Source organism: Lactuca saligna, chromosome 3, assembly GCF_052625555.1.
Source record: "Lactuca saligna cultivar CGN05327 chromosome 3, ASM5262555v1, whole genome shotgun sequence".
Taxonomy (NCBI): Eukaryota; Viridiplantae; Streptophyta; class Magnoliopsida; order Asterales; family Asteraceae; genus Lactuca; species Lactuca saligna.
Genome location: NC_136419.1, coordinates 108,007,672 through 108,079,760, shown reverse-complemented (window position 1 = coordinate 108,079,760; position 72,089 = coordinate 108,007,672). Strand labels below are relative to the sequence as shown.

The 72,089-nt window shown below is 39.2% G+C and overlaps 2 protein-coding genes across 2 annotated transcripts; one reads left to right on the top strand and one right to left on the bottom strand.

The window, feature by feature from the left end:
- Positions 1-30,856: 30,856 nt before the first annotated feature.
- Positions 30,857-34,915, top strand: LOC145037117 (AUGMIN subunit 5-like). The gene is made up of 8 exons (XM_078985688.1): positions 30,857-31,658; positions 31,742-32,426; positions 32,513-32,689; positions 32,830-33,039; positions 33,106-33,445; positions 33,519-33,714; positions 34,371-34,503; positions 34,591-34,915. The coding sequence occupies exons 1-8, from the start codon at positions 31,123-31,125 to the stop codon at positions 34,717-34,719; spliced, it is 2,406 nt and encodes an 801-aa protein (XP_078841814.1). The 5' UTR covers positions 30,857-31,122; the 3' UTR covers positions 34,720-34,915.
- A 659-nt stretch (positions 34,916-35,574) lies between these two features.
- LOC145037116 (Alpha-L RNA-binding motif/Ribosomal protein S4 family protein) lies at positions 35,575-37,118 on the bottom strand. The gene is made up of 5 exons (XM_078985687.1): positions 36,959-37,118; positions 36,527-36,677; positions 36,262-36,369; positions 36,106-36,180; positions 35,575-35,970 (listed from the first exon to the last, which is right to left on the bottom strand). The coding sequence occupies exons 2-5, from the start codon at positions 36,658-36,660 to the stop codon at positions 35,739-35,741; spliced, it is 549 nt and encodes a 182-aa protein (XP_078841813.1). The 5' UTR covers positions 36,661-36,677; positions 36,959-37,118; the 3' UTR covers positions 35,575-35,738.
- Between the last annotated feature and the right edge of the window lie 34,971 nt (positions 37,119-72,089).

Below are 72,089 nucleotides of genomic sequence, written 5' to 3'. Positions count from 1 at the left end.
AGATCTTAATTTAGGATTGACGTTTTAAATCATCTTATCTCTCTGAAACGTTTATATGCTTGTTCTAATATCGTATTCGTACATTTAGAGTCCTAAACACATAAGGTTTCCAGATCCGGTTGGCAACAGACCATAGATCCGATTAAACTATAGCACAAAGCATAACAAATCATTTAGCATGTAAAAGAAATTTAGGCATCATTCCTAAAATAAGCTAGTGCTTGTCTCTATTTAGGTGTACTACCTAAATCTATTAGACACACTCCTCACAATCATCACTTAGTATTCTAAGTTTAAGTCTAAAAATAAATCCATATTCCTAGTATGCTTAAACTAATGCTCTGATACCAACTGTGACATCCGCATTTTCACGATCAGAAAAGACCGATTTTGTTTATGCTTTATAAAAATCAGAGTATTTCTGTTAATAAAAACGTTGCGGAAATTGTTCCCAGTAAAACATGATAAATACGTTATCAGAGAATTTCCGAGGAAAAGTATTTTTATTCATTTTAAAACATTTGGGATGTTATCATTAATACAGAAACATAAGCATAAAGAGAACTTACATTCATTATCACTAGTGATCTATATCTCCTTAATCTCTTAGTGTAATGTGACTTCATATCAACACCTGTGATATAAATAAACTGAGTGGGTCAGGTTGGGAAACCTGGTGAATACATAGGGTTATAGGACTGGCACTAAGTTTCTACCCTAAGAGTCATCTATCATGCATTCGTTCATTCAGAAGTCCTTCGCTTCCAAGGTTATAGGACTGGCACTAAGTCCATAGCTGCCAATGCTCATTCGTAAAGCACTAATTCCATAGTTGCGAAAGTTCATTCATCGGGTACTAAATCCATAGCAACCAGTGTCTATGTACTAAGTCCATAGCTACCAATGTTTATCTATCAGGTACTAAGTCCATAGCTACCAGCATTTATTCAATAGGCACCAAGTCCATAGATGCCAAGGATCATTCATATCTTCTTTTATCTCTCATCATTCATCTACCCATGTTATGCCCAACATATTTGTAGATATAAAATACGTATATAGTTTAAATCATTTAAAACTTGTATAAAATCGTTCATCCAGCATAGATAGCAAGTATACAGAAAATATGCACACATAGCACGTAGTTTATATAAAATACTTCATATCTATGTGTAAGATGAAAGGGACCATGCACTCACCTGATTAGGTGGTGACTCGACACTCAGACAGCACTTCGTTACTCTTAAAACAATTTCCTTGACAAAACCTAGTATCAATATGATAAGGGTTTACTCTGACGTTAACTGTGACTAATTAATAGTCTAGCTATTATTATTATTATTATTATATAAGAATTAAATAACACTCAATATAACTCATAATAATAGCCCAAATAATTATTTTAAGGTCCTAATAATGTTACTATAATTAATTAGAAGCTATATTAAAACTAGTGTAGGCGTAGCTCACTTACAACGGGTTATTTCGCAAAACCGGGCTTCACTAGAGCAGCGTTCCCGAGCCGAAAGACTCTTTTCTCGGAGTCGTCGGCCGCTCCGAGGCTTCCGCCTTGTGGTAGGGAGTTACCCTAGGCTTTGGGGGGTTAGGGAGGCTTAGAGAGAGAGTTTAGATAGAGAAAGAAAAGGGTTGATGGGTGAGGAAATGAGAGAACCCGACACCTTTATTTATAAAGTGAAATCCTGACGGGCTCGACGATTCGGTGCCACTTGTCATCACATGATGGCTTTTCTTGGGGAGAAAGCCTTGGCCCATATTCAGCCACGTCACCCCTTTTATAGCAGCACCCTGCCAAATTCTAAACCCCGTAACTTTCGCATATTAGCTCCATTTTCGACGTTCTTTATATCCACGCATATGTAAAAGGAAGATCTACAACTTTCATTTAAACTCTGTCAGCTAATTCTCGACCGATCTTAAATTTAACAGTAGGAGGAGTTAAGATTGTTAAATGACTGCGGAGAATTCATAATTCCTTCATACAGACTCCGTTTTCGTCTGTATTTTTACCGTTGAGTTTCTATTAATGAGATTTTCAACTCTCATTTAGGTTGCGTAATCTAAAAACCGCTCGAACTAAAATTTGAGTTTTGGGTCATGCATTGTTAAGCTGAATCTTAGAAAAATCATAACTTCCTCATACGAAGTCATATTTGGGTGTTCATTTTATGGATGTTCTCGGTTTAACGTATACTACAACTTTGGTTCAGATCACTAAGGCTAAAAAGTCCTCCATCGTAAATACACTATTTACGTCTCCCGGTGTCGTGTTGGTTTTGCCAAAAAACTTCGGCGGACCATTACTTCTTTGTTATAACTCGGATTTCGGCGTTCTATATATGTACGCAACCCTTGAGACATTTTCTAAAACTCAGTTAAGATTATTTATTTTAAATAATCTTTTGTCGAAAAGTCATTTTCGACCCTTATTATCTCTAAATTGACTAGCCCGGATCTACGGGCGTTACATTCAAGACATCAATCCATACTTTCTAGAACCTATTCTTACACCCAAATCATGATAAGGATCATTTCTTTATAGAAATGCATGTCCAATGCATGTCTTGAGCTCAAACTAGGTCAAAAATGGTGTAAAATAAGGTTCAAATCTCATTTGAGTAACCAAAACTCAATAACTCTCTAGATCTACAACTCCAAACCCAAAATGACCTCAAGGATTCATAAACTTGCTAACTTTATGAGATCCATTTATCCAAACATTCCCAATCATGAAAATACTAGCATGAAAGCCTATATCATGAAGTATAATGCATAAAGGTTGGATTTGGGAACTTACAATGGTCCAAAATAAGTGCACAAAGATGGTGCAGAGAGTTGCCTGTTGTCAATGCCCAAGGATCACCTTCTTCTTCTTCTCCAAAACACCAAAACTCCAAACCACAAGAACTTCAACAATCGTGGTTAGGGTTTCAGTGAGGGTGGTAGGGAGGTGATGGAGGCTAAGGGTGTGTAAACCCTAGCCATCACATCCCAGAAATAGGGGTACAAACCCTTAAAATTAGGGGTGTAAACCCTATCGATGTTGTGGTTATTAGGATGCCACATCGTGGCACACACTTAACCACCATGCACCTTCTGGCCATGGTCACATCATGGAGTCTCGTTCACCACATCATGGCCACCAAATCTAAAAACTTGAATAATAAAACTTTCAAGAGAAACATACGAAACTCTTGGTGCTACAGATACAAATAGAAAAGTCATGTAGATTATTTTGACACTAATGGTGTAGTTGAGCCTGCTCATCAAGCTAATACCGACACAATGCAGATCTAACAACAAGAAGCAATCACAACTATCTAAGAAATATTTCACAAGTAAAAAGAAACACACACCAGGTAAAAACCTGCCAAAAGGCATATCCTATGAAACATGCAAATGTATTGGTTTTGGAATAAACAAATAAGAGATAGTAGAACCTTGTACCAACACACACTTACATGCCTATAAAAGTTGATCATTCCAAGAAGATAAGAATTGAAATTCTCTTAACTCAATAAATTTTATATTACTCCCAATCGACATCTGAATGAGGTAGCAAAAAGCAATATCGGGGTTAATCCCTCAGTATCTCTTTCTAATCTATTGTTTGTCTACCTTTTGTAGTGTCCCTTCTAGAATGCATATTAGAAGAGGATTCCATAAACCAACTATTAAGCATCCATAAGGCAATATAGCTACAGATGCATACTATTAGGTTGTATGTATTACAGCCATCGTATTAGTACCTACCATTGTTTTAATCAAAAATATTAAAGTACATAAAATGCATTTTAAAAAATCTTTCTAAATATAGATTTAGAAGAATCAATCTACATTGAACAATCAGAAGGTTATGTTGTCGCGGGACAAGAATCCAAGGTTTAAAGACTAGTGAACTCATTATATCGTTTGAAACAAGACCCAAAAAATGGCATCAAAAGTTCGGCCAGATGATGTTGGAAAGTGGATAAACGATCAATGAAGGTGACAAATGGTTCAATCTATTGGCAAAGGTGTCTAAGCCTATAACTATAATTGGTATGTACTTGACCCGATAGTAGCATGGTCCATTTGGGTTGCATATATGAAAGCAATATGTTAGGAAGGATATTTGAGTAAGAGGTTAATTATGATTTATTAATATATTATAAGTATAATATATTAAATGAGGAATCATATTATTTAATTAATATTGATCAAGAATTAATTTAGTGATCAAGAGAGACTAATTAAATTGATACATATGGATTAGGCTAATGATCCATGATTGATTTATGATGAGCTTATGGGTTAGTCCATGAAGTGGTTATCCAAATCAAATGGGTGGATCATAAGCTTATGAGTATAGATTAGGGTTACACATAACCCTTGATATTCTACACACACTGTCACACCCCAAAACCGGAACGGCGGAAACGTTCTGGGGTGGATGACGTCATGTCAAGTATCACAACACATGCATTATAGTAATCAAAGTACAACAAAACATTGCATTAATAGTAATGGTTTTACAAGGTTACATTACAACAATTTAAAGTAATACAAGTAATAGAATAAATACAGCATGGTACAAAGCTATCTTCATCAACAGCTCCGGGGATGTACCTGTCTAATGCTAACCTGAGAATACAAGTTATTTGAAAAGCGAGTATCAGCATTTTTACAAATGCTGGTGAGTTCATAAGCATTTAGTGACATTTCATTCAAATAACTTAAGAAAGTAGTAGTTTAAAAGATTTCAGTGTACTAGAGTCCTTTCCAGAAAATCCTATATTTTCTTTAATAAAAGCAGCCTTCTACCAAGACTGGTCAGTGATGTAGAGTAAAAGTAGTTTTCCCTAAATTGCTATCATTATCAAAATACTGAATTTTGATTATTGAGGAAAGCAACGACATCAGGGAATATCATATGCCTCAGCAGTGAGGACTGCTGACTAAGGCAAAGAACCATAGACTCCAGGAAAGTATCAAACATACAACACGCCTGGTTCAGTCTAACAAGTGGAGACACAGACCCCAGAAGGTACCAAATGAAAAGTACATCTCACAAGGTCAAAACAGTGAAGACAGACCGCAGACGATACCAAATGAAGGGTACATCTCGCAAGGTCAAAACAGTGAAGACAGACCCCAGACGATACCAAATGAAGGGTACATCTCGCAAGGTCAAAACAGTGAAGACAGACCGCAGACGATACCAAATGAAGGGTACATCTCGCAAGGTCAAAACAGTGAAGACAGACCGCAAACGATACCAAATGAAGGGTACATCTCGCAAGGTCAAAACAGTGACTACAGACCGCAGACAGTATCACATGAAAGATACGTCTAGCAAGGTCAAACAGTGTGACTCTGAAAAAGGTGACATCAGCATACAGTGTAAATTGCTGACGAATTACCGTTACCTTAAAGCCATGAATTATAAGGCAACCCAGGATACTCGTAACCATACTGACTAGAGTACTAGACGCCCTACAAGCATCTATATATTGTCACATTTGTCACCCCTTGGCATGGTAGGCCGTGGACTGTAGCTAGCAGTCAGGGTGCGGGGTTTTCAATCCCGTATAGGCCTATACACACAATGTCCGCTCTCCCTACAGGAGACTCTGGTTACCAACTAGACGACGGAGAAGGCCGCGTCCCGAAGATGCATCCCAAATAGAGGATAGTGTGTTACTAAGAGGGAGTGGGTTTCTAATGTAAGTGTAGACTAGAGGTAGAGACTCTTAACAGACTGAAGAAAACTCGTATGTCTATGCTCGCATACATAATATATAACTAATGAATCGAACGACCTTCAGATGGACATCCGATCCCACCAGACCACATCTCAACGAAGAAAAGGAAATAGGGCGGACAAGCCTTCCTAAGTCCTTCAATCATTATTTATATGCATCTATACAAGCATAAACATACATCTAACTACGCTTGAGTGTGTATCATACAGTGAAGTATAAGTGTACAGTGGAACATCTGAGTCGTGAAGTATAAGTGTACAGTGGAACATCTGAGTCATGAAGTATAAGAGTACAGTGGAACATCTGAGTCGTGAAGTATAAGTGTACAGTGGAACATCTGAGTCGTGAAGTATAAGTGTACAGTGGAACATCTGAGTCGTGAAGTATAAGAGTACAGTGGAACATCCGAGTCGTGAAGTATACGTGTACAGTGTGGGATAATCGAGCCATGAAGTATAAGCGTACCAAGTATAAGTGTATCACGAAGCAGAGACGACGATAAGTGATGTAAGAACGTCTATCAAGTATAAGTGGAGTAAAGTCGTTATCCAGTATAAGTGAAGGAGAAATCGTATCACTAAGTAAGAGCGTGAATAAGTATAAGCGTCATCAAGTATAAGCGACTATAGGTATAAGTGAAAGTGTTACCGAGTCAAATTACAAAATAAGTATAAGTGAAGCAGCAGTGTTTAACAAGTAAAAGTATACGTCAAAAAGGGAAATCTTTAATGAAAAGCCTTTATGTACAGAGAAAATCACAAATTGTATTCCTTTGTAAAATACGTTTAAAATCTTAGAGGATCTTTCATAAACCAATTTAGGATGAATTTGAATAAATCAGTATAAGTAAAAGTTATGAAATAAGTAAAAATCATTATAGTGTCCCACTCGGTAAAACAGTGTAAAGTGGTTAAATCTTGTGCATGCGGGTTATCAATCACATGTGATTGACATGATAACTGGCATGTTTAACTTGTATTCCCCCCCTATAAAACATTTAAAAGCATTTAAAAGGTTCATTCAGGGGTATGAACTCACCTGGTGTAAGTAGGTCCGACGAGAGTGCCGATTGGGCGTTCGGGGTCACGCAAGGACTTGAACACACACAAGGACCTATTTTAACATATGATAACATATGTTCACATACAATTAGCATATAATATACTAATTAAACAATTATACACACTCAAAAGGAGTGGAAAAACACTTTTGGTTGAGTGTTTGGGGTCCCGGGTAGCGTTTACGGGTGCTAAGGGTCTCTTATCAGTTGTGGGACTTTGCTATACTCACATATCAAGTGTGTAAATGGATTTAAAACACCAACATGGACCAAACAAGGAGTTTACGGCCCAACCTAAGGGAGTTTACGGCCGTAAACTCCCAAGGTCAATTTCTTGGGTGTTTGATGCTTCTAGCTTGTTCATAGAATTATTCCAAGCACTTTTCCTAACAGGTATGTGTGGGTTTGAGGCCTCTAAGGGTACTAAACAAGATTTTACGGCCTAGGAACTCTCCCAAGGGAGTTTACGGCCGTAAACTCTCAACCTTTGAGTTTAGTGAAGTTTTAAGCCCCTATTGCCTTCCTAGAATTTTCTTATGAAGTTTGATGCTATTTTGGGTGATTAAAACAAACATTTGAGGGGGTTTTGGGGAGTTTACGGCCTAGATAAATGCTTGGTCCGTAAACTCCAAATCAAGCCTCATTTCATTGTGTTTAAGTCCTTAAATCCTTCCTAGCATTTTATAGAAATAGTCTAAGGCCATTTGGGGGACAAAAACCAACATTTTGGGCATGTTTGGGGAGTTTACGGCCTAAGCATGTGCTTGGGCCGTAAACTCATTTTCATCCTTCATTTTGATGTGTTTAAGTGATCCAAACCCAAAGGAATAAGCCCTTAATTTATGTGTTAATCCCTAGTGTGGTTTGGGAGTGTTTTTGAGACATTTAAACAAGGTTTAGAGGTGTTTACGGCCTAAGCATGTGCTTGGGCCATAAACTCCCTTTTATGCCACAAAATGATTGTTTTAAATGTGCAAACACTCCTAGGCTAATTCTTCTATTTATTTCCAAGCCATTTGGGACAAGTTTGGGTCATTTTGGCCTCATTTTGGGTGTTTACGGCCTAAAGAGGTTCTTAGGCCGTAAACTCCTTTTTCATTGATTCTAAATCCGATTTTTGGGCTATAAACTCAATTCAATATGTTTAGAATAAGCTAGGGTAAGCGGACTTACTATTTGGAAGCGTTTGGTTGCGGTTTCGGGGCGAAAATGGGTCTAGAGATAGAGTATAGAGAGAGTGTGTAAAAAGTCTCCAATAGACTCCACTCACCCTTATATAGGGTTTTAAGTTGGGACACAGTGGAAGTCTACCCGATACTGCCGTTAAACGGGGCTTTTGGTCGCACCCGATTTAGTGGTCGTAATAATAAAACTTGACATTTTCCAAATGAATGAAAATGTGTGTCCTGTGTTTTATTTCCTTTTTCACGACTTAACGACATGTAAACATACACAATTGAAATATTTATTAAATTTGACGGCTTCTTATTAACGGAACTTTTGAACAATGGAAAATTCCGTTAACGGTAACGGAGAAATGTAACGGGACAACTTGGGTTGTCACATCATCCCCCCGTTAGAGGGAATTTCGTCCCGAAATTCAGATCTAGGCAAGGAAGTAGGTATGGATGGCCAAGTAGAGGTAAGAGAGTACTTCCTATGTGATTGTCCTTGCATCCCCAAGTGATCTCTGGTCTGTGTTTGTCATTTCAACAGACCCTCGCGTACGGGATGCGGGTTCCGTCTCGTGTAGCTAGTGGGTTCCAACTGGTGTATCCACAAGGTTAGGGTTCTCGATGGATTCTATCAAGATGAGTGAGGTACGAAAAGTGTTGTCGGGAATTCACGTATCAAGTCTAAGAAGTGAGTCGATCGAATGTGAACCTTGTGGTATATCCGAAAGTAGTAGCGGCCTAAAAAGGGTCGGACCATGTCTCCATGAGGATTCTCGGATGGTCCTAAGCTCTCGGAAAGGAGTAGAGCTTTTCAGTAATAAGAACATAGTGTACTTCTATGGCAAGATCAACACTGGCGTGATCGCCATTACGAAGTTCCTAACATTCTCGCTTGTACTGGATGTGTAGTCCTTCAGGTTAATCCTTAGGAAGCTCAAGTGGTCTTCGGTTTCGTGTTTTCTTTCAACTGGCTGATAGAGACTTTCTAGATCGTCGAGTGGGTTGCGTGACTATGGTTATTGGTTTGCTATAGAGTGTCTATCTCGCGCTTGTGCAAAGTGAACCTGCACTAACGAAGCTTGAGATACGGAAACCCTGAGGATCGAGGAGTTAGGGTTTCACTAGATGAATGTTGGACTATCTCAGGAGGTGGTTCTACTATCTCTGCGTGAGATAGTATTCGTGGAACACCTAACAGTCCAATGAATCTCCAAGACTGTGGTTTATTCTAGCGTGGAAAGTGCGTGCTCTTGCATAACCCTTCGACTAACACCAGGGCTGGTGTCAAGTCTATAATCTCTTCGGGATCAGGGTCACAAGGCTTAACGCAACTACGTTCGCACTTTACCAAGTATTCTTGGCTATGAAGGTTATCCTGTGGTTCTCGGCATTCTAGTGTCCTCTTCGGAGAATGTATTCCATCGTCTACAGGGCGACGACGATTTCCTCCATGCAATAGGGTAGAGGATGATAGGCACCACTTGTCTATAACGAGGTGGACGAAGTGCCGGAGTAGTGCGGGCATATACTGTAACTACTCATCCGGAGATTTTGGGTTTTCTCGGTCTAGGTTAAATCTAGTGAGTATAGAGTCTTCTCACTCGGAACTTTTAAGAGTTCAACCCGTAGTGATTTTCTTGACTTCGGCTCCTATGTTATGGAATATGGTGAAGGGGTTTTGCTAAGAGGTCCGTGGTAGAGCTCATACTAAGCCTAACCGCAAATACCGTGTGTATGCGAGCAGTATACAGTTGAGGTCGGCGGGACGTTCAGCTGTGCGACTCCACCCCAAACCCACAACCCAACGAGGAACAGGGAATAGGGAGGAAACACACACCTTTAATCTTTTTGATCTCAATTATATGCCGCCCTTATGCATATACCTGATTATAGCGGTCAGTCTCATGAGTTCTATTCTCTAGGTTCACGAACCTAATGTGTGAGGTGCGAAGGGTTTTCCGAGGGAATCTACGGAGTATGCTTCGGTTGGTTGTTGTCTTCTGGAGTATCTTGTAGTGTGTTTCACTTCGGTGTTCATCTGACTACGAGGGGTCAGTCAACAGTGTATGGTATCTTCCCTTGGGTGCTTCGGAAGGTTTGAGATAAGAGGGACGATTGACGGATCGTATTAAGTTGGTTTATTTGTGTTAGGTTCAGGTTCAGAAGAACCTTTATTTGTCGATATGGCTATGGAGAAAGTTCTTTTTACACAGCACTTAAGGATTTACACATGGTTGCACGAAATCAAACCATGATCAATAGAGTCGTCGAAATTGGCACACTTCGACATGATATAAAGTGAAGATCGATAGAGTCATGTGCCGAACAGGCACACAAGTTCGAGGCATCTCGGGTTTCGTCCTACGTATCACTACCACGGATACTTGGACCGATAGATTCGACGCGGAACTATAAAGAGTTCTAAGTGTTTCCGAATAGAGTATCTTTTCATGAACGGGTTCTCACGAGGCGTTTCTATAATCGCCTCACATATACTAGTCATGTACATTTAAGGTGGGGAGGACTGTTGACTGAGCGACCCCGCCCTAAATCCACAACCAAACGAGAAACAGGAGATGAGGCGGCATTCACTCACTCTAGGTCTGTCCATCTTAAATATACATGGCCGTAACGTATATGTTTAGCCACTATAGTTTTACCTAATAAATTTTAAATTTTATAACAGTGCTGCGACTTTCGCCTTGCTGGAAAGAATTTACATTGAATTAGTCTTTTAATGTATTTAGCTTTGTTATCTGAGATCGAGAGTCGTACCAAAAATCTACCGAGTTCCTTGACGTTTCTCCCTAAGCAGTAGTGTCAGGATCCTTCTGTGTCTTTGTCTTTTCCTTCGGTTGGGCAATCCTTCTTGAAGTGTCCGAACTCTCCACATAGGCGGCAAACCTGTGTGGCCGCCGCATTGGCGATTGATGCAATACGTTCCACCGGAGTTTTGCATACACGAGCAGTATGCCCCTTCATGTGGCACCTAGCACAATAGAGTTCTCGGCAGGCACCATGATGATGGTAGCTGCACCTGCTGCAGTGGGGAAGGTCTCCTAGATACGGTCTTCTTGGAGTCGGGAGGGAAGGGTTGACAGGGGTACAGACTGCCTCAGCTCGTTGCCCTTCGGAAGGTCCTTGAGCCGAGGTACTTCCCTCCTCTATCTTGAGTTTTCTCTTTAGTGGGTTCAGTTGAGGTTCTTGGGTGGCTGAGTATGGAAGTGTGGGTTGATGCGGTCCATTGTCAGGATTGGAATTTCCAATGGGCACCTTGCTAACATTGGCGTTGTTAGCATTCAGGTGAGCCATGACAGCTGCTACGACTGCTGAAACTGCAGCTTGGAACGTAGCTTCATCAAATAGGAGAGTAGGTTTCTTGCTTGTGGATTGGTTACGTTTCTTCGGTGGCATGGTTTTTTTCCTACACGGAAAGGAATACAAGGTAATGAGAGACGATGGTTAACCCTGGACGTTTCTGTCCTGAACGTATTAGGCATAATATTTTTCCCGTGCCTCGGGTATTGGTTGTCTGAGTGTCGACCTACATCCCTATGATGTAGTCCTGGTAATCGAAGTGAGTGTATGAATATCGAAAAAAGGCCATAAGATGCGAGTCGTTCCTACTAAGTTACCTTTATACTGAGAAAGGTTTCACTCTCCGGTTTGGAGAGATTTGAGAACAGTTCGGAACGAAGCTGCGGGAAGAGAGGCTCATGAGGGCTTATGGCTAAATAACCTCACAGAGGTGTGAGGATCCGCTCTAAGCGCATTACTGGCAACGGGAACAAGGCGATTTACCTAACACATAGCGTGAGCAGTGTAATCACTAACTCACTAAATTGTATTATTTTATGGGTGTATTAGCGTGAAGAACACGAGGAAAAAGACACTTCTCGGGGTTCCACGTACTGGCTCCCTTGGTCTGCCTCGTATCCTTGACTGGAATCGGCGTTGGTTTCCTTCGGGTAGTTTCCTAGGGTTCTCTTCTCGTATGGACATATTGAATTTCTACTCCGCCTTCCTTCTGACTCCGATTATGGGTGTCATCACTTCATGATGGATGACCGGGAATCTCCGAAGTTTAGGCGAATTTCCCACCGAAGTCCCTAAAAGAATATGGGCACTTGGTGCTTTCAATAGTCTCGACCCAGTTCACTTATTTCAGAACGGAAATCTTCTGAATGAACTTCTTCGGGTCGGAATCAACTCTTATGTTATGCACTGAAGTGGGTAGGGTTTTCTACAGGGTTCGTGCGAGAATGGAAATGTCTAAAGAATCCTAATAGATTATTAACATTTCGCTGGATGATCCACATCGAGTCCTGCTACGATTACACAGGGTATACAAATCATATATAGCTTAGATCCGATAGGCCTTCGAATATGTGATACTACTCTAGAACCACATCCCAACGAGGAAAAGGAAATAGAGCGAAACCACACATTCTTAGCCTATGGGATCCTTATTATATATAACCTTGGAAGTATACCCTCTGTAGTTGTAGGTATATCAATGAGGATCTTTTAATTCTCACGCCAGGTTATCTATGTATCCTAAATACCCCTATGGTATTTTAATTCTTGTTTGTTTTCTCATCTTCTGAATGTCATTCTTGGATTAGTGTGAATCTTTTAGCGCTCTAAAATACTCCTATAGTATTTTAACTTTATGTTTGGCTCTAACAAATCCTAGTTGGTAAGTTTCAGACCTGTTGCACACCACAATCACTCCTGAGCACACGTTCATCGCATCTCGAATAAAGGTAGTTGATCAGGTTACATTTATTCCAGCGTACGATTACATAACTGCCCAGATTTGTCTGTAGTGCTCAACATCCAAAGACTTTTATTCTTGTTCTTCTTGTGATACTTGTGTTCGAGTGTTTAGATTCCGGATGTTATTATACTTTGGTAAAATATGGTTATATTTTAAAGTATAATTTCTTGGTCAGAGTGTTTTATCCCTTTTGTATTTATAGGCTGTATATCTTTTATGAATTGATATACTTAGCTCACTATAAACAATGATCTGATACCAATCTGTCACACCCCAAAACCGGAACGGCGGAAACGTTCTGGGGTGGATGACGTCATGTCAAGTATCACAACACATGCATTATAGTAATCAAAGTACAACAAAACATTGCATTAATAGTAATAGTTTTACAAGGTTACATTACAACAATTTAAAGTAATACAAGTAATAGAATAAATACAGCATGGTACAAATCTATCTTCATCAACAGCTCCGGGGATGTACCTGTCTAATGCTAACCTGAGAATACAAGTTATTTGAAAAGCGAGTATCAGCATTTTTACAAATGCTGGTGAGTTCATAAGCATTTAGTGACATTTCATTCAAATAACTTAAGAAAGTAGTAGTTTAAAAGATTTCAGTGTACTAGAGTCCTTTCCAGAAAATCCTATATTTTCTTTAATAAAAGCAGCCTTCTACCAAGACTGGTCAGTGATGTAGAGTAAAAAGTAGTTTTCCCTAAATTGCTATCATTATCAAAATACTGAATTTGATTATTAAGGAAAGCAACGACATCAGGGAATATCATATGCCTCAGCAGTGAGGACTGCTGACTAAGGCAAAGAACCATAGACTCCAGGAAAGTATCAAACATACGACACGCCTGGTTCAGTCTAACTAGTGGAGACACAGACCCCAGAAGGTACCAAATGAAAAGTACATCTCGCAAGGTCAAAACAGTGAAGACAGACCGCAGAGGATACCAAATGAAGGGTACATCTCGCAAGGTCAAACAGTGAAGACAGACTGCAGACGATACCAAATGAAGGGTACATCTCGCAAGGTCAAAATAGTGAAGACAGACCGCAGACGATGCCAAATGAAGGGTACATCTCGCAAGGTCAAAACAGTGAAGACAGACCGCAGACGATACCAAATTAAGGGTACATCTCGCAAGGTCAAAACAGTGACTACAGACCGCAAATAGTATCACATGAAAGACACGTCTAGCAAGGTCAAACAGTGTGACTCTGAAAAAGGTGACATCAGCATACAGTGTAAATTGCTGACGAATTACCGTTACCTTAAAGCCATGAATTATAAGGCAACCCAGGATACTCGTAACCATACTGACTAGAGTACTAGACGCCCTACAAGCATCTATATATTGTGATATTTGTCACCCCTTGGCTTGGTAGGCCGTGGACTGTAGCTAGCAGTCAGGGTGCGGGGTTGTCAATCCCGTATATGTCACACCCCCGAACCAGACGGCGGAAACGTCCGAGGGCTATCGTGACTCATTGAATACCATCACAATGCATATACATGAAACATAACATTATACATCACCAACATTTGGAATGATACAACTGGTAGCGTTTACATTCATTACATTGTTTCAAAACATTACATTCACAAAAATAACTGTTTGATACTACTTAAACCACAGGAAAACGTCATAGAGTACAAATCATCCTTCACCTTATCTGTTACCTGAGAATACAAGTATTTTGAAAAACGTCAACATATGAAATGTTGGTGAGTTCATAAGTAGTGTTTGAAATCCAATGTATTATTTGAAAACCATCAGAAAATCCGATATTTTCTTAAAATAGTATAGTCAAAAAGGTGTGAAGATCCGTGAGTATACTTGTTTGAATTCTATAGATGTAAGCGTAAGAGTTGTGAAATTCGACCGGTAATTCATAATTGTACTTGTTGAAAACCCTAGGAAAACCCGATGTTTTCCTATCACTTTGCTTTACTTAGTTTGTATACTGTTGTTTCGTTGCGTTAGAGGTAATCGTTGAGCTCCGGAGGCATTGAGAGTACAGTGGGTGGTGAAGTGTTGTGACGTGCGTTAATGAAAACGTCCAATCAACAACCTTACAAGCGATCCCTTAGGCGTCACTCGTAATTATTCACACAACTCAATCCTCCCGGACTTGTGTAGTCCCATGACCGGAGGGAAGAAGGGAAGGTGCGAAACCCTCGGTATTTCCTCGCGTCGTTCAAGACTATTGCAATTGCGAAGGGCCCGAAGCCCAACCCGCAATCGTGAGTTACCGACTTTACTAGCAGCACTGAAGGACCCTTGGGGACCAGCAGTATGTTTGCCATTGAAAGTCCTTTTACGTTATGTCGGATCGGTAAAACCCAACACTTCGTAAGAGAGAGGTCTTCGGGCCTTAAGATCAGGTCATTGGGCTAGCTAGGCTCAACAAACAAGATTTTACACTTTTGGGGCCCAAAGGTGGTGCGTAGACGTCTGTGCACACTCGCATGTATAGTGACTTCCCAATCGTTATTAGTTATGAATCGTAATGTCGTAATGTCATAGTGTCGTCGTGTTAGTAGTTTCGGATTTTTATTGGTTCGAGACCGAACCAATTCGTTTGACAACGACTTTTGGTATTGTAATGTATTGTATTTCGTCGATAGTCGTGGTACCATCATTTGGTCAAATTGTATGTATTGAACTAGCCTTGAGAATTTTCTGTTTTCAGTCCCTCCTTGTTTGTAAAATTTACTTTTTCACCCCTTTATTTAAAAACTTTCCGGTTTGGTCCTTAAATCAATTTTTTTGACATTTTAATACCAAAAATTATTGAAATAAGTATTTTCCAGCATATTTTTCATAGAAAACAGCTTAAGTCCTTGAAATTGCAGTTTTCTCGGTTATAACCCCTCTTTTTCGAAATTTTTACATTTTTGGCCCAATTTGGAAAAATTTTGCAACTTTGGTCCTTTTGTAAATTTGAAAAGCATTTTAAACCTTTGAAAAGTACATGTAACACTAATAGTCCACTGTTTTACAGAAAAATACAGTTTTGGCCCTCCAAAACAGAAAATTTCGCATAATGGGCCTCATTGGGCCGAAAATGTCATTTTTAGCCCATTAAGCTTGGAATTTATGTTTTTAATCCTCTAAATGAGTATATTTCCAGAAATTGTTTCATTGAAACTGTTTTGACATAGTTCATCCATCAGAATTCGTGATTTGTCGATTTAGGCCTTTAAATTTTGTAATTTTCACATTTTAAGTCCAAAAATGGTGTTTTTAGTCCAAAGAAATTGTTACTAACCCATTTAGCCATTTTTCTAGAACTACTTTGTATGTAGAATTATATTTGATGCTAGAATCATTTAACATAAGGTATATCTCGGTTTTGAGGGATTTTATGGCTAGATCCAACATTATAACACACAAAAGCACACATATGAGCATGGAATCATACAAGGCATACAAAACACATATAGATCTACACTTTCACTTGTATTCCCACCCCCCCCCCCCCAAAAAAAAAAAACTCATAAAAACCGAAAATAGGGGGTATAAAGCTCACCTTGTTTGAAGCTTTCGGTTTTTGGAAGAAAGATGGAAGAAAGTTTGGTGATTTTCGGCCTTAGCACCCCTTGATGAAGATCTCGGCCTTGAGGTGTTTCTAAGATACAAGATCATGATTTCTCATGAATTAAGAAGAGATATTTGATAGATCAAGGAAGCTAGATCATAGAATTAAGTAAAAACTTACCTAAGATGATGATTAACTTGCAAGATCCTCTTGAAAGCTCCTAATTTTCAAGATTTTTGGAGTGGGGAGGAAGGAGTGTTCTTGAGTGATCTAGAGAGAATGGGATGGATTTTGTGAGTGTGTGTGTGTTGTGGTCGGCCGAGAGTGAGAGGGAGGAGAGGAGAGAGTGATTTTTGAAGTGATGTGCATACATGGAAGTATGAGATGTTGCATGGATGTCCATTAGGTAATAATGATGTGGCATGAGAAAGTCAAACCCTTCTCTTGGGCTTGCTTTGGGCCGAGAACATGGAAGGAGAAAGGAAAATTTTGGGCTTTTTGCTCCTAAGCCCAATATTAGAGTTAGTCTTAGGTATTTATTGGTCTTATAAAATAAAATTGTGATTTTTATGTTTTAATAAGCTAGATTGGGTTAATCATGGATCAAAGCTTTCAATTTATTTCATTCTAGGCCCAATATGGCCCATAATATTGAAATAAATGAATGTGGGTCCAATTAGAGCCCAATTAGGGTTCTAAGCCCATGATAGTCCAATTGGAAGCTTATTGGTCCATTTGGATCCAATAAGGAAGTTCTAGTCCAAAATGGACTTAACAAGAACTTCTAAGGTTTTCCAATTGCTTGATGTAGGGAATTGGGGTTTAGTTTTCCATTGAGTAAGCATCATACATGCCTTTGAGTTTTTGAATTCAACATTTACTTGAGTATAGTGATTACAAGACATAAAATTTCTAGTTGTGACAGTATAGGCCTATACACACAATGTCCGCTCTCCCTACAGGAGACTCTGGTTACCAACTAGACGACGGAGAAGGCCGCGTCCCGAAGATGCATCCCAAATAGAGGATAGTGTGTTACTAAGAGGGAGTGGGTTTCTAATGTAAGTGTAGACTAGAGGTAGAGACTCTTAACAGACTGAAGAAAACTCGTATGTCTATGCTCGCATACATAATATATAACTAATGAATCGAACGACCTTCAGATGGACATCCGATCCCACCAGACCACATCTCAACGAAGAAAAGGAAATAGGGCGGACAAGCCTTCCTAAGTCCTTCAATCATTATTTATATGCATCTATACAAGCATAAACATACATCTAACTACGCTTGAGTGTGTATCATACAGTGAAGTATAAGTGTACAGTGGAACATCTGAGTCGTGAAGTATAAGTGTACAGTGGAACATCTGAGTCATGAAGTATAAGAGTACAGTGGAACATCTGAGTCGTGAAGTATAAGTGTACAGTGGAACATCTGAGTCGTGAAGTATAAGTGTACAGTGGAACATCTGAGTCGTGAAGTATAAGAGTACAGTGGAACATCCGAGTCGTGAAGTATACGTGTACAGTGTGGGATAATCGAGCCATGAAGTATAAGCGTACCAAGTATAAGTGTATCACGAAGCAGAGACGACGATAAGTGATGTAAGAACGTCTATCAAGTATAAGTGGAGTAAAGTCGTTATCCAGTATAAGTGAAGGAGAAATCGTATCACTAAGTAAGAGCGTGAATAAGTATAAGCGTCATCAAGTATAAGCGACTATAGGTATAAGTGAAAGTGTTACCGAGTCAGAGTACAAAATAAGTATAAGTGAAGCAGCAGTGTTTAACAAGTAAAAGTATACGTCAAAAAGGGAAATCTTTAATGAAAAGCCTTTATGTACAGAGAAAATCACAAATTGTATTCCTTTGTAAAATACGTTTAAAATCTTAGAGGATCTTTCATAAACCAATTTAGGATGAATTTGAATAAATCAGTATAAGTAAAAGTTATGAAATAAGTAAAAATCATTATAGTGTCCCACTCGGTAAAACAGTGTAAAGTGGTTAAATCTTGTGCATGCGGGTTATCAATCACATGTGATTGACATGATAACTGCCATGTTTAACTTGTATTCCCCCTATAAAACATTTAAAAGCATTTAAAAGGTTCATTCAGGGGTATGAACTCACCTGGTGTAAGTAGGTCCGACGAGAGTGCCGATTGGGCGTTCGGGGTCACGCAAGGACTTGAACACACACAAGGACCTATTTTAACATATGATAACATATTTTCACATACAATTAGCATATAATATACTAATTAAACAATTATACACACTCAAAGGAGTGGAAAAACACTTTTGGTTGAGTGTTTGGGGTCCCGGGTAGCGTTTACGGGTGCTAAGGGTCTCTTATCAGTTGTGGGACTTTGCTATACTCACATATCAAGTGTGTAAATGGATTTAAAACACCAACATGGACCAAACAAGGAGTTTACGGCCCAACCTAAGGGAGTTTACGGCCGTAAACTCCCAAGGTCAATTTCTTGGGTGTTTGATGCTTCTAGCTTGTTCATAGAATTATTCCAAGCACTTTTCCTAACAGGTATGTGTGGGTTTGAGGCCTCTAAGGGTACTAAACAAGATTTTACGGCCTAGGAACTCTCCCAAGGGAGTTTACGGCCATAAACTCTCAACCTTTGAGTTTAGTGAAGTTTTAAGCCCCTATTGCCTTCCTAGAATTTTCTTATGAAGTTTGATGCTATTTTGGGTGATTAAAACCAACATTTGAGGGGGTTTTGGGGAGTTTACGGCCTAGATAAATGCTTGGGCCGTAAACTCCAAATCAAGCCTCATTTCATTGTGTTTAAGTCCTTAAATCCTTCCTAGCATTTTATAGAAATAGTCTAAGGCCATTTGGGGGACAAAAACCAACATTTTGGGCATGTTTGGGGAGTTTACGGCCTAAGCATGTGCTTGGGCCGTAAACTCATTTTCATCCTTCATTTTGATGTGTTTAAGTGATCCAAACCCAAAGGAATAAGCCCTTAATTTATGTGTTAAGCCCTAGTGTGGTTTGGGAGTGTTTTTGAGACATTTAAACAAGGTTTAGAGGTGTTTACGGCCTAAGCATGTGCTTGGGCCGTAAACTCTCTTTTATGCCACAAAATGATTGTTTTAAATGTGCAAACACTCCTAGGCTAATTCTTCTATTTATTTCCAAGCCATTTGGGACAAGTTTGGGTCATTTTGGCCTCATTTTGGGTGTTTACGGCCTAAGGAGGTTCTTAGGCCGTAAACTCCTTTTTCATTGCTTCTAAGTCCGATTTTTGGGCTATAAACTCAATTCAATATGTTTAGAATAAGCTAGGGTAAGCGGACTTACTATTTGGAAGCGTTTGGTTGCGGTTTCGGGGCGAAAACGGGTCTAGAGAGAGAGTATAGAGAGAGAGTGTAAAAAGTCTCCAATAGACTCCACTCACCCTTATATAGGGTTTTGAGTTGGGACACAGTGGAAGTCTACCCGATACTGCCGTTAAACGGGGCTTTTGGTCGCACCCGATTTAGTGGTCGTAATAATAAAACTTGACATTTTCCAAATGAATGAAAATGTGTGTCCTGTGTTTTATTTCCTTTTTCACGACTTAACGACATGTAAACATACACAATTGAAATGTTTATTAAATTTGACGGCTTCTTATTAACGGAACTTTTGAACAATGGAAAATTCCGTTAACGGTAATGGAGAAATGTAACGGGACAACTTGGGTTGTCACACACACACACACACACACACACACACACATATATATATATATATATATATATGTATCTCTAAGTCCAAAATCGACTACCACTTGTATTTTGAAGAGTAAGAACCGATTTTAGAGTCACCATAATCTCTCCATATTCATCCTAATTGTTCTTGGTGTTTTCTGATTCCATTTGAGGCATCACTCTTCGGGTGCAAAGCTTTCTTGAGGCCAAGTTATTCAAACTACTACACAAGGTAATATTCTAACTAGTTTTTATGATTCAAATATCACCTTGCATGCTAGTTTAGGCTTCATGCTTTGGAAAATGTTTATTACATGTATAATTAGAGAAAACTTAGATCCAAAGCATTAGGGTTGTATGTGCACCATATGAATGTTAGAGTACATAAAACCCAACCCAATCAACCAACAATATGATAAAGGAAAATGGACTTACGCTAAGTCAAACCCATTATGTGGACCAAAATTTATAGATGCTCAAATATGGTGATTCTAATGTGGTTAGGACACCAACTGACACAAGTTGGATTGGTTTCATTGAACTTGTATGCGATAACACGTCTTATGTGTACAAACTGAAAGATCTTGTATGCCTAAGTGTCACTATAGAATGAGATTGCTAATAACATATGATCCTATATGATCACACCTTATATCAAGTTATCACTTATTGATTATTTATTTGTATAATGTGATTATTAATAAATATATCAACACTTGTATTTATTTGGAAAACAATATTTATTTGAAAATAATATTTACCAAGATATAAATAATTATTGTTCATAGAAAATTATAATAAAGTGAACAAAACTAGCTTAATATATATAAGGTATGTGTTTAAATGTTATGTATAACTTTTTGACCACTTTAAGTAATCATCATATAAATATATGTGAGTAGCTAGTTGAATAAAGCAAAGAACATTTAATTTTGGTCTCCTTTGGCTTTTATGAAATAATGGCCTTAGACATGTCTTTTGATTTGTTTATTACCTCATATCATGCTTGTAAGAAAGTTTTATACTTTTATTATTTTATGTCCATCTTTTGTACTAAGTGTTGATATACAAGAAAGTCTTAAGAGATAAGTTTTGGCAAGTTGTTTTACTCACTATTCTCTCCCTAAAATGAAAGCTAGATTTTGGACTTTAGATGCTCTCACTCTCTTCTTCATTCTTCCATTTGGTGTTAGAAATGAAGGCTCTAAAGTTGATTTTCTTTAAGAACTTATTTTGTATAAATCTTAGAGCTTAAGATCAACTTTTTACAAGTATTTGGTAACATATTTTGGTTATTCAAAGCTTATTTGGTGGATTCATTATACAGAACTTCTATTTGGAGTTTTAAAGTCATTCATCAATTTTTTAATTTCTGAAATGAACCAAAGTTTTCAAATGTTGTTATACTTTCTTCATCATTGATTACGTTTAATCTTTCTACATTCTTGGAAAAATGATCATTGGTGGACATAAAATGGTTTTAGTTTATTCAAAACAAAAATGTTTCCGTTTCTAATTATGTCAAATTTTAGACTGGAATTGGACTATTTTTAAATAAAAATCCAACAAAAATGCACCATCACTCGATCAGAAAAATTCAAGTGCCTTTTTTTCAAATATTTTTTCTTTTCGTTGTTGAAAAAGAACCATTAATTATCAAATGAATTACAAATTGTAATTTACATTTTGATTAGTTTTTCATTAGTTACAAATTTGGTTCCTTATAAATTGATCTCTTAGGACATTGATTAGACACACCGCATGAACAAATCTCTTCTTCCTTTCTATTGATTCTATTTCTACTTCTTACTCTTGCTACAACTAATGTTTTTTCTCACGAAATGAGTATCCAAGTGACCTCGAAGAATCATTTACCGCTATTATATCATGGAAAACAAACAGTCAAACTAAAAAAAAATTATTTTAATGACACTGTATTGAATGCGGACCTCAATAATAATTTTACCATTTTGTTCATTCATATAATTTCATGTTATATTTTCCTAATAGTTTGCCTAATAGTTTGATAACAATTAGTAGACATGTTGTTTCATTTAATTAATTCAAATGTTGGTATGGATCTTGTGTAATTTCACCAACTTTCTTACACATAAGTATGGATGATTCGACACTGCTAGGAAATACACAACAACAATCTCTTATATATGTTATAAAAGAATGGTATAAAACCAACAATTGAAAAATAAATAATAAAATATTAAAATACAATCCAATAATTGTTTACAAATCTAAATCCGTTCAAGTGTTTCTTTTGCAACTTTTTCTTTCAGAATTTCATGATTTATTTCTTCAAAGTCCAACACTTTGGGATGTGGTAGTGAAACATGTTTAACATGATGAAAATTGTGGTTGCTTCTTGCGGCCTTCTCAATTTTCATATGAAACAACAATGGCGAGGATTGTCCGAACCACGTGTATGCATGCAACGTTATTCACCTATGGGAGAAAACAGACAAACAGACACGTAAAAAGGAACTTCATGAATTGAAGTAAAATCAATAAAATAAAATAAAATATTTTTGAACTTTTTCATGAAAAACAAAAAAAAACTTCACAGGCTTTAAAAAAGAATTAAGCTACCAAGAGGCACCAAAATTTGATCGCATTCGTTGATGTCTAGCAAGCGATAACTATGTGTCAAATCTATGGGAGAATGTGATAAGCATAGCTCCAACAATAAGAAAAAAAAATTCACTAAAAGTAAAATGTGTTATTAAATGTGAAAAAGTCGTCAACTTTAATTAAAAAAACTAAAAAAATTAATTTTATTTAATATTAAAAAAAAAGAAATTTTTTTCAATAGTTAAAAAAATATAATCACTTCCATTTTTCAATAGTCAACTTTAATCACTTCCATTTTTTTCCGATGTTTTTAGAAAACTGAAAAATAATATTAAAAAAAAGATTGCTCAATGTAAAAATAGAAGACCTTGGGTTGAAAACCGGAGATGTCCGATTTTTGGGGTCCTTGTTTAATCGGATGTATGGGTGTCAATTTATGACACGACACGACAAAAATACACGAAACGAAACGCATCGAGACGAAATCAAAATTTGAATTCGTGTTCGTGTCAAGATTAAAAAACATGATGTCGTGCCGTGTCGTGTTCGTGTTCATAAATCGACACGAAATTGACACGATTAAGCATGTGGTTGTCGGGTTTTTCGTGTTTGTCGTTTTTATCGTGTTATATATCTTTAAGTATGAATGAAATACACTAATAGTTATGTAATATTATATTTGTCGTGTCGTGTCGTGTTGTCGTGTTTTAATTGGTTCGTTTTCGTGTTAATGAAAAAAAAACGACATCATGTCGTGTCGTGTTCGTGTTGTACAAAAAATTGTCATGTCGTGTCGCGTCAGACAAAAACACGATACGACTGCCCGATTTGACAACCCTAATCGGATGGATAGAGAAAATAACCAGATAGTCTAGGCTTAAAAAATTGGGGAATGTTAGATTAAACATCATAGTGTTCGGAAATATAATCAATTTTTAATTGTATTCCACTTTAAACCCTATGACCATGATAACGACAGAATTAGTGAAAAGTCAAAACATAAAAGTCGTAGACAATATAGTTGTGATCAAAATAAAATTACATGGTAAATTTTTCTAGCATTTTAACTCTGTTCCTTGCTGATTTAGACCCAAATAGTAACCGAATTTGAGAAAACTCATAACAATAAAATTGTGTATAGTTTTGTCTTCTTACCATAATATCTTCTATACCCTAAATCCAAGTTGTGAGGAGCTAGATGTCGTCCAAACATTGTGTTCAAGCTGCCTGACAATGTTCTTTTGCCTTTATTTGCTTATTTTTTTTCTTCAATGTGCTCGTGTTTCACCTTTTTCTTTGTTTATTCATTTATCCCTTTGAATTATTTTCATTTATTGACTTCATATTTTTCTTTATTTCTTCATTTATCCTTTCCAGTTATCTTCATTTATTGATTTCATACACCCACATGTGTTTATCATTATACTTTTTACCCTTGTTTTTTCTTCAAACAACTCTTCAAACTTCTTTGTAAACATGTTTTGTAGTATTATTGTTCATTTTTAGCACATGCAGATTATTTTGAAATAAGATCAAAGTTTATCCATTTTTAAAATAAAATTTGACGTTTGCATTCAAAACAATAAATATAATGCAAAATTAATTGATCAGGGATGTTTACTAAATTTGTGAAACCGGATGGATCGAAGAATTAATTTCAGATTGTCAGGCTACATCGAGACATAAAAAAACCACAGGGGATAAAATCAATTCTTGTATATTGATAGCTGATAATGCCGAGAGAGAGAGAGAGAGAGAGAGGATATATTAAATAGGTAATTTCCGCAATGGTCCCTAGACCATAAAGTGACTGCTAGATATGGTTTAATACGCTCCCGCAAGCTAAGGGCAGGAGATGACTTGAAGCTTGGATTTGATGTAAGGAAATCATCACATTGACAGAGGTTTGGTGAAGATGTCAGCAAGTTGGTTGTCAGTTGAGATGAATTTATCCTTCAGTTCTACTCCTGAGATTTTCTCTTTGACAAAATGAAAATCTATCTCGATGTGCTTTGTGTGAGCGTGGAATATGGGATTAGCTTAAAGGAACGTTGCACCAAAGTTATCACACCATAAAGTAGGTGGAATAGTAGGTCAAATACCGAGTTCTTCGAGAAGAGCCTGAAGCCAAGTAAATTCAACAGCGGCGTCTATTAGAGTTTTGTATTTAGATTCGGTTGATGAGCAAGATATGATTCATTGTTTCCTAGAACACCATGAAAATAAATTGGAGCCAAGGAAAATAGCAATCCGCCCAATATCATCAGGACATCCAACCAAATCTGCTTCAAAAAAATGCATGAGTAGCAGAATCAGGATAGACGTGCAAGGGTGGGTTAGAGTTGCAAAGAATGAAGCCCATGAGAGTTTGTGTTGTAGAGGTAATGTAAGATACACTTGATTGTGACCAATGTGCGTTCATAGGGGCATGCATAAACCGTCATACTTTGCTGACGACATATACATTGTCAGGGCGAAAGAGATAGTAACATATTATAATGCCCCCATAAATTGTTGATATTCAGTTAGATCAGCAAGTAATGTGCCTAATTAACGGCTCAGCTGCGCCGCAGAGGACATTAGAGATGTCATCGGTTTAGAATCAAAGAGCCCGGCTGGATGGAAAAGGTGTGTAATGAATTATTGTTGAGATAGAATGACATCAGCACCATGTGGAAAAACTTCAAAACAAAGATATTGATGCACCACATCCAAATCATTTAAAGAGAATTTTGAGTCGAGTATAGAGACATGTCACTCAATCTTATCAGGGTGATTCCCTTTAATAATTATGTCGTCAACATAAACTAAGACATAGAGGGTGACTGAGCCTTGCGAGTACACAAATACGGAAGAATCATTTTTTGAGTCCAGTAAAGCCAACCACTGCGAGACCTTGTGACAACCGATAAAACCAGGCCCAGGGAGCCTGTTTGAGTCCATGCAATGATCGTTTGAGACTACACACATGAGTTAGGCAAGCAATAACTACAAACCTTGAAGGTTGAGTCATATAATTAGTTTCTGTTAGGTTGCCATGAAGAAATTCATTTTAAACTTCTAGTTGACGAAGTTGTTACCCTTGAAAGACATGAAGGGAAATAACTATCCGGATAGCGGTAGACTTGATAGCTTTGTTGAAGGTTTCATAATAATCAACACCCGGTTATTGGTGGAAGCCCTTTGCGATGAGGCACACGTTATAACGCTCAATGTTGTCATTATACTTACATTTAATATGATACATCCATTTGGACCCTACCATATTGTAATTGTCAAAGAATGTAACAAGTGTCTACCTTTCGTTACGGATATGAGTCGAGTACTCCTCCTGCATAGACCTTTGCCACTCAACATATTTGTTAACAGTAGTAATAGGTTGTAGGCTTAGAGGTCAATGGTGAGGGATTGGTGGTGCTTAGATGATAGATGGATCAAAGGGTGTTGGATTAGGTGTCTAAGCATATAACTACAATTAGTATAAACTTGAATCGATGGTAGCACAGTCCTTTTAGGTTGCCCTCAAAACTAGCAATTGGACAGGATTATTTTGGAGACATATATGATTTATTATTTGATTAATAAATTGAAATATATAATTTGTTAATATGTTATGAGAATAATATATTAATTAGCAATTATAATATTTAATTAATAATTAATAAGAAATTAATTAGAATTAATTTTGGAATAACTGGATTAACTAAAAGTGCAGGGGTTGTTTGACTATTTATTGATAATTAAGGAAAAAGGCTCTAGAACCTCCTTGTAAGAGGTTGGATGAAAACTTCTAGGAAGGGCCTAGAATTTTCTTCCAAAGGTTCTTGGATGGAGGCTCGAGAGTTTCTTGGTCACAAGATAAGGATAATGACAAATCCAAACTCATATGGACTGAACTCAATCTTAATTTCTTGCCATCTGGCAGCTCAAGGGTCTGTCATTGCTTCCAAGTTGTTATGCAACCAATTGAGAACTCTAAGAACTCATATGCAAAGCCAACTTTAACTGGAATGGGCATAGAATATGTCAACACGATAGGTTATAAAACTCAAGTCGTGTGCTAGTGAAGAACTTCAGGTTCTATTCTTGATTAGTTCTTGAGACTTTCAAGACCTTTAAGACTCTCACTGTCCTCTTGACATATAAGACTCTCTTGTCAGATATTCAAGAGATAGTGTGGATTCTAATCAAGACAAACACTTCACACAATTGTCCTTAATTGGTCTTTGTTTTATCCAAAACATCACAACTTACCAATTTCAAATGTACAAGAGTAGAAAACTTTTACTCTTACATTTGACATATTAAAATGATTTTATAAGTAATCTATATTAATTAATTTAAATAAATTAAAAGAAACTATTAATTATAAAGTTTGATGCAGATTAAGTGATAAAATGGTTTATATAAGTTTTTTATGTTTTTTCTTGGAAATGACACAAATGCCCTACGAATTTTCTAGGGTTGGTCTATTTAGTCCCTAAATTATTTATGTGGTTTTATAGGAGTATAAGGTCGTTTTCATCGGGTCATTCAAACCATTTTGAAGTAAGCGAAATGGTTATCTGGTTTTTTTAATAATGCGGACTCTGACATTCATAAATCTAATATTCCTCTTTCACTTAGTATTAATCCGCATGTAGAGGTGTATATTCCAATATATATATATATATATATATATATATATATATATATATATATATATATATATATATGAAATGACAAAATTTCCTTAAGACCATCTTTTAGTTAGTACACCCTCTTTTTTTGTTCGACCATCTTCTACACCGAAATCAATTGAAAATAAAGAATAATCCCTAATTTTATTTTATCTGCTTAAAGAATATGATTACCACAAACGTTCATTTAAATTTCAGAAAACTTCAATAAGAAAAGTATGAAAAATGGGGTAACTGATTCTGAATTTGGGGAAGAGCTAAAAACTTAATGATCAATGATCCATGGGATAACAATCAAGTTATCAAGGTTAATAACACTACATATAATAACAAAGTGGTATACGAAGCTAGGTCTCTGATACGCCTTTACTAACACCACATATAACGACAACATTATTCTCTAAAAGATTATCCATGGCATAACAATGAAGTTTGCTTGTGATAACAACATGAATGTGAAAGAGATGTTCAAAAACTACAAAGATTACCTGATTACGTAGAATCGTCGTTGTTTTCTAGAGGGATAAATAAGAAGAGAGAAGAGAGATTACAAACAAACCGATTTAGGTATACGAGCGATGGTGTGGGTATTGGGAACAACAAATGATGGAAGCTTTCATATAATTGTCGATTAAATATGATTTATTTAATCCAGTCCATCACCTTCACATATTTTCGATCCTAAAAATCAATTTCTCACAAAATCGAAGGAGTGGTAAAAGAAGGCAATGATAGGATCGCCTAAATAAGTCAATAGTGAAAATCAGTTTTCAAATTCCATTACTATTCCTCAAGCTTGTCTTCCGTTACTGCAACCTGCCACTTGCTTCTTGTTGCGTCCATGTATTTCAGAGGTATGTTTTTACCAAATTAAACCTCATGTAAGTTCTTATCAAATCAAATAGTCCATCACATTAAGACCATAAAGGTTTTTCAAACACGCCATTTCACAACCATATTTTTATGATGATTCTATGAAGATGAGCAATAACAAATAGGGGATGAGTTTTAACTGAAATCTTCCTGAAAATATAGAAAAAGAAGAGAGATAGAGATAGAGAGAGAGAGAGAAAGAGAGAGAGAGAGAGAGAGAGTAAAGTCATTGAAGTCAATGGAGATGAACGAACAAATGGAGGAGGAGATGTGAGCGTACGATTTAGGGTTAAATAAGTATTGTAGAAATTTATAGAAATTAGAATAGAAAAACAATTTAATCTAATATTTCCTGGTGTTATATATATATATATATATATATATATATATATATATATATATATATATATTGTAACACCGTAAATTTCAAAACAAATGTTTTCAAATTTTTTAAAACATAATTCACTTAATATTCATAAAACAACCATGTTTGACAATCAATTCAAGTAATACAAAAATCCCAAGATCTCATAATCGTAAAATCTCATGCGTGGGTACTGATCAAGCCAGCGCCTTCCCACGGTTGTCACTAGTACCTGAAACAAATAACACCAAACACTGTAAGCACAAAGCTTAGTGAATTCCCCAAAATACCACATATAACACATATTAGCCACTCGAGGCTATAACTCTGTGGGTCCGTGCACCCAAACTCTGTGTACCCTCAGGTTCTAACTTTGTAGACATGCATAGCATAAATCACAAAGAATAATGCAGCGCAACACATAACACATATATAACATACAAGCACTGTATCACATAACTCTAGTTACCCACTCCAGGTAAAGTATAGTGAGAAGACTCACCTCGTGTATCTCGATAGCTCGCAAATCCCTGAACCCACTCATGCTCGATTCCCCGAGCTATAATCCTCCTATAATACAATACATCTCTGATTAACATTTTCACAACTAAGGTTGACTGACCCCACTAAGTCAACACAAGTCAACTCTGGTCAACGGTCAACTTTGACCGGACTTGGCAAGTACATTAGAGCAACTCGGCAAGTCTACACGTGTTCGCTAACTCCCTCGGATTCTCTCTTGGCACGTCGAGTACCCCCCTGACTCGACGAGTTCCACCTGGCATGAATCGCGGGGCCACCACGACTCAACTCGCCGAGTCTCCAAAACAACTCGCCGAGTTCCAGTTTGACTCAGTCCACCTGTCAACCCTCCCTGACTCTCCCTAACTCACTGAGTTAGCCCCTTAACTCGGCGAGACCACTCGTTGAGTGGTTATGGGCAATCTTCATGCTACTCGCCGAGTCTGTTCTTCGGACTCGGCGAGTCTATGCCATGCATGAACTCAAACTCACTCCTAAGGTCAGATCCGTTCCAATAACTCCTAGATCCAGTCCTTCCAAGCACATTCATCACGTAAATTCACAATCTTGGTGCTCATGCAAAGGTTCAAAGGCCTTATTTGATGATATGATCTCTAAAATGCTATTCTAAGCTCATGGCCTCCATTAACACTCATAAAGCTTGAGGGAAAATGGTCTCTGGACCTCTTTGGGTCCAGATCTAAAGTACCAACAACAAGAAGAGGCCAATTACTCCATGGATCTCTCCACAAAGAAACCCTAACTCTAAGATTCACAACAAGGACTGAGAAAGGAATGAATGGATACCTCAAATGAAGTCCCTGAGCTCAGAAATCACTGGATTAGCACCTTCTTTGGTCTCCTCTTGCCTTGATCCTCTTCTATATGCAAAAATACCCACAAAAAGTCAAGGATCTTCCTCTTCTCTCTCACAAAATGCTCACAGGCTCTTTAGGGTTCTCTCTGGGGTTGGTGGCCGCAAATGACGGCGATAAACCCCCTTAAATAGGTCTCATACCCCGGAAATTAGGGTTTCATTAAACAGCGTGGACTCGCCGAGTCCAGACGCAAACCCACGTCCAAATCGCGATCCTACTCGGCGAGTTTGAGCTCCAACTCGCCGAGTCCACTCACAATTCTCCAAAATACAATAATAATAAATATCTGGGAATCCGGGCTGTTATATATATATATATATATATATATATATATATATATATATATATATATATATATATATATATATATATATATATATTGTCACTCCATTAGACACTCTATAAACACTTTTATTAAAAGTCAATCTATAATAAACTATTTATAATTTACTTTTTCAAAAATCAATGCAAATTTAACCAATAAAAAAACTTTAAAATCAAATAAAATGTCTAAATGGAAAATTGGGTGTCTTTTTAACCAACCTCATATATATATATATATATATATATATATATATATATATATATATATATATAAGATAAGGCCACCTAGGCAAAACTATGATCGGTAAACTGAAAGAATTTTGAGACATATCAATAATTAGCAAGTAAAATGTGACTTTTAGTGATTAAAAAAACATAAAAATAATATTATAGACCGAATGAATCAACCTTAAATAGCATATAAGACCTAACTTTATAGGTAATTTGTGTCATTTTAATTCTTTGTTTTCAATATGCCCCAAAGTCATTTCGCAAATAACCATGTTATGTTATTTATCAATAATCTATAAATCTATAAATATTTTAATAAATTATCGTCTGTTTTAAACATACATTCGGCTTCATGTTTGTATTCAAGTAAAAAAGAACAGTTTTTTATATCCAGTTCGGTGGACTGCCGGCCAAACCCACCAAAATTTGCAGATCTACTTCTTTCTTTCTTTGTACAGTACATTCCCCACTTCAAACCAAATCCTAGGGTTTCACTTTCACCACCAAACTAATTCATTCAAATTGAAGATACCAAGTATTCAAATTCAGTGTCTGTTCATCCTATTTGGTGTTTCACTACCCTAATTCTGTTTCCCTTTTTGGTTTCTTGCAACAATGCAGAGCTCTTCAACGAGCTCTGTGGCGCAACCAGATGCCATATTAGATTGGCTTCAGAAGGAAATGGGATATAGACCACTAGGTCCTTACATTGCTTCAAGTAAAGCATCAATGCCTTCATCTGATGCAATTCGTAGGGTTTGCCGTGGGAATATGATTCCTGTTTGGAGTTTTTTACTGAACAGGGTTAAATCTGAGAAGACGGTTGATAATATCCGTCGTAACATACTTGTTCACGGCGGAAAGGAAAACGCAAACGCTGCCTCCGGTGCTGATGAGACGGCGAAAAGTGGTGAGTCTGGACGACGGAGTAGAGGAGGAAGGAGGAAGGAGAAAGTAGCCGGGAGTTCCATTGTTGGGGAGAGTAATAGTCGAGAGACAGCTTTGCAGGAGAGAGAATCGGCGGAGAAGGAGGTGGAGAGGTTGAGGCATATGGTGAGACGGCAGCGGAAGGAGTTGAAAGCTCGAATGTTGGAGGTTTCTCGTGAGGAGGCTGAACGCAAACGAATGCTTGATGAACGATCGAATTACAGGTTTGGGATCCAAAACCATAGAGTTATGTTTGAATATTCTATATAGTGCAAACAGCAAACATTTATTATAATTCTTATTCCAGGCATAAACAGGTGATGTTGGATGCTTATGATCAACAATGTGATGAAGCAGCGATGATATTTTCTGAATACCATAAGCGACTTCGCCTCTATGTTAACCAAGTCAAGAATGCTCAGAGACTAGACACTGATTCCTCCATGGAAGTTGTCACAAGCTTCCAAATGAACAACGAAAAAGAAGACGTTTATTCCACTGTAAAAGGGTCAAAACCTGCAGACGATGTAATTCTAATTGAAACAAACAGGGAAAGAAACATCCGCAAGGCATGTGAATCTCTCGCAATACAAATGATTGACAAGATTCGCTCATCTTTTCCTGCATACGAAGGAAATGGTATCCATCTAAATCCTCAAATGGAAGCTTCAAAATTAGGTGTCGATGTTGATGGAGATATACCCAACGAAGTGCTAGATGTAATCGTCAATTGTCTGAAAAGCCCTCAGCACTTGCTTCTTGCCATAACCACTTACACACACAGGTTGAAATCATTAATCACAAAAGAAATAGAGAAAATCGACATTAGAGCTGATGCAGATATGTTAAGATACAAATATGAAAACAATAGAGTAATGCATGATTCTTCTCCTGATGTAAACTCACCATTACCCTTTCAAGTTTATGGAAATGGAAAACTTGGAGTTGATATGCCTTCAAAAGGAACTCAAAATCAACTCCTTGAAAGACAGGTATTTATCTTTCTTTCTTTCTCTCTTCCTTAAACTACTCTCATCTTTCCACTTCTTTATAATGAAATCTATCTTTCTGTTTACAGAAAGCACATGTTCAACAATTTGTTGCTACAGAAGATGAACTCAATAAAGCTGCAGAAGCTAGAAGCATGTGTCAAAAGCTTTTGAAGCGTTTATATGGAAGTGTTGACTTTGACCCTTCACATTCTCTTAATGTTGGAGGAACCTCACAAACAATGAGTAGTCTCAGACAATTAGAGGTAATAATAATATTAATAGCTATATATATATATATATATATATATATATATATATATATATATATATATATATATATATATATATATATATATATATATATATATATATATATATATTTTATCCATTTGTTTTTATACAGCTGGAGGTTTGGGAGAAAGAAAGAGAAGCTTCTGGATTGAAAGCAAGTTTGACAACATTAATGTCTGAAGTACAAAGATTAAACATGTTATGTGAAGAAAGAAAAGAAGCTGAAGATTCTTTAAAGAAAAAATGGAAGAAAATCGAAGAGTTTGATGCTCGAAGATTGGAGCTGAAATCCATCTACAGTGCTCTACTTAAAGCAAACAATGTAATAAGATAAGTTTTACTTTTTTTCCATGATGAGGGTATTTATGTCTTTTTGAGAATGTTATAGGATGCTGCTGCATTTTGGAGTCAACAACCGTTAGCTGCAAGAGACTACGCATCGAGTACGATTATTCCAGCTTGTAAAGTTGTGATGGAGATATCAAATGCTGCAAAAGATTTGATTGATCAAGAAGTTTCGGCTTTTTATAGAAATCCCGATAATACCCTTTACATGCTTCCATCAACCCCACAAGCACTGTTGGAGTCAATGGGTGGCTCTACTGGACCTGATGCTCTCATTGCTGCAGAAAAGAATGCTGCCCTTTTGACTGCCCGGGCAGGTGCCCGAGACCCCTCTGCAATTCCTTCCATTTGTCGCGTTTCCGCCGCCCTTCAATATCCCGCAGGTGTGTGTGTGTGTGTGTTTTTGTGTGTGTTGGAGTGATGTGAAATTACTAAAATACCCTTGGTTATTTTTAGGGTTGGAAGGTTCGGATGCCGGCTTGGCATCGGTGTTGGAATCGATGGAATTTTGTTTGAAATTGCGGGGTTCGGAAGCTTGTGTTTTGGAGGACTTGGCAAAAGCTATCAATTTGGTTCATATCAGGAGGGATCTTGTGGAAAGCGGTCATGCGTTACTAAATCATGCTTATCACAATCAACAAGAATATGAAAGGTATGAGGTGGAACTGGATTCTGTGATTCCGGTGGAATCGGAATCGGTGATTCTGTTGGAATCGGAACCTGTGATTCCATTCCATGGCTAAATAAACGGAATTAAATTCTTTCTGAAGGTGGGACCAGAATCAGCGATTCCGACAGAATTGGAAGCAATGATTCTGATGGAATTGGAATCTGTGATTCTGTTGGAATCAGATTTTATGATTCCATTCCACTGTTAAATAAATAGAATTTAGTTATATGTGAAGGTGGAACCAGAATCAGCAATTACAGCAGAATTGGAATCAGTGATTCCGAAAGAATTGGAATCTGTGATTCTACTGGATTTAGAATCTATGATTCTATTCTGTTGCCAAATAAACGGAATTTAATTATATCTGAAGGTGGAACCAGAATCAGTGATTCCGACGGAATTGGAATCAGAATCTATGATTCCGTTCTGCTGCCAAATAAACGGAATTTAACTATATCTGAAGGTGGAACCAGAATCATCAGCGATTACGACAGAACTGGAATCCATGATTCCATTCCACTGCAAAATAAACGGAATTTAATTCTATCAGAACCCTTCAAATTCCGTGTTTGATGAATTATAATTATACTCCGTTCTTTTGATTCCGATTCCAGTTTCTGATTCCATTCCTTTTGCAGGACAACAAGCTATTGTCTAGATTTGGCTTCTGAACAAGAGAAGACGATTATGGAAAAGTGGTTGCCCGAGTTAAGGAATGGAGTTGTGAATGCTCAAAAGAGTCTTGAAGATTGTAAATACGTGTCTGGATTAGTAAGTAAACACTTAAAAGAAAATTGAATTATTTTATTATACAATTAATTAATAAATGAAATATTTAAATATGAAATTGTGATGTAGTTGGAAGAGTGGTGGGAGCAACCAGGATCAACGGTTGTTGATTGGGTGACGGTTGATGGGCAAAATGTGGCGGCTTGGAATAATCATGTCAAACAACTTCTTGCTTTTTATGACAAGGAACTTTTATGAGTGTTTGTTTATTTTTATTTAGTTTTGTATATATATATTATTATAAAATATGTGTATGTGTTCTTTGATTATTTTAATGTTTTAGAGAGGGATTTGAATGTTAGGTTTAGATGTGTGGGTTGTATTTTACTTGTAATGTGTGATTTGTGTTTTATTAAGAAGGAAAATAGAAAATATTTGTATTGTTTTTCTTTCATACTTTCTTTGTTAGGCTATGTTTTGGTGAAAGAAAAATGCTTCAATTTAAGAGTGTTATTTGTTTTGAGGATTTTATACATCCTTCCAACTCATAAAATTCATTACATCAAGTATTTTATGTTAGTTGTCTAATTTGTGTGGATACTAAAATGTTTTTGGTTATGATTTTGGTCCTTGTTTCAAGAAAACAACTACATTGTAGACCAAAGTTGCAAAAGTAAGTTTTTTTTAACCAAAATGACTACATAATAAATCAAATTTGCAATAATAAGTTATATTAAAGGACCAAAAATATTCATTTCCACTAAGAACATCGACTAAATTTAGCTTGTAACAAAAACCTCAAATGAAAACCAAATTTGCAAGAAAACTTTTTGTAGCCCAAAGTTGAAAAAATCATTTGTATACAAATAAATATATAGTCATTTTAAGTTAAAACAAAGAGAAAATTTACAAGAACATCAAATGAATTCCAAAACTAGAAAGAAATTTAGGACCAAAATTGAAAAAAAAAAAAAAATGTTATATTTAGTTACCAAAAATGTAACTTACTCTAACAAAATATATTACGTAAAGGCATCATATGTACAATAACACTCTATAAATGACCAATTAGTTTGCCTCATTTTATCATCAACTTAAAAAAAATAACAATAATAAAATAAAATACAACATTATAACAATTAGAAAGAAAGTACATTGTTATTCTTTCATATAAGCCCAAAAAACACAATACACATAAAAATCTACTTAAACAATCAAAAAACCCAAAACAAAAAATGTCACAAACCCATTAACCATTAAAGGATTCAAATCAAAATTCAAACCATTGCATCATAATCATCAAGCTTATCATTATACACCATAACCTTTCTTTTAATTTTGGATGTATCAACCCACGTTATAAAATCTTCCATATTTCTTGTCACCAAAAAAGCAGGATCTGTAACAGTATCCGGGCCCACTCTCACATGTCCCTGTTCTATATAAGTCACAGCCTCCTTCAAATGTTCAGCAAATTTCAATCTCACCAAAACAGTCGCTAACCTACGCCTTTAATATCACAATCAACAAATATTATAACTCTATTTCCATTTTTCTTTTTTTCTTTTTTTGTAAAATAAAATGAAATGGAATATATATATATATATATATATATATATATATATTTTGAAATTATATATTTACCTACAAAACGATGAAACGGATAACTTGTCACATAATGCTAAGCTTTTTTGAGAAGGAATCACACCCATGTTGTATCTACATTTTAATCATATAGATATATTTCAATGAATATATATTTTAATGGAAAGAATCAAAGGATGTGAATAATAAACTCACAGTTTTTCAAGAAGGGCATCTGTCATTTCGATTCTGTAAGGATCTCTAGGATCCATCTGCTTCAAAATGTTTACGAGTTTTTGCGCCATTCTACACAGACTCGAGTACCTAGTTTTACCCAGAAGAACGAACGTGTTGATTAGTATGAATTGGTGGAAATTGACTTCAGAAATTCAAATGAATTTGCTAATTGATTGACGTAATTGAAGCGCAGGAATTGAAAACATGGAAATTGAAAGGAGATGGTTAGGGTTAGGGTTCTTACTTCTTGTAGTCGTCACGACCAGTAACATGGTAGCGATGCATGACATGAGCTTCTCTGTGTCCGCCTTCTCTCTTCCATTCCAAGAAATTAACTTTCTTCAGTAGCTTCTTCTCGTGAAACTTGAGCTTCCTCATCTTGTTCGCGACTTACACTGAACAATCGATGAATAAATTAAGAAAGGGAATGGAAGAGAGAATCAAAGCAAAGAAACGGTGGGTTGAAAGTTGAATAATGAATAAGAACACGATTAAATTTAAACCCTAGACCGAATCTGTAAATATGCACACAAGGCCCCAAATTGGGGCCAAATCTGTGAATGTGTTGAAAATCGTATTCGAAATCACCTTTCATGTTTATTTATTGCCGGGGTGGGAAAATAAAATTGATTTCGGATGATAGAAATCGGTTTCATAGATGGAGAAGAGAACTTACAGTCGGCGCTGCTGGCGGAGGAAGGTGATGAAGTGGCGCGCTGGGTGAGGAAAGCGATGGAGTGGCCGGAGGTGATAACCAGAAAAAATCGTATGCTATGTGTGTCAACAGGGTATTAGGGCACAAAGGAGCAACGATGTAAAAAATAATTATTCAATTTAATATAAACGTACCAATTTAACATGCAATTTATTTTTATTTAGCAGAGAATATATCTTTGTAAATTTTTATAATTATATAAAATTTCAAATATATATATATATATATATATATATATATATATATATATATATATATATATATATATATATATATATATATATATATTCAAAATAATGTTATATATTTTTAATAAAACTTAGTTATCATCGTACAACGAGTGAGATAACAAACAAGTAACAAGTTGGGTCGCTAGACCTTTTTGTATGGTAAAATCAATTCTTTTGAATACTACATCTATATATCTGAAGGATATAACATTGTTATGCATGATCCGTTGTACACTCTTAAAAAGCTCAATTGCATCCGGCGCGAGGAAATCAAACGTATTAAATGCAAAGGGTACGAACACGTGTTGATTTTCTGTGCACGGTTTCTCATGTTTGGTGACATTGCTTGTAGCAACTTTTAAAACAGTATGTCTCGCTGTGAAACCCTTAGCCCTCAAGCCCACGAAATAGGATACATCTGTAAGGTCCACACATGCGTGTTTCCCTCAAACCCATCAAAAAATCAGAACGTTAGTAGGTATAAGGGTTGATATTTTTTCTGTCTGGTCAACTCACATAAGATAGAGGACATTTAATTTTTCAACTCACATATATACTCAAATACTTAATTTAATTATATTTAATATATTAAAAAAAATAAAAACACCTTCTTTATATTGATTTTTTGTTATTAAAAGATAGTTTAACTTATATCATTACAATAAACTCTTTCTTTATATTGTTATTTTCGATCTATTTACTTAATTAATCATTACAAAATATTGACACTCACATTGAAATTAGATTTTTTTTTTCATGATTTTACATGTAATTGAAGACCTAGAGGAATAGCAAAATTGTTTAGTAGAGAAAATTATAGGTCTTCTAAATCAATTGTAAGAGATGAAATATATTGTTTACCAAGCCATTAGTAATATATAATCATCGGGTTTGCTAATCAATTAACATAATATGAGGTGACAGAAAAGCATGTTATGAACAAGAAGACCGATTATGTGAAGGATTCTAAATGGATACTTAGTAATTAAGTTATAATCTAAGTTAAACATATTGTTTTTAATTTTTAAATAGACAGTAAATATGATTAAATTAAGTATTTTGGTATAACTGTAAGTTTATAGGATATATATATATATATATATATATATATATGTGTGTGTGTGTGTGTGTGTGTGTGTGTATGTGTGTAACGACCCAAAATTTCAAGACTAAAAATTTATTTTAATAAAACATTACTTAAAGCAAAATCATCAATCCAAAACATAAACAGAGTATTAATTTCCAAAATACATGTCCGTTATCAGAGTAAAACATTCCCAGTCTGTCTAATCTATGGTGTGTGCCATGCGATCACCCCGGGATCTTCCCTCCGCTACCGGAAGTACCTGAAACTAAAATTGAAAACCGTAAGCACAAAGCTTAGTGAGTTCCCCACCCTACCACATACCATGCATAACCACATACTGCACATACTGGGCTACGCCCGCTATTCTGGGCCTCGCTCGCTACAACGGCCCCGCCGCTCCAGGCCTCGCCTGGCTTCGAGCCCCGCTCGGATACAGATCTGTTTAACTTAGATCTCGTCTGTCACTGGGCCCCACCCGCTAACATATAATAGCACATAAGCATATAACAATACATAAGCTAACATATACTCACAAATACTGTCCTGAGGCCTCGCCTATCTTGGGCCTCGCCCTTGTCCTGCTATTGATGAGTCATGGAACCCCTTCCACGCCCTTACTGATAGTGAGATACGGGCCCAACCCACACTCACTATTTCCCTAACTTGGGCCTCGCCCCTGTTCTGCTGCTAATGAAATGTGGACCACCATCCACACTCTGCTATTGGTGAGATACAGGACCTCGCCCACACTCACCTCCCTACCAGGCACATACATGTATCATACAGACAACAAGTACAAACTATCATATAAACCATTTCTTGGGCACCCGCCCGCTATCATTGGACCTCATCCTGAATATCATACTAGCATATTGTGCCTAGGGCTAACCCCCGGGTCTTCCTACTCGTATCTACATGGATCGGCATTGTGGCCTTAGACCCATTCACACAAAGGGAAACTCATTTGCTCTTGTAGAACTTGCTGATAACCCCTCTAGCTGCTGCCCGACAACTCTTTGAACTCCTGCTCCACTAGCTCCCCAAGCTGCCAATATTAATGCAACACTTAGTCTAACTATCCCCCAAAAGTCAACTAAGTCAACTCTGGTCAACATCAAAGTCCTGGTCAAGGTCAACCTTCCAGGTCAACCTTACTCGCCGAATCTGCCTACTGACTCGCCAAGTTCATATGCTCAGAGTCCTTCCTTTCGCGACTTGACTTGCCGAGTCCAAGAACAGACTCGCCAAGTCCAAGGCAATCTTCAACAGACTCGCCGAATTGTTCTTCCAACTCGTCAAGTTCCTGCCCAACTTCATCCAACTCGCCGAGTCCACCCATGTGACTCGCCGAGTCGCTCTAGTTCTTAATCCATACAGTGGCTTTTCGAGCCATGCAAGGGCTCCAAATTATAGATCCATACTTCCAAAGCTCAAACCTCACGTAAAGTTGCAAACTTTACGTATAACTAAACAGATCTAGGCTCAAAACACTCTAAGACTAGGTTTAGGGACAAAAAGGCTTCACCAACCACTCATCTTCTGATGCTTTATGACATATTGGACCATCCCAACACTAGATCCGAAGTGGCAACAACATATCTAAGCCCCAAACTCAAATTGGGTCTCAAACAACCATAAAACCCCCAAATCTCATAACAAAAGTAGATCTAGATGCAAAGGAGGGAAGATAGCAACTTATTACCTCCAAGATGAACACAAACTGAAGTAGATCCCGGATCTACACCTCCTCTTTGAAGAAACCTTCTTAATCTTCAAGTTCCTTTCCAAAGTTTTGGTCCTCCGAAGCTAATTCTCTCAAATGATGGAAGCTCACACGAAATCTAGGGTTTATAGGTTCTCTAGGATGATATGGAGGCTGAGGGAGGGACATAACACCCTTTATATAGGATACAACTCCCGGGATTAGGATTTTCCTCGTTCAGACCAGACTCGACGAGTCCCCTTAGCCGACTCGCCGAGTTGGTCACTAACTCCTGAACCCGGATCCCGCTCAGACTCGTCAAGTTCCTCCGTGGACTCGACGAGTCGTCCCCTAAACTTAGGGTTTCCTTTCCTTTCTTGGCCTTCCAGACTTTGGGTGTTACAATATATATATATATATATATATATATATATATATATATATATATATATATATATATATATATATATATAATTTGAAGTTTTACAAAGATATAGACGTAATTATGAAAATTTATACATATATATATATATATATATATATATATATATATATATATATATATGAAATTCTCCCTTTACTTTATCAAAATCTAAAATTAAATGTACATATAATTCGAACCCACTGTATTTACGTCCTTTACTTCGTGTATTTCGAACTGATTGTATCTAGTCCGACTTCCCATTGGCTGTATCTTCTTTTAGTTTTATGATTTTCTGTGGTTTAAAAAAAAAAAGAGATATTCATTATATAAATAGTCATTGTAAGTTATTGATAACTATGGTTGTAATAGAGTCACACGAATTTGTGAGGTACTCGAGACCAATTCGAAAAACTTAAAATCGACTCAGTTCAGTTTGAGTTAAGCTCGAGCTACTCGAGCATAGTATCAATCCAAGCTTGAGTGTTGAAATAGTCAACTCCTGAAGCACGGTAGCTTAATCAATCATTGTTATATTTACACATTTAACCTTTTGTTTTATTCTTATTACATATTATAAAGCCGAGTTGAGTTAAGCTTACGAGCTGAATCACATTTCTATTTTAATTTTATGTTATTAATAGTTAATGAAGTCGAGTTGAACCAAGCTGAAAAGTCTCGATTACTTTATCGAGCTTGAGCTCGATTTTGGAATTAAAACTCAAGTTGAGCTCAGGCCGAGTTTTGAGCTCAAGTTATTTAATGGGTAGTATTTGAATCAAGGACATATCTAATAAGGAAGAAGGTAGGTCCTATGACCTACCTAAAATTTCAATTTCAGTTATAATATATAATACCACAAAAATTAGAAACCACCTTAAAAAAATAAATGACCTAACTTGAGTTTGTTTTTTTTAAATGTCTTAAAAACCATTTTAAAAAGAGAAAAAAAAGTTATAAGGGGCAACTGTTCTGTTAAATATAATTTACAGATTATATCAAACAATAAGGTATCAATGCACCTAGAGCGGAATCAGGAATTGGTTGTAGGTGTTGCCGATTTTTTCGGCCAAAAATAATATAAAACCGATTTTTTTCATTACATCTAATAAAAAACGATCCGTTACATAAAAAATTAAAAACATAACAACGATCTATTACAATTTAAATTTGTCCTCTTCGTGTCCTCATCTTTTGAAACCGCTCCATTCTTTTTTCATTCTCAACTTTCACAAGTGTTTCGTTCTCAACATATCAAAGCAACGCGTCGTTCAAAAAGTCATCACTAATTTTGTTGCGCAAGTCGGTCTTCAAGAACTTCATCTTCGAAAAACATTTTTTCTACATTACGGGCGCTACGGGTAATATCAAAGTCAATTTTAAAAGCTTATAAACCAAAGGATAAGCCCGATGTTTCCCCGTACTAACCATCAAACGAGAAAGATCGAAAATTCCTTTCAAATTAGTGAAACGCTCATCTTTGATGCAAGAGTGATAAAATATCTCAAGTTGTCCTTCAAGGTCTATCAAATCTAAATCATCAACTTTAATAACTTAGATTTGTCAAATTGTGCAAATGAATCACAAGGGCTCAAAGCACCCATGTATTCTAGTAGTTTGGTGGTTGTTTCACTAAATTGATTATGATATTTTGTAAGTTGCATATCCACCACCGTGTTGAAGATTTCAACCTCAAAATGAAATCTATTAGTCTTTGTGGTCTTACGGTTTCTCGCACCAACATACAACTCTTCTATATCCAAAGTATCAATATTTTGTGTTAGACATAAAGAGGATACCTTTGGCAAAATGCTAGCAAACCCCATGTTTCTTAATGATTTCAACGCCCCTATTGTCCCTCTAACCACCGAAGCTGCTACTAAAATGTCTAGATCTTTTCTTTGAAGTTGCTTTGACAATGTACTGATGAGGTGTAAAATGTCATACATCATATATAAGTAAAACACGAACTCATATGATTTTAAATATGCTAAGATTCCAAACAGTTGTTGACGGTTTACCAATGACCCTCCATCCTCCTTCACAGAATCTAAATGTAACGACCGTAAAATATAAGCCAAATTAAAACATTTTAATTCATTCAAAAACCATTAAGTTCATACATCTTGTTTTCAAAATAGTTTAAACATCAGAGTATCCCCTAGAACCATATCACATAAATCATAAAAACATGAGGAGCGGTATGATCACGCCTTCGCTTTACCACGATCTCCTGAAGTACCTTAAACAAAACACTGAACTGTAAGCCCGAAAGCTTAGTGAGTTACCCCCAAAATACCAATACACATACAGTCCACATAACAATATCAACATTAACATATCATATCAATCAAAACAGAACAACATGCACTGGGTCCACAACTTTTCAAGCTGGACTACCCCCTGGCCCTCAGTATGAGTCTGGAATGCCTACCGGGCCCTCAGCTCGTATCTGGAATGCCATCAAGCCCTCAGTACGAGTCTGGAATGCCTATGGGGCCCTCAGCTCGTATCTGGAATGCTCATGGGTCCTCAGTATGAGTCTAAAATGCCTATCGGGCCCTCAGCTCATATCTGGAATACTCTAGGGTTTGTTGGCTACTGCACGGAGCAGTACAACCTCAACCCATCCCACATAACATGTCGACATGTAACATGACTAATGCACCTACATATAATCATACAGTATCACAGGCAGTCCTACAGATCTACCCGACTAGTCGCCCCAAGACTTGCCGAGTCCAACGATTTCTGAGTCCCATCCTATCCAACTCACTGAGTCTCCAACCAATTCACTTAATCCAAGGCTTTAACCAAAAGAGGTTGGGTTCTACGACCAGACTCGCCGAGTCCAAGGCATTCTTCAACAGATTCGCCGAGTTGTTCTTCCAACTCGACGAGTCCATGCTTATGTTCATACAACTCATCGAGTACACCCATGTGACTCGACGAGTCCCTCCAGTTCTCAATCCATTCAGAGGCTTTTTGAGCCATGCAGGGGCTCTAAACCATAGATCCACTCTTCAACAACCCAATCCTCACATAAAGTTGCAAACTTTATGTGAGACCAAGGAGATATAGGCTCAAAACACACTATGGCTAGGTTTAAGGACTAAGGGGATTCACCAACAACTCAAAGACTGAAACTTTATGACATATTGGACCATCACAAGCCTAGATCTGAAGTAGCAACCTCAGATCTAAGCCTCTAACTCGAAATAACTCTTAATCATACCAAAAATGCCCCATAATTTCAAATGATAAAAGATCTAGATGCAGAAGAACCCAAGCAACATATTATTACCTCTAATATAAGCTCCAACTGAAGTAGATCCCGGATTTTCACCACTCCTTTGCAGCAAGCCTTTAATTCCTCAAGCTCTTTCCCACCAATTTCCTCTTCCAAGCTCCAATCTCCTCAATAATGAAGTCTTACACGAAGGTTAGGGTTTCTGGAACTCTTTTGGGGATGGAGAGGCTGGGAGAAAGACATAAAGTCCTTTAAATATGGTGCAAACCCTAAGATTAGGGTTTTTTTCTTATTCCAACACCAACTCATCGAGTCCAGCTTCCGACCCAGCGAGTCGGTCACTTAATTCGTGATCCAAACCCGCTCCAACTCGGCGAGTAAGCGTACCTACTCGTCGAGTCCCTTCCTTTATTTACATTTAGCACCCTTTACTTCTTGTTCCGAACTTGGGATGTTACAATCCCCCGCCCCCCCCCCCCCCCCCCCACTTAAATTAGGCTTCGTCACCGAAGCTTGCGGCAATAGAATCTTCCGAATGATACTCCCATAATGCATCCACTGGTCTCAACCGACCCAGATTCCTTCAAACACTGCTATCAAATCCTAAAAATTCATCTCTTCCCTTGCAGGGTCCTGATAACCGCTTCAAGTCGGCCACCAGCTTCCCTTTACTGATAACAACACTCATCGACCAAATGCCACCAGAAGACATTACCTGACTTCCGACTTACGCATTCATTCGCCACCTGCGAAAACTAGATACCATTTTAAACCACCGGCCTTGACCCGATATCAGCTCATTATCTATCATCCAACTGGCGCCACCTTTATCAATTTGCACCGATGGAAACTCATCCCGTTTCCTCCCTGGATCAAATCCCTTACCGTGCTGACATGATGAAAGAATTTACAGCTTCCGAGCAACCCTCCTGAACACCTAACTATAATGTTCATACACATCGTACTTGCCCCAAACAGCCTTGGGCTGAAAAACCAGGCACGCCTACAATGGGCCAGCCATCCCTAGGATGGAACACCACTAAATCCATTGCTCATGACCACAACCATACTCGAAAACAAGGATCTTATCCTTGCGTCACCCTCAAACCCTTTGGTTCGACACAATGGAGTGAAACCCACTCACATATCCCTATCACGACCTCTAGGTCCTTGACCTCCGACTGTAATATCCTCATGCAGTCCTCAGCACCGGTCCAGACTACTTCCGAGTCTGTTAACCTGCTGTCTCACCCTTCTCCGTCCCAATCTCTAATCTGGCACCACTATCATCCTCCTCTTCCAAGGAGACTAAAAACATGCCTGCGCATCATCCAACATTTGCCATAACCTCAACGGGAATCCAACCCGTATGTGTTTCCATATATCTGGTACAGTCGCAATGCTTACTACCAACAACCAAAACACTTTCGATCATCCATTCACACTATTGTTTTCCTTTCAGAGGACCCACACTCCCTCTGGAGCTATATACCTTTCCCTTCCAGGAATCTACTCAACAACCCTTGCCACACCTGCAAGTGCCACTATTCTAAACTCCACTCTACACTATCCATGTAGAGCAACTGCTATTCTCGAACTCCCATATACTCCGATTTCGATCACATACTAACTAGGCCCACGCAAGGCCTCCAGCCAACTCCATCATCATGATCAATACTTGGGGCCAGACCATATCGATTACCATTTCATGGTGACATATTCACTTATTCTCCTCATACCGATCCACTAACACATACAAAGTCTTCAGCATGACTGGACCACCTTTCCAAGCCTTCAGCCTATCTAGACCACTCTCGGAACCTTCAGCATGTCTGGACTGCCCTTCTGGGCCTTCAGCCTGTTTGGACCGTTCCCTGAGCCTTTGGCCTGACTGGTACGCCTTCCGGCCTTCAGTCTATCCGGATCGCTCAAAACTATCGTACGCCAACCTGAACCATCCTTCCCGGGAATCTCTCCCATGCAATCTGTTCTAGCCCTTTTGGGGTTCCGAACTCTAGTCCCGTTCCCGGAATCCTTTCCATGGCCTAACCCAGGCCTCACATCAACCAACTACTTTTCCTGAAACCATGGTCTGTTCCCTGCCAATTTGACTATCCCTTGCTCTAATCATGCAACACTCTCGGCTAACAACACTAATAAATCCAAACAGCTAACCAACCCTGGATGCTTGCTGTTTCACCGGAGAATTTTCCAATTCTCCCCACTTAGTGTACCCACTACTACTTCCGCTGAAAACCGACATAACTTGGTAAAGTTTCCCACTCTACTCCAGGAACCAAATCCCTCCGGAGTGAGCAACCTCCACAGGTCACTCTCCCGACACCGTACATCCCGAACTCCAAGGAAATTCGAATCTCAACCGAACACTTCTCGCAATGCCGTTGCTATTCCAAGAAATGAGATCATATACCTTACCTTTCGACCAAGAATCCTTCTGAATGCTAACCAACTACAACTCATAACTACTAAGATCCCCAAACATACTATGAATCATGCGCAAAAGGCGAGCAGATTACAATACCACATAATCAACAATATAACAAGACATCAAAATGGAATCATACCCGTAGCTACATCCGGCTCTGCCCCAACCTCCTCTATTGTAAGCTAGAAAGCGCGTACCTGAGCCCTCGGAGGCTCCGCTCCACCTTGACCTCCACCCGAAATCCTTAAAGTGGTCGGTGCTGGAGCCTGCACCGGTCTTGCAACAAGCTGTGGACAGTTGACCCTCAAGTGTCCAGCCTGATGATAATGATAACAAATCCTCATATCCTGATCCAGGACCGACTGAAGACAATCCCTTGCATAGTGCCCTTCTTTCTGACACTTGCGACACGCATCACCGGACCTATAAACTCCAACATGACCCTTCCCACACTTCTCACAAGTGCGACTGCTCTGACCACCAACCCTAGAGTCAACATTTTTGGACTGTTTTGGTGCCGACTGTGACTGCACCGGGGTCTGCCTCTGCTCTCGCAATTTCAACTCCATCTCTAACTCCCGCCGCCTGGCGGCTTCCTGCAGCTCTAACAAGGTATCACACCTCTGCATGGACACAAACTATCTGATGTCCCTTTTGAGCATACTCAGCTATCGGGACATCTGAGCCTGCTCTGAGGCAAACTTCGGGCAAAACATCGCCCACTCAGTGAACATCCTGGTGATCTCCGTCACCGACTCTGAATCCTGCTTCAGCTCCAGGAACTCCTGAGCCAACCCTCTCTCTCTCTCTCTCTCTCTCTCTCTCCACATGTGGATCATAATGAGTGCTGAACATTTCTCAAAACTGATCCCAAGTAACCGCAGCCCGTTGCGCATCCGAATAAGATCCCGTAGTCAACCTCCACCAATCCTTCGCCCCGAGCCTCAAAAGGTTCAGAGCACATCTCACCCTCTGATCCGCAGGGCATGAACACGTGAAGAAACAACCCTCTACGTCTGAAAACCATCTCATAGTAATGATCGGATCCTAAACTCCATCGAAAGTAGGGGGCTTCGTATTATCGAAGTCCAGATACTGAAAACCTCGACCGACTCCTCCCTCTGTTGCTGTTACAGCCGTTGTAGCTGTCGCGGCAGCCGCCTCTGCAAGAGCTGCATATCGCTCATCAAAGTACTCAACCATGGCGGTCTTGATCGACCCAAACATCTCCGACAACTCAGCTCGGAACATAGCAACAACCTCATCATGTAGGATCTCACTAATCCTAACATCCAAATCGTCCGTACTCATCTGACCAATGACCTCAGGTGGTACCGATCCACCCTGATCACCCTCTCTTGATCCCGATCCCGAACCAGAGCCTGCCCCGAGGCATCTCGTAATTACCATACTGCTAATACACCACAAGATATTAGGAATTCCTCATAATAACCCCGAGAACCAGCTCCCAACAAAACCCTAGGGGTTGTGACTTCCTTGATACGCGTATGGGTCCTGTGCTTTCAGTAGTACAGACCCATACTACCTTCCACACCTGCCCATATTTGTATCAAGTATCACCATAACACCCTAACAATAGCATATACATAACGAACACTGGATTCCTAGAAGGAGCACCACTATCCCATAACCGACCTACCGATCTCACACAACCCTCCCATCCATGAAACTTCCACCAACCCTGTAGCACTAGTGTATGCTAGCCATACAAAACATTGGACCCTATAGACTTTCGAATATCCAATCCTACCTTAAGATCCCAATCAAACAAGAACAGAACATAAGGCCAAATCAAACATTCTCAGGCTATAAGATCTTAGTTATGTATAACCATGATGCATACACTAAGCAACTACAATAATGATGTCAATTTCATACAAGGAAACCCTAGGCTAGCAGGCATCATATAATCAGGCAATTCTATCATGCAATTCCCGAAGATCCCTAGCCTAGTACTAGCATGTTGTTCTATCATATCACATAATCAAATAACTTGTATGGTATTTTGGGGTCTACTTACTGGCTCCGGTTGATCATACCCTCTGCGTCCTCCTTCACTTATTTTGAAAAACCTTTTGAAAACCATTTTGAAAATCCCTCCTTGGTTTGAGACTGGATTCATAGGAATGTTCCTCCAATTCACTCAAACCAAGGCTCTGATACCAACTTGTAACGACCGTAAAATTTAAGCCAAATTAAAACATTTTAATTCATTCAAAAAGCATTAAGTTTATACATCTTGTTTTCAAAATAGTTTAAACATCAGAGTATCCCCTAGAACCATATCACATAAATCATAAAACATGAGGAGCGGTACGATCACGCCTTCGCCTTACCACGATCTCCTGAAGTACGTGAAACAAAACACTAAACTGTAAGCCCGAAAGCTTAGTGAGTTACCCCTAAAATACCAATACACATACAGTCCACATAACAATATCAACATTAACATATCATATCAATCAAAACAGAACAACATGCACTGGCTCCACAGCGTTTCAAGCTGGACTACCCCCTGGCCCTCAGTAGAGTCTGGAATGCCTACCGGGCCCTCAACTCATATCTGGAATGCCATCGAGCCCTCAGTATGAGTCTGAAATGCCTATCGGGCCCTCAGCTCGTATCTGGAATGCTCCTGAGTCCTTAGTATGAGTCTGGAATGCCTATCGGGTCCTCAGCTCATATCTGGAATACTCTAGGATTTGTTGGCTACTGCACGGAGCAGTACAACCTCAACCCATCCCACATAACATGTTGACATGCAACATGACTAATTCACATACATATAATCATACAGTATCACAGTCAGTCCTACAGATCTACCCGACTAGCATATCAACTGGCATTGATCACTAACTCAACTCAACATATCAATAACTACTAGGATATCAAATCCAATGGGTCGGCCTTGGTGCCTTAGACCCCTTAGTATAGTGAGGATAACTCACCTGCAATTGCCGACTGAAGAGATAAGACCAAGCTGCTCCGACCACCAACACAAACTTCACCAAAGAAAACTACCAAAGAACCAATTCCATAAATACCATAATTACCACAACACCCGTGGGAGTGAAACTGGTCAACTCTTGGTCAAAGAGAAAGTCCTCAGTCAAAGTCAACCTTCCTGATTGACTCTACTCGCCGAGTCACCCCGTCGACTCGCCGAGTTCCCATACCTAGAAAACTCTCATTACTCAACTTAACCCGCCGAGTCGGCCCAAGACTCGCCAAGTCCAACGATTTCTGAGTCCCATCCTGTCCAACTCATTGAGTCTCCAACCGACTCACTTAATCCAAGGCTTTAACCAAAACAGGTTGGGTTCTGCGACCAGACTCGCCGAGTCCAAGGCATTCTTCAACAGATTCACCGAGTTGTTCTTCCAACTCTCCGAGTCCATGCTTATGTTCATACAACTCGTCGAGTACACCCATGTGACTCGCCGAGTCCCTCCAGTTCTCAATCCATTCAGAGGCTTTTCGAGCCATGCAAGGGCTCCAAACCATAATGTAGTGACAAAGAACATGGTTTGGCATGCGGAATTAAAGTTTGCACAATTGAACATGGTGATTTGGGTGTTTAAGAGATGTATTGATTATATATGGTGTTACAAAAAAGATCTAGCTCTAGACTACATAAATAACAAACACTTACACACTCACTTTTACATCTCTCAAGCACACCTCTACAAGTGGTATGAACCTACTATTTATAGAGGTGTTTACATGTCTCTCTCTCTCTCACTCTCTATATGTCATGTGTCACAAGGTTAATACTCCACATGCAAGTGGGTTTTACAAAAGTCAAACATTACAAAGTCATTCATGGAAAACTTTGCACCCTAACATCCCCCCCCCCTTCAAAGTTAGGAATGAATGACCCACTTCAAATCTTCCAAAATCAAGCACTACGTGATTCGAGCCTCAAAGGTGACACATGTTGAAACAAACTTCAATCTTCAATTCCTCCATGATTCTTCAATTTGGGCTCTAGGATATGAGACCATACAATCCGATCAGCAACGAATGATCAAGAGTACTCCAAACTCTAAATAATCACCCAAAAGTTGCGCATAAAAACACACCCAAAAAATCTTCAATAAACCAAACCCATTTCGAATACATCACTTCCGAACTTCCAATTGCATCATCTCGTGGCTTCAAAACTTCAAGATCACTTCGGTCTTCAAATCCGCATAATATGAAAAATTCAAGTTCGAATTTCCATATAAAACTTCTCCCCCTTTTTATAATCGAAATTTGATTATAAAACTCCAAGGAAAAAGAACGTGCTTTATTTGGAATTTTTCATGTCAAAACTCCCCCTTAACATGTGGCATAAACTTTGTGCTTCAATCCGGAAAACAAAAAAATATTCAATTTTTATTGTCGTTCAAGGATTGCCTTTGACAAAATTTCTCAAAAATGGGTAGAAATTGTCAATTTCAAAATTCTGCAGTGACCCGTTGCACCAAAAACAACCAAATATGCGAAACACACTCCCATTTGCGAAACTGGGTAAAATGTGTAAATTCGCACAAACTGCATGGACCAGATTTGAAAATATTCCAATTTCTCAAAAATTTTACCCCAAATGCGAAACTGGGTAAAATTTATCATCTTACGAAGACTGCAGGGATGCGAAATGGAAATTCTGCATTTTTGTCATTTTATAATCCTATTTGCGAAGTTGGACCAATTGTGTCATTTTGTGAAAATATAAGGGGCCAAATTCGAAACTATTTGCTTTCTTCTTCCCCAATTCACTAATCAGTGAAATGTTTCGCATCTTAATTCTCCGCATGTTTGTGAAACATGAATGCGAACCATGAATGAAAGTACTTCGCATCTTAACCCAATTTAACCAAATGCGAACTGAATTCCAACCTTAATCACCTTCGTATTTTCAACCCCAATCCATACAACTTCATATGCGAAATTGATATTGAGACCCAAATGCGAACTCATGTTTGAAACCCAAATGCGAACTCGACTTTGAATCACTCGTATGCGAATTCAATTGATTTCATATGCGAACCAAAAAAAAAAAACAGCACACATCGAACACAATCCATAGATGCGAACACTCGATTGACTTCAAACCTGTCAAGTCAAAATTTTCATTTTTCTGTAACATCTTCGCATTTCGTTCTACAACCAACCAACAATCAAACTTGCGAACATCGACACTTCGTTCTTTTATCAACTTGTTCCAGTCGACTAACAATTGAGTATCAATCATCGATATTCAAAATCGAAATCTCAAATCAACTATTCTCGTCTTAAACCCAATCAATAAAATCATCGACTCCAACATAGCCTTTGTTTTTCATTAACAGCGACTCGACATCACAAACTGGCCATCGATTCCAACTTTTCAATCAAAATCGATTATCAATTCCATCTTGACTTCGCATCGACAATTTGTTCATCAATCGACTCTAATCATCATTGATTCTAACTTCATCATCGATTCTAATCAAAATCATATTCTATTTCCAACAATTGTTCAAGAAGCAAATATAAGCTGTGTTTGACATCAAGAACCGATTTCGAAATTAACCTCGAAATTGAATATGATTTCAACATCCAAATCTTCAAAAACATCATTTGACCAGCCAAGAACAGATTCAACCATCGATTCAAAGTAAGACTAGTCAAGATTGAAAGCCATACATAGAACACGAATTCAACATGATCAAAACTCGATTTCAATTTATCATTGATTATTAGGAACAATGAAGTGAAATCAGAACTAAAGATCAAATGATGATGATCGGATTGTACAACTCAGTAAAGCGTGTGGCTAAATGAATCAGGAACAACAATTTGGGCTTCAACAAAGATATCACAACATAACGTGATTTAAACGAGATTAAAACAAATGAACAATGAGTGGATCTAATATTTGCTTTGATTTGGGCTTAGTCATCGGATCTATGAACAGTAACAATGAAATTTTGGGCTTAATTTTTCGTGAATTGTAACATAATTGATTTTTTATTTTGCTTGGGCTTGATCTAAACAAAAAATTTATTGGATCATCAATGGGGTAAAAACGGATTAGATCCAACGAATCAAACGATCACAAATCAAAAACGCAACGCACGAATTCAATGAAATTAAGAGAGATCATAGAGAGAGAGTCACCAAAATTGTTCAAATTGCGACAAAATTTGCCAAACCGAGAATCGTTCTTCAAAAATCACCTTGATCTTGAAGACCCACTCTGATACCAATTGTAGTGACAAAGAACATGGTTTGGCATGCGGAATTAAAGCTTGCACAATTGAACATGATGATTTGGGTGTTTAAGAGATGTATTGATTGTATATGGTGTTACAAAAAGGATCTAGATCTAGACTACATAAATAACACACACTTACACACTCACTTTTACATCTCTCAAGCACACCTCTACAAGTGGTATGAACCTACTATTTATAGAGGTGTTTACATGTCTCTCTCTCACTCTCTATATCTCATGTGTCACAAGACTAATACTCCACATGCAAATGGGTTTTACAAAAGTCAAACATTACAAAGTCATTCATGGAAAACTTTTCACCCTAACACATAGATTGTAACATCCCAAAAATACGACCCAAAATTTTTATTTAAATAGTAATAAAAATCATATACTGTTTGTCATATCATAAAGACCATGTGTCAAATATCTCAACTCATAATAAATGTCTTGAAACAACTGTATCAAATCAAACTACAAATCAACAAACTCCCAGGATAAGGACTGAAGCTGTGGTGTGTGCGATGCCATCATCCCGAGCTCTTCCCCATACAATAACATATAAACACATACTGGGACTTGCCCACTGCATCGGGCTGAAGCTCGGAAACTGCATCGGACCGAAGTCCGGAACTGATTGGGACCTTGTCCCCTGCATCAGACCGAAGTCCGGAACTAACTGCATCGGACCGAAGTCCGGAACTGACTGGGACCTTGTCCCTTGCATCGGACCGAAGTCCGGAACTAACTGCACCGGACCGAACTCCGGAACTGACTGAGCATAGCATAACATAGCATAAACACATATCAGCTAGCATAACACACATGATCATAAACTTATATACTGCATACTACATCAGGTCGTAGCCCATAACACCTATCACATAAATCCTGTCTGAGCCACGAAGGCATCAAACACACCAACAACTGCATCAGACCGAAGTCCAGAACTACTACTAACTAAACGGGTCGGCATTGTGGCCTTAGACCCATTCCTATTGGAAGGAAACTCACCACGTAGCCTAGCTACTGAAAGGACTACTCCGGAACCTATCTGCTGCGTCTCCGGTTTCACCCCGGCTACAATATCAATGAGTACCATCAATCAAATACTGATAATAATAATACTGAGGGTAAAATGACTCTCCTACCCCTGGTCCAAGTCAACCTAACTATCAAAGTCAACATTTCGTTGACCTGACTCGTCGAGTTCCCCTTCGCTATTAACACTCTGACAATCTGCATCCGACTCGCCGAGTTGTATGAACAACTCGTCGAGTTCTCCTTCCTCAGATGATCATTCTAGCTGTGACTCGCCGAGTTGTATGAACAACTCGTCGAGTCTGTTCTTGAAGTATGAAGATGGTCTTGGACTCACCAAGTCAGGGCATTGACTCACCGAGTTCTTCCACGAATGAGTCTAACCCTCTAGCTCACCGAGTCCACTTCTCACTTACTGGTTCCACTCAGCATAACTCGAAAAAGGAAACATAGGGGACTCACGACTCGACTCTTCGAGTCAGAAGAACGACTCGCCGAGTCGTATGCATGCAAATACTATACACTCGATTCTGATTGAAACTAATCCATGCCATTAATAGATCTGGGTTCCTGGGACTTGATTTACACGTAAAGTTTCCAACTTTACGTGGAAATAACATAAAATGGAAGTTTTAAGGTTAAAAGCACACTATAATAGTAGATCTAGAGCTTTCATGCAAAATGGATCCATAAAGGTGCTAGATCTAAGCTTCTGGAGATCAAATCCAGCTAGATTTGAAGGTTAATCAACTCCATGAGTCTTCTATGCTACTACTAAGCTAAGAAATGGTTTAAGAATGGCTTCACAAAGGAGATTTAAGCATATAAATAGAAAAGGGCCAAGATATACCTTACTTTCTTCTGAAATTCCTCAAAGATCTAGGATCTCCTTCTTCTCCTCTTGATCTACCTTTCTTTATCTCTCAAAATCTTCAAAGAATACACCAAAATCACACAAAATGAAAAAAGGGCTCTAGGGTTTCGAGAATGAAGCTCTGAGGGGTGATGGGGGCTGAGTTGAGGCCCCCAAAAGTTTTATATATAGGGCGCAAACCCTTGAAATTAGGGTTTCATCCAGACTGGCGGACTCGGCGAGTTCGGAATATGGACTCGCCGAGTCGCCAACTTAAACATGCTTGAAATCGCGACCCTACTCGACGAGTCCAGCTACTGACTCGTCGAGTTCCCCTTAAAACTTGAAGAAATATAACAATAAATAACAATATAAATATCATACCAGAATTGGGGTGTTACAACCCTCCCCCACTTGTCTCAGACTTCATCCTCGAAGTCTGCTGCTGTCGAATCTAAGAACAACTCGGGGTAGTGCCCCCACATCTCCTCCTCGGACTCCCACGTCCACTCAGAACCCTTATGGTGCTGCCACTGCGCCTTTACCAACTGAATCACCTTGTTCCTCAAGGTCTTCACCTTCCGATCCAAGATCGCAACTGGCTTCTCGACATAATTCAGGCTGCTATCAACCTGAATATCCTCAATGGGCACTATTGCTGACTCGTCCACCAAACACTTCCTCAGCTGAGAAACATGGAAAGTGTTGTGGATTTGGCTAAGAGCTGACGGAAGATCCAACCGATAAGCAACTCGACCCACACGGGCCAAAACCCTAAAAGCACCAATGAACCTGGGGCCCAGCTTTCCCCTCTTTCGAAATCTGATAACACCCTTCCAGGGAGAAACCTTCAGGAGGACCATATCGCCCACCTGAAACTCCAAATCTGAATGCCTCCTATCGGCGTAACTCTTCTGCCGACTCTGAGTAGTCTGCAGTCTGCCACAAACCTGCGGGATCAATTCTGTCGTCTTGAGCACCACCTTGGTGCTCCCAATGACTCGTTGACCGACCTCGCCCCAACAAATCGGGGTCCTGCACTTCCTCCCATAGAGCATTTTGAAAGGAGGTCGATCGATAATCGCGTGGTAACTGTTGTTATACGAAAATTCCGCTAATGGAAGGTACGTATCCCAACTGCCACCGAAGTCTAGAACACATGCCCGCAGCATGTCCTCGAGGGTCTGAATCGTTCTCTCACTCTATCCGTCCATCTGAGGATGGAAAGCGGTGCTAAAATGGAGACGAGTACCCATCTCATTGTGAAACCGCTTCCATAATCTGGAAGTGAAACAGACATCTCGGTCTGACACCACTGAAACAGGCACTCCATGACGTGCCACTACCTCCCTCACATAAATATCAGCTAACTTTTCTGCTGATATGCTCTCCTGAATCGGTATAAAATGAGCGCTCTTCGTCAACCGATCCACAATAACCCATATAGAATCCACTCCACGCGTAGTCCTAGGAAGCTTTGTGATGAAATCCATGGTAATGTCTGTTGTATTAGATGTCTAATCCCATAACTATTATTGGTATGTAATTGACCCGAGAGTAGCATGGTCCATTTGGGTTGCATATCATCAGGACAATTTGTTAGGATGGACTTTTGAGAGAAGGTTATTTATGGTTTATTAATATATTATAAGTTATAATATATTAATATGAAATCATATGTTTTAATTAATAGCGATCAAGAATTAATTTGGAATTAATTTAGTAATCAAAAGAGACTAATTAAATCTATGGGGACTAATTATGATAATTAGTTATATTTATATGTGTTGGGCTTATGACCCATGTTGGACCAAGTTTATGTATGGATACATAAAGAGTTGGGCCACATGAACCATGGATTATAAAACCCATGGGTATGGATTAAGGGTTATACCCTTGACCCTTGGAATCCTACATATAAATAGGTTACTCCATAGTCAAAATCACCACTTCTTTTCTTAGAGAAATATGGAGGTGTTTTGGTGAATGGAATTCTCTCTCAAGAGCCACCTTTGTCCTAGGTGTGTTGTGATTCCATTTGAGGCATTTCATATTATTGGTGCTAAGCTCTTAAGGCCAAATACATCAAGACTTCAAGCCACATAAAAGGTATGTTTCCCTAACTAGTATATTATATGGTTTATGTCAAATGCATGCTAGTTATAGGTTTAATGCCTTGGAAACCATTTGCATGTATAATTAGTGAAAACATAGATCCAAGGTATTTAGGGTTGTATGTGCACCATAGGATGTTGTATTATACCAAAACCCAACAATGTCTTCCCATTTAATGCCTCTGGTGTTCTGTCTTAACCTTCCTGCAGGTCAGGCACCTCTCCACATACCAGGCGACATCCCACTTCATGCAGGGCCACCAATAATAGGGTCGAAGATCTCTATACATCTTCGTATCCCCCGGATGAATGGAAAATTGAGACTTATGGGCCTCATCCATCAACACTTGTCGTACTCCGCCCCAGTACGGCACCCAAACTCTCCCGTGAAGGGTCAACAATCCTCTACTATCATAGTCAAAAGAAGCTACTTGGCCCACGATTCTCTCACACTTCTATCTCTCTTCCTTGAGGCCTTCTCCCTGTGCCTCCTTAACTTGCTCCAATAATGGAGCAATCACTATCATCCTCAAACAAATGTCCCTGATTGGGGCCGCTACTGCCTTGCGGCTCAAGGCGTCGGCCACTACGTTGGCTTTCCCCGGGTGATAAAGGATCTCACAATCGTAATCCTTCAACACATCTAACCATCACCTCTGCCTCATATTCATATTCAGCTGATCCATGAGGTACTTCAAACTCTTGTGATCCGTGTAAATGGTACAACGGACCCCATAAAGGTAATGTCTCCATATCTTGAGGGCAAACACCACTGCCCCCAGCTCTAAATCATGCGTAGGATAATTACCTTCGTGAGGCTTCAACTGTCTCGAGGTATAAGCTATCACACGGCCTCGCTGCATCAACACTGCTCCCATACCTGTGATCGAGGCATCACAGTAGACTACAAAATCCTCCACTCCCTCTGGTAGGGTAAGAATCGGTGCCTCGCACAATCTCTGCCCGAGGGTCTCAAACGCTACCGACTTCTTGGTCAGTCGGGTGAGCGGTACTGCTATCTTGGAGAAATCCTGGATGAATCTCCTGTAATACCCTGCCAACCCTAGGAAACTCCGAATCTCGGATGGAGACCTCGGAACCTCCCACTGCATCACAGCCTCAATCTTGTCCGGGTCTACCAAAATACCCTTCTGGTTGACGAGGTGACCAAGGAACTGCACCTCGCGCAACCAAAACTCACACTTGGAGAACTTCGCGAAAAGTTTCTCCCTCCTCAAAACCTCTAGCACCTCTCTCAAGTGTTCCTCATGCTGCTCCTGAGTCTTGGAATACACCAAGATATCGTCTATGAATACTATCACAGACTGATCCAACATCGGCCTGCACATGCGGTTCATGAGGTCCATGAACGCGGCCGGATCATTGGTGAGCCTAAATGGCATCACCACAAACCTGTAATGACCATACCTGGTCCTAAAGGCGGTCTTCTGCACATCCTCATCTCTGAACCGCATCTGGTGATATCTGAAGCGTAAATCAATCTTGGAGAACCAGGACGCTCCCTGAAGCTGATCAAACAAATCATCTATCCTCGGAAGTGGGTAACGGTTCTGCACCGTTACCTTATTCAGCTCCCGGTAGTCTATACACATACGGTGCGACCCGTCCTTTTTCTTCACGAATAAAATCGGTGCACCCCACGGCGAACTGCTCGGCCTGATAAATCCCTTATCCAGCAGCTCTTGCATATGCATAGACAACTCCTGCATCTCTGGGGGAGCCAACCGATACGGTGCCCTGGCTATCGGAGCTGCACCAGGGACTAGATCGATCTCAAACTCAACCTGTCTCTCAGGAGGTACCCCTGGCAATTCCTTCGGAAATACATCCAAGTAATCTCGCACCACCGGAACATCATCAACTGTCATCTTGCCCTTCTCCCGGGCATCTGAAACATAGGCAATATAGCCGACACAACCCTGCTGAAAATAGCATCTTGCCCTCGCTGCTGAACAAAGAATTGGCCCGCGCTGTGGCTTCTCTCCCTAAATCACTAACTCTCCCCACTGCGAGTGCGTACCCTCATTAACTGTAGCTCGCAATCTATCACCGCCTCATTGGGGCTCAACCAATCCATGCCTACTATGACTTTATTCTCTCGCAGGGGAATAGGGACCAAGTCCACCGGAAACTGCTCATTGAACAATTGCAGAGAACACCCTCTGTGCACCCTTGCCACCCTAACGGTCCTATCAGCTGCAATCTCAACCTCAAGTGGACAATCTAGCTCCCCTGGAGCTCTGCTAAACCTCTTGCTAAGTGCAAGAGAGACGAAAGATCGGGTAGCTCCCGAATCAAACAATATCGTAGCTGAAATGTCGTTCACTGAGAACGACCCTATACAAAACATATAACCATAAGAAACATTCAATAATAAATGCAGAGATAAGGGAAAAATACATACCTGTCACCACGTCAGGAGTCGCTCGCGCCTCCTCTGCTGTCAGCTAAAAAGCCCTACTCTTTGCCACCAGCGTCTCAGCTCGGCCCTGACGACCATCTGTAATCCTCAAAATAGCAGGAGCAGGTGCTGACACCTTTCCTGCAACAACTAAACTCGGACACTGGGACTTTTTATGTCCCCTGTGATTGCAATGGAAGTAAATCAGATCTGATGCTGCAACGGCGGTAGTAGTGGCTGTACAATCTCTGCTCATATGCCCAGTCCGACCGCACTTGTAGCAGCCGGCACTCCCTGCCTTGCACGCCCCATCGTTCAATCTCCCACACTTGCCACATCGAGCGTGGCTCTGCTGACTCCTAGCTCTGTGATCTGAACCCTTGGGCTTTTTTCCCGCATTCCCTGTACCTGGAGCCGCCTCCGACTTCCTCTTCCTCTCCATCTCAAGGTCAATCTCTCTCTCTCTCTCTCTCTCTCTCTCTCTCTCTCTCTTTCTCTCTCTCTTGCCCTACCAATCATGTCATCCAATGTTTTGCAGCTGGAACGGCTCACGAACTGGTGGATATCACTCCGCAACATCTCATGATAACGAGCCTTCTTCATTTCCTCATCAGCCGCGTACTGAGGAACGAGAAGTGCCCTCTCCCTGAACATGGCGGTAATTTTCGCCACCGTCTTAGTAGTCTGTGTAAGATCCTGAAATTCGCGGGCTAACTGCTACACCTCAATAACCGGTGCGAACTCGGCTCTGAATCTGGTAGTAAAGTCTGCCAGGTCATGGCATCCAAGGCTGCATCATCCCCGATGGCATGACTAATCTCCTCCCACCAATCCCGTGCCCTGTCCTTCAGAAGACAGGACACCAATCTGACCTTGTCCCCCTCGGGACATCTGCTAGTGCGGAAGGCGTTGGCCACATCTACCAACCATCTGGTGCTCGCTATGGGGTCCCGTGCCCCGTGGTAATCTGGAGCTCCACATGCACGGAACTCCCTGAAGGTAAGCGTACGCGACCCCATCATGGCTGCTACCTCAACACGGAAAGTACTTAGCCTCTCGTCCATCATCTCTAAGATACCCTCCTTGATCAAACCGAAGATCACAGGAGTCTGCTCAAGTATGGTGCGAGTAATCTCTGAAGAGAGAAACTCTCTAGTCTGCTCATCCAACTGCCCGACCTCCGAGCCTGATCCTGATCTCCCTTCGGCACCTGAACTGCCGACTGCTGGTCTAGGGCGTAATTCCACCATTCTGAAACACAACATAATAAATGTCAGGATCACTGATATATCTCGAGGAATCACTACTACCACAAGTTTCCCAGTCTCATCTCAGCTTTCCTTGATTCGAGTACGGATCCTCTGCTTCCTGTAGTACGGCCTCATACTACCTTCCACATCTATCCGTACTTTCCTCAAGTACTGCCTCGACTCCACCAACTCACTATTACTGCTAATGATCTCTGCTACTCTCATCCTAGGCTTGCCCTAGGGAATTCTCTGACTATACCCAATCCAATCCTCAACTGTTGAAAGCCTCCTTGTGATGCCAATTAGCCAGCACCTGAATACCATCACATGCGGCGAGTCTAAGATAATCCTTCAAGTAAAAGACTCGTCCCTGCAACGGTTAGACTCAGAAAAGAGCTGCGCAATAGGGCTAAGTCTAGCACTCTGAGATTATTCAAACCTGTTCACATGTGATGTGACACATTCACCTAATGGCTAACTTCCATCACTTAGAGTCCCACAAAGCACAAAGCAAGCAACATTCAGACATAAGAGACTACTCAAGCAATTCTATCCTCATAATGGGGAACTGTACTAGCATACAATGCTAAGCTTACATTATCAGGCATAACCTAAACAGGCTATCCTACTGCTGACTACTCTATGCTAGCATGCAATTCTTATAACGCTGAAACACATAAAGCAGACATATAAGGCATCCTCTTAGACCCTTAGTTCTATACTAGCATGTTGTTCTACTGAAACTGAAACTGATATTCATAACATAACTTGTATGGCTAATTTGGGAGTACTTACTTGAGCTCGGCTGATCGCATGCACCACACCCCTTTTCTCTTTTCAAAGTTTTTATCTTTCTAAAAAAAATCTTTTTACTTTTCTAAAACTCTTTTCTTTTGAAAAACATTTTACCATTTCCTTAGTTTGAGTTCAGACACACCCGGAAGTGGGCCCATATCCCTTAAATCAAGGCTCTGATACCAACTTGTAACATCCCAAAAATACGACCAAAATTTTTTGTTTAAATAGTAATAAAAATCATATAGTGTTTGTCATATCATAAAGACCATGTGTCAAATATCTCAACTAACAATAAAATGTCGTGAAACAACTGTATCAAATCAAACTACAAATCAACAAACTCCCAGGATAAGGACTGAAGTTGTGGTGTGTGCGATGCCATCATCCCGAGCTCTTCCCCTTACTTGCGGAAGTACCTGAAACCAAAACTAAAACTGTAAGCACGAAGCTTAGTGAGCTACCCCAAACTACCACATACCATGCAATAACATATAAACACGTACTGGGCCTTGCCCACTGCATCGGGCTGAAGCCCGGAAACTGCATCGAACCAAAGTCCGGAACTGACTGGGACCTTGTCCCCTGCATCGGACTGAAGTTCGGAACTAACTGCATCGAACCGAAGTCCGGAACTGACTGGGACCTTGTCCCCTGCATCGGACCGAATTCTGGAACTAACTGCATCGGACCGAATTCCGGAACTGACTGAGCATAGCATAGCATAGCATAAACACATATCAGCTAGCATAACGCACATGATCATAAACTCATATACTGCATACTACGTCAGGCCGTAGCCCATAACACCTAACACATAAACCCTGTCTAAGCCACGAAGGCATCAAACACACTAACAACTGCATCGGACCGAAGTCCGGAACTACTACTAACTAAACGGGCCGGCATTGTGGCCTTAGACCCGTTCCTATTGGAAGGAAACTCACCTCGTAGCCTAGCTTCTGAAAGGACTGCTCCGGAACCTATCTGCTGCGTCTCCGGTTTCACTCCGGCTACAATATCCATGAGTACCATCAATCAAATACTGATAATAATAATACTGAGGGTAAAATGACTCTCCTACCCCTGGTCCAAGTCAACCTAACTATCAAAGTCAACATTTCGTTGACCTGACTCGTCGATTTGGGCTGCCAACTCGGCGAGTTCCCCTTCGCTACTAACACTCTGACAATCTGCATCCGACTCGTCGAGTTGTATGAACAACTCGTCGAGTTCTCCTTCCTCAGATGATCATTCTAGTTGTGACTCGCCGAGTTGTATGAACAACTCGTCGAGTCTGTTCTTGAAGTATGAAGATGGCCTTGGACTCGCCAAGTCAGGGCATTGACTCGCTGAGTTCTTCCACGAATGAGTCTAACCCTCTAGCTCACCGAGTCCACTTCTCACTTACTGGTTCCACTCGGCATAACTCGAAAAAGGAAACATAGGGGACTCACGACTCGACTCTTCGAGTCGTATGCATGCAAATACTATACACTCGATTCTGATTGAAACTAATCCATGCCATTAATAGATCTAGGTTCCTGGGACTTGATTTACACGTAAAGTTTCCAACTTTACGTGTAAGTAACATAAAATGGAAGTTTTAAGGTTAAAAGCACACTATAATAGTAGATCTAGAGCTTTCATGTAAAATGGATCCATAAAGGTGCTAGATCTAAGCTCCTGGAGATCAAATCCAGCTAGATTTGAAGGTTAATCAACTCCATGAGTCTTCTATGCTACTACTAAGCTAAGAAATGGTTAAAGAATGGCTTCACAAAGGAGATTTAAGCATATAAACAGAAAAGGGCCAAGATATACCTTACTTTCTTCTGAAATTCCTCAAAGATCTAGGATCTCCTTCTTCTCCTCTTGATCTACCTTTCTTTATCTCTCAAAATCTTCAAAGAATACACCAAAATCACACAAAATGAAAAAAGGGCTCTAGGGTTTCGAGAATGAAGCTCTGAGGGGTGATGGGGGTGTTGGATATAGTGTCTAAGTTCATAACTATATTTGGTATGTACTTGACTCAACCCGGCATGGTCCATTTGGGTTGCACTTCACCCGAACAATTTATGGATAATATTTGAAAATAGTACAAGTTATGATTTATTAATATATTATAAGTTCTAATATATTAATATAAGATCATATTATTAAATTAGTAGTGATCTATAATTAATCTAGGATTAATTTAGAGATCAAAGATATTACTAATTAAATATGGGCTTCTATATTTATATAGTGTGGGCTAAAGCTTATTTGGAATGAGCTAGGCTTGCATGGAAAAGTCCATGGATACTCCATGGAGCTTTAACCCATGGATCTCATGGAAATGAAGAGACATGGGTTTTAGGGATGTAACCCTAATCCTCCACACTATATAAAGGAGGCTTTGGTTCTTGAAATGATACTAGTTGACACTTGTTGAGGTGAGGGAAAATTTCAAGATAGTAGTGACTATTCTCTCAAAGTTCCAAGTTTGTGGTGATTTGTGATTTCCACTTGAGGCATCCACACTATTGGTGCTAGGCTCAAAAACTCCAAGCAATCAACTACAACTTCAAGGTAAGTATTTCTTCTAGCTTTATTTGATTCATGTTCCCCATGCCATGCTAGCTAGGATATAAACCTTGGAAAATTAATTATTTGCATGTATCTTAGACAAACATAGATCCAAGGTTTATTAGGGTTGCATGTACACTTAAGAAGTGTTATAATGCTCAAAACCCAACAGTGGTATTAGAGCCTAGGCTTGTTTGTTTGATACTTGTTGCAATATTTTGGAAAAAGTCGAAAAAGTTGCTGTCTGACTGCTGGACTCGGCGAGTCCATGGGGGGACTCGTCGAGTTCACTTGTATCTTCAACCTACTCGTCGAGTAGGTTCATGCACTCGGCGAGTAGGGTCGACAGAGTGCAGATTTTCGACTTTAGTTGCTGGAAATGGATTAGAAACATTACCCTAAACTGTTTTGGTACTTGAAAACTTGTTTTAGATGGTGTAATATCATTGCTAATTCATTTACAACAACTAGTTATCAAAATTACAAAGTTTAAGTGTGATTTTGATTCATGAAAGTGTTCATATTCATGTTCTTGTTCTTATGATGTTTAGATGATCATAGGAATTATTTGTAACCTATGTGGTAGATTAATTTTGATCATAATGTGTTTTAATGGAGTCCATAACTTGTCCTCAAGTTATGGAAAACCAAAAGTCACTTGGATTAAAAACCATTAAAAGAACACAAGAGTTAGAAAAATGAAGAGTCTTCATTTTATTACTCTATTAAACTCATAAGTTACAAGAAATGAAAAGTTTTGAAAGTTTAAAAAACTTGCCCTCAAGTTTTGGGACAAGTAAGGTCAAGTTAATCTTTAGTTCCAACCCTTAGAATTTTAAAAGTTAAAATTCAACCCTTATACTTATATTATTATGATTTAATAATTATATATATATATATATATATATGTATAAGAACAAAGTCGTCTTACCGCTAGTACGCCTCATTCACGAAGCCAGTCTATAAGGTGGGTATAAGGTTGTTGCCTATAAAATGGCAACTTAATGGGTGTCCACTCTCACCCACCGCTTGCTTGACTTGTGGAGGGTCATTAGCCGAACGGGTAAGACAAGGACTTATAAATTCTCATTTAAAGTATGATGAATATTATAAAGTAACTAAATGTGTTATTAAATTCCCAATCTTGGTTACTTTAGGAAAAATGTGAATAAGGTGCTAATCCATGAAATTACACTTTACATTTTGTTTAAGTCGTTGGTGGAGCGTGTGTGGTAAACCGGCACACTAACTTGGACTTAACAAGGTAGGTAAAGGGTGACTTAAGGTTTATTATAGTATCGATGGAGCGTGTGTGGTTTACCGGCGCATCGATTGAGCGATAAACTTTAAGGGTACCAAGTGATTTGTATGGTTACTTCACACCTCGTTTTGTGATCCTCGGCATCCCAGTCACAAAACTTGGAGGGCACACTCGAGATTGAAACATGCCTTTGAAAAGTTCATTGAATCTCAAAGAATCTAGGAATTTCTAAGAACCAATCAAAAACCTAATATTTAAATATTTCGGTTTTCATGGTGGGAATTGGTGAATCGTCATTCACCTACCTTTCGAATATATTATAGCTTGGATTACGGCATACCTCTTCTAAGTTATAATATATTGTGATTGGATCCTAGCGTTAATATTACATTTGGGTGTTTTATTAAGGACTCTCTTAATATCTAAACTAATCTTGTTTTCTTCTTTCAGATGTCTTCAAACAATGCTGCTTCTGGCTCTAATCCTAATGGCTCCTTTACCCTTATGAACATGTGTGGGAAAGTCACTTTTGTTGGATCCAACTTCAATGAGTGGATCAGAAACATCAGGATGATTACCCGCTACGAGGACAAAGAATATGTCCTTGACAAGGAGCTTAAGGAGATTGATGAGACCACTGCAACTCCCCAGGAGATCGCTGACTTTCAGGCACATGAAAGGGATGCTACGAAAGTGGCTTGCATCATGATGGCCACGATGACAGCGGAACTCCAAAAGTATTATGAGGATTTCTACCCTTATGAAATGCACCAAGATTTGATGGAAAGATACCATCAAAGGGCACGACAAGTGAGGTATGAAATCATCTGCTCCATGATAACAGCCATGATGAAGGACAGGGAATCTATCACGAGCCACATGCAGAAAACGCAAAGGTATGTGGATCGATTGTTGAAGCTTAATGTGAACTTCCCTGAGGAGCTTGCAATAGATATCATTTTGTACTCCTTACCATCGTGCTATGATCAATTCCGCATGACATATCACATGAATAAGGAAGAGGTCACACTCAGCAAACTTCAGGGACTTCTCAAGACCGCATAAACAGGTCTTAAGGGGAAGTCGGTTGTTAACACTTCCACTCCAAACTCTACTCCGGTTTTGGCAATCGGGAAAAGTCGAGGAAAGAAAAGGAAGAGCTCTTCGAAGGGTACCAAGGCTCGGACCCTTTATGGCTCTTCTTCAAGTGGAACCAAGAAAGGTTTCATCACTCCTTCTTCTGACCCAAAAGAGGCTAAATGCTTCTATTGACATGAAAAGGCTCATTGGAAGCGGAACTGCCCAAAGTACCATCAAGATGTGAAGGATGGGAAACTTAAACCCAACCATGCAGGCATTTACACTATCTTATCTAATAACTCACCACATTCTAAATCTTGGGTCCTTGATAGCGGTTGTGGTATTCATATTTGTTGTGACTTGCAGGGACTAAGAGGAAGTGGGAATGTGGAGCAAGGAAGAATAAACTTGATCATGGGGAATCGGAAAGCTTCACCTGTCACCAAGATTGGAGTTTATACTTTATCGCTAAGTAGTGGGTTTAGTTTAGATTTGAATAAATGTTGTTATTCTCCAGGAATGGAAAGAAATATTATTTCCTTTCATGCATTGTACAAACAAGGGTTTACCTTTTCATTTAATAATGAAGTTGGTTCTATTGATGCTTTCTTTAATAATGTTTTTTATTTTAAAGCATTACCCTGTGATGGTGTTGATGGGTTTTGAGCATTCTAACACTTCCTAAGTGTACATACAACCCTAATAACCGTGGATCTATGTTTGTCTAATTATCATGCAAAGTTGAATTCCAAGGTTATATTCCTATCTAGCATACATGGGGAACAATTTTAACTTAAAGTATAGATAGAATAACTTACCTTGTTGTTGTTTGTGTTCCTTGAAACCTTGTGAGCCTAGCACCCCAAGTGTGATGCCTCAAATGCTTCACACAACACCAAATGCTCTTGGAAGAACTTATGAGAGAACACACACTTCTCAAAAATCGGCCAAGCCCTCTTGTTTCTTAGTGTGTAACCGATTTTGGTGGAGAATATGTTTCTTATATAGTGTTGACACATCTAGGGTTAAACCCTAATGTGTCATGACTCTTCATTTCCATGACCCATGGGTTTGTAACTCCCATGGAGCATCCTATGGGTGGAACCCAACTTGATAATCCATGGAGCCTCTTAGCCCACTATACAAGATATGGATGATTTACATAATCAACCCATATATTTAATTAGTTATCTTTTGATCACATAATTAATTCTAAATTAATTCTTGATCAAACTAATCAAATAATATTATTAATATATTAGAACTTATAATATATTAATAATCTCCAAGTGTTATTTCTCTCATTTAGTCTATCCAATTGCATGGTGCCATGCAACCCAAATGGACCACGCCGGGTCGGGTCAAGTACATACCAGAAATAGTTATGGACTTAGACACCTTATCCAACAGTCTCCCACTTGGATAAGTCTAATAACTATTACTGCAAGTATGACTTCAAGAACCGATCGGCAATCGTAGCTCTTTACAAGGTTTCTCGGAACTGAGAAGATGATGGTACGCCATTTAAGATAAGTGATCATATAATCCTCCGTTCTAGATATCAGCCAGACAAATACATGGAACATGGTCTTGCTTATTGTCCAACATTTGTTTCCCGATTTCCGATTTGTTTGACATAGAATTTAACTGAACACATCAATTTAGTTCTGACCGGGCCTGGTACATAGGTCAAAACAAAATCATCGAGGGGCCCAGATATCAGCTTCTAATCCAAGAAGAAACAGATAAACTTCAACTCATATGTTTGTTCTACCACTCATTGAATTACACACAAGAGCACGTTTTATAACATCGAGTTACCAATGCGTTTTCGTACAATCATTGTATAACCAACTTGTAAGTAACAAATCATATCTCTAGGTTTGAAGACTTATACGATATTACCGTCTCACGATCACTCGAGATAGAATTCCATGAAGTGATTCCAGTGAGCGTGGGTTGATTCCAATGCTCAGAACTTATGAGCACTCATGATTGTTGTAGCCTTGTCCAAGACCTCTACAACCAACCATGACAGTCTTGATTCATACCTACTTCCGACATATGACCGACTGTGGAGGTCTGAATAATATGTTATACCAAACAAAATTATCCTGGAAGTCAAAACATGCAAAAGAAATATAGTAAACGATCGACATGAGATAGCAACATTTTACTCATAAATAAAACATTTTTATTCATCATCAGATGTCAATTACACTTTACAAATTTCGAGGTTATCTAACTACTAAATCTAATATCATCCTTTAACCCAATGCTTCGAGCATGTTGGAGATGCTTAACCCGAGTCAGTCCCTTCGTGAGGGGATCTGCCGGATTCTCATCTGATGATACCCTCTTTGCCACGAGGAGTCCTTCTTCAATCCGGTGTCTGATGAAATGGTATTTTCTGTCGATGTGTCTGGATCTCCCGTGATCCCTTGGTTCCTTTGCTAAGGTAACAACACTTTCACTATCACAGAAAATTTCCATTGGCTCTTTAATAGCTAATACAACTCCAAGGTCTCCAATGAAGTTCCTCAGCCACAACGCCTCTTTTGCCGCCTCGCTAGCTGCAATATACTCTGATTCACAAGTAGAATCTTCCACTGTCTCTTGCTTGGAACTCTTCCAAGAAATTGCTCCTCCACTTAGGGTAAAGACCCAGCCCAACTGAGAGCGGAAATTATCCCTATCAGTCTGGAAGCTAGCATCACTATACCCTACAACTCTCAAGTCATCACTCCCACTGAGGGTAAGGACCCAGTCCTTAGTCCTTCGTAGGTACTTGAGAATATTCTTTACCGCAGTCCAGTGTGCCTTGCCAGGGTTCCCCTGAAACCTGCTAACCATGCTCAGGGCAAAAGCTACATCAGGTCGAGTACATGTCATAGCATACATGATCGATCCTACAGCCGAAGCATAAGGTATTCGACTCATTTGTGCTATCTCAGCCTCAGTACTAGGGCTTTGTGTCTTACTCAGTTTGGCGTTACTCTGGATGGGCAATTCTCCTTTCTTGGAGTCCTGCATGCTGAATCTCTTCAGCACCTTATCCAAGTAGCTACTTTGACTAAGTCCAATTTGTCTTTTACTCCGATCTCTCAAGATCCTTATCCCTAAAATATAGGCAGCTTCACCAAGGTCCTTCATAGCAAAACACTTTCCAAGCCAGGATTTTACTTCCTGCAGGGTTGGAATGTCATTTCCTATGAGTAGTATGTCATCCACATACAATACCAAGAAGCTAACTATACTCCCACTAGCCTTGACATACACACAAGATTCATCTTCACTCCTAGAAAAGCCAAATTCCTTGACCTTTTCATCAAAGCAAAGATTCCATCTGCGAGGTGCTTGCTTTAACCCATAAATGGATTTCTCAAGCTTACACACTCTATTGGGGTACTCGTTGCTGACAAAACCCTCTGGCTGACTCATGTAAACATCTTCAGCCAACTTTCCGTTAAGGAAAGCGGTTTTGACATCCATTTGCCAAATTTCATAGTCATGAAATGCGGCTATGGCTAACAGAACCCGAATAGACTTAATCTTGGCTACCGGAGAAAAGGTCTCATCATAATCCATTCCAGGAATTTGAGAGAAGCCCTTTGCAACCAGTCTAGCCTTATAAGTGTGTACTTTACCATCCATGTCGGTCTTCTTCTTGAAGACCCATTTGCACCCCACTGTCTTACGACCTGGTACATTTTCAACCAAGTTCTAAACTTGATTGTCATGCATGGATTGTATCTCGCTATCCATAGCCTCTTTCCATTTAGCAGACTCGGGGCCTGCCATGGCTTCCTCGTAGCTGTTAGGGTCATCTTGACTTACTAGTGTTCCATCACTAATAAGTGTCTCACCTTTTGCAGTAATATGGAATCCATAGTAATGCTCAGGTGCACTCCTAACTCTCGTGGAACGCCTCAGAGGTACAGATTTGTCAATTGGCTCAACAGGAGTTTCCTCCTCAAGTTGAGGGCTAGAGTTTGAAGTTCCTTCACCACTTGACTCTTGAATTTCTTCAAGATCAATTTGCCTCCCACTGTCTCCTTGGCTTATAAACTCTCTTTCTCGAAACACTCCTCTTCTTGCTACAAAGACCACATTGTCACTAGGTCTGTAGAAGAGGTAACCAAAGGATTGTTGTGGGTAGCCGACAAAAATACACCTCTCGCTTCGGGGTTCGAGCTTATCATGAGTCTCGCGTCTCACGAAAGCCTCGCAACCCCAAATCTTGATGTGGTCTAGTTTAGGTACTTTACCAGTCCACATCTTGTGAGGAGTTTTGGCAACTTTCTTTGTAGGGACTAGATTAAGGATATGGGCAGCAGTCTCTAAGGCATAGCCCCAGAATGAGATTGGTAGCGAAGCTCGACTCATCATGGAACGAACCATGTCCAACAAGGTTCGATTACGCCTCTCAGCCACACCATTCAACTGCGGTGTCCTGGGAGGTGTCAATTGTGAGACAATCCCACATTCCCTTAGATAGTCGAGGAACTCTGAACTAAGATACTCACCACCTTGATCGGATCGAAGCATCTTAATGTTCCTGCCCAATTGATTCTCGACTTCCTGTTTAAATTCCTTAAACTTCTCGAAAGTCTCTGACTTATGCTTGATTAAGTAGACATATCCATATCTAATGTAATCATCAGTAAAAGTCAAATAATAACGATTAGCATCCCTTGTGGCATGTTTAAATGGTCCACACACATCCGTGTGTATAAGGTCCAACAAACCTTCACCTCTTTCACACGAGCCTGTGAAGGGTGACTTTGTCATTTTTCCAAGTAAGCATGATTCGCAACTATCATCTGACTTTAGGTCAAACGACTCCAAGACTCCATCCTTTTGGAGTTGGCCTATGCGTTTCTTGCTTATATGTCCAAGACGACAATGCCATAATGATGCTTTATCCAAGTTATTATTATTAGTAGAATCAATACACAAAACATTATTTCCTGAGTTATCTACAACAGATACAGCTTCATACACACCATCACAAGGTAATGCTTTAAAATAAAGAACATTATTAAAGAAAGCATCAATAGAACCAACTTCATTATTAAATGAAAAGGTAAACCCTTGTTTGTACAAAGCATGAAAGGAAATAATATTTCTTGCCATTCCTGGCGAGTAACAACACTTATTCAAATCTAAACTAAACCCACTACTTAGCGATAAAGTATAAACTCCAATCTTGGTGACAGGTGAAGCTTTCCTGTTCCCCATGATCAAGTTTATTCTTCCTTGCTCCACATCCTCACTTCTTCTTAGTCCCTGCAAGTCACAACAAATATGAATACCACAACCGGTATCAAGGACCCAAGATTTCGAATGGGGTGAGTTATTAGAAATGATAGTGTAAATACCTGCATGGTTGGGTTTGACTTTCCCATCCTTCACATCCTGCTGGTACTTTGGGCAGTTCCGCTTCCAATGAGCTTTTTCATGGCAATAGAAGCATTCAGCCTCTTTAGGGTCAGAAGAAGGAGTAGTGTAACCTTTCTTGGTTCCACTTGAAGAAGAGCCATCAAGGGTCCGAGCCTTGGTACCCTTCGAAGATCTCTTTCTCTTCCTCCCTCGACTTTTCCCGATTGCCAAAACCGGAGTTGAGTTTGGAGTAGGAGTGATAGCAACCGACTTCCCCTTAAGACCTGATTCTGCAGTCTTGAGAAGTCCCTGAAGTTTGCTGAGTGTGACCTCTTCCTTATTCATGTGATATGTCATGCGGAATTGATCATAGCACGATGGTAAGGAGCGCAAAATTATATCTATTGCAAGCTCCTCAGGGAAGTTCACATTAAGCTTCAGCAATCGATCCACATATCTTTGCATTTTCTGCATGTGGCTCGTGACGGAATCCCCGTCCTTCATCATGGCTGTTATCATGGAGCAGATGATCTCATACCTCTCTTGTCGTGCACTTTGATGGTATCTTTCCATCAAATCTTGGTGCATTTCATAAGGGTAGAAATCTTCATAATACTTTTGGAGTTCAGCTGTCATTGTGGCCAACATGATGCAAGCCACTTTGGTAGCATCTCTTTCATGAGTATGGAAGTCAGCGATCTCCTGGGGAGTTGCAGTGGTCTCATCAATCTCCTTATGCTCCTTGTCAAGGACATATTCTTTGTCCTCGTAGAGGGTTATCATCCTGATGTTTCTGATCCATTCATTGAAGTTGGATCCATCGAAGGTGACTTTCCCACACAAACGCATAAGAGTAAAGGAGCCATTAGGATTCGAGCCAGAAGCATTATTTGAAGACATCTGAAAGAGAAGAACAAGTTTA

Excerpts from the sequence above, each read along its gene's own strand:
- LOC145037117 (XM_078985688.1), top strand. The coding sequence starts at position 31,123 with ATGCAGAGCTCTTCAACGAGCTCTGTGGCGCAACCAGATGCCATATTA. Across the intron at positions 32,690-32,829 it reads GTAGTCTCAGACAATTAGAG|CTGGAGGTTTGGGAGAAAGA; the intron begins GTAATAATAATA and ends GTTTTTATACAG. Across the intron at positions 33,040-33,105 it reads CTCTACTTAAAGCAAACAAT|GATGCTGCTGCATTTTGGAG; the intron begins GTAATAAGATAA and ends AGAATGTTATAG.
- LOC145037116 (XM_078985687.1), bottom strand. The coding sequence starts at position 36,660 with ATGAGGAAGCTCAAGTTTCACGAGAAGAAGCTACTGAAGAAAGTTAAT. Across the intron at positions 36,181-36,261 it reads GATGCCCTTCTTGAAAAACT|ATACAACATGGGTGTGATTC; the intron begins GTGAGTTTATTA and ends ATTAAAATGTAG. Across the intron at positions 35,971-36,105 it reads TCCGTTTCATCGTTTTGTAG|GCGTAGGTTAGCGACTGTTT; the intron begins GTAAATATATAA and ends GTGATATTAAAG.